This window comes from Cervus elaphus, chromosome 9 (assembly GCF_910594005.1).
Source record: "Cervus elaphus chromosome 9, mCerEla1.1, whole genome shotgun sequence".
Taxonomy (NCBI): domain Eukaryota; kingdom Metazoa; phylum Chordata; class Mammalia; order Artiodactyla; family Cervidae; genus Cervus; species Cervus elaphus.
In genome coordinates, this window is record NC_057823.1 from 16,630,310 (window position 1) to 16,702,252 (window position 71,943).

Sequence of the window (71,943 nt, forward strand, 5' to 3'; positions counted from 1 at the left end):
AGGGCATCAGAGGATGAGATGGCTGGATGGCATCACCGATGCAATGGACATGAACTTGGGCAAACTCCAGGAGATGGTGAGGGACAGGAAGGCCTGGCATGCTGCAGTCCATGGGGTTGCAAAGAATCAGACACGATTGGGCAGCTGAATAACAACAACAAATACATATATACATATATGCATATATGTGTGTGTGTGTGTGTGTGTGTGTGTGTTAGCAAGGATGTGAAGATTAAGGGAACACTTGGTTGGTGGGAATGAATATTTGTACAACCATTATGGGTAACACAATGGAGGTTCCTTTAAAAATTAAAACCTGCAACAAATTGAAATAGAACTACCAGAGGATCCAGCAACCCCACACCAGGGTATATGCCATAGAAATGGAATCAGAACTTTGAAGAGATATATTCATTCCCTTGTCATTGTGATATTATTTGAAATAGTGAAAAGAAGGATGTGTCTGTTGACAGATGAATAGGTAAAGAAAACGTGGCACCTAAATAAACAATGAGATATTATTCAGCCACAAAAACAAGGAAATCCTGCCATTTGTGACAATATGGATGGAACTGGAGAATATTATGCTTATTAAAATACATACAGCAGACATAGTCAGATACTGTACTGTTTCACTTACGTGTGGAAATTAAGAACATCAAACTCTTAGAATCGTAGATTAAACTGTAGTTGTGAGGACTGGTGGTGGAGAAATTAGGGAGATGTTTGTCAAAGGGTACAAACTTTCAGTTCTAAAATGAATAAGTTCTGAGAATCAAATATATGGTCTGGTGACCACAGCTAATAATTCTGATTGTGTTCTTGAAGTCTTCTAAGAGGGATCTGCTTAATTGTTACTATGCATACACACACACACACACACAAATAGAAACTATGTGAGGTGACCTATATGTTAATTAATTTAATTGTGGTAATCTTTCACAACGTCTATGTGTATTAAATCATCACTTTGTACATCTTTAAAAGTCTTCATGTGGCGCCACTCAAATATTCTATCTTGTCAGTCACTTCATTAAACTGAATAAAAGGAATACATTGAAGTAGTATTATTTCACAGTACAGAATAAAAGTCAAAAAAATGTAAAGGGATCTCACATGTCAAAAGTTTCACTGAGACAGTATTGAAACAAATAGCCACATATAAAATGTAAAAATTTCAAGTACATTCCTTGAATTTTGTTGTTTAATCATTGATAGAATGTCTATATACAATGCCACTTTGTAATCATCAATGCTATATGATTAAGTGCACCTAACTAAATAATACTTACCGGAATGTAAAGTCCACCAAAGTCAAAAGTCTTGCTGGAGCAGCCATGAAGAGATACCCCACATCCAAGGTAAGAGAAGCCCAAGCAAGATGGTAGGCACTGATAGAGGGCATCAGAGGGCAGAAAGACTGAAACCACAATCAAAGACAACTAGCCAATCTGATCACACGGACCACAGCCTTGTCTAACTCAATGAAACTAAGCCATGTCATGTGGGGCCACCGAAGATGGACGGGTCATGGTGGAGAGGTCTGACAGAATGTGGTCCACTGGAGAAGGGAATGGCAAACCACTTCAGTATTCTTGCCTTGAGAACCCCATGAACAGTATGAAAAGGCAAAAAGATAGGACACTGAAAGATGAACTCCGCAGGTCAGTACGTGCCCAGTATGCTACTGGAGATCAGTGGAGAAATAACTCCAGAAAGAATGAAGGGATGGAGCCAAAGCAAAAACAACACCCAGTTGTGGATGTGACTGGTGATAGAAGCAAGGTCCGATGCTATAAAGAGCAATATTTCATAGGAACCTGGAATGTTAGGTCCATGAATCAAGGCAAATTGAAAGTGGTCAAACAGGAGATGACAAGAGCGAACATTGACAAGCTAGGAATCAGCAAACTAAGATAGACTGGAATGGGTGAATTTAACTCAGCTGACCATTCTATCTACTGCTCTGAGCAGGAATCCCTTAGAAGAAATGGAGTAACCATCATAGTCAACAAAAGAGTCCGAAATGCAGTACTTGGATGCAGTCTCAAAAACGACAGAATGATCTCTGTTCGTTTCCAAGGCAAACCATTCAATATCACGGTAATCCAAGTCTATGCCCAGAACAGTAACACTGAAGAAGCTGAATTTGAACAGTTCTATGAAGACCTACAAGACTTTCTAGAACTAACACCCAAAAAATATGTCCTTTTCATTATAGGGGACTCTAATGAAAAAGTAGGAAGTCAAGAAACATCTGGAGTAACAGGCAAATTTGGCCTTGGAGTACAGAAAGAAACAGGGCAATGGCTAATAGAGTTCTGCCAAGAGAACGCACTGGTCATAGCAAACACCCTCTTCCAACAACACAAGAGAAGACTCTACACATGGACATCACAAGATGGTAGACACTAAAATCAGACTGATTATATTCCTTTCAGGCAAAGATGGAGAAGCTCTATACAGTCAGCAAAAACAAGACTGGGAGCTGACTGTGGCTCAGATCATGAACTCCTTATTGCAAAATTCAGACTTAAATTGAAGAAAGAGGGAAAACCACTAGACCATTCAGGTATGACCTAAATCAAATCCCTTATGACTATACAGTGGAAGTGAGAAATAGATTTAAGGGACTAGATCTGATAGACAGAGTGCCTGATGACTATGGACAGAGATACCTGACATTGTACAGGAGACAGGAATCAAGACCACCCCCAAGAAAAAGAAATGTAAAAAAGCAAAATGGCTGTCAGAGGAGGCCTTACAAATAGCTGTGAAAAGAAGGGAAGTGAAAAGCAAAGTAGAAAAGGAAAGATATACCCATTTGAATGCAAAGTTCCAAAGAGTAGCAAGGAGAGAAAAGAAAGCCTTCCTCAGCGGTCAATGCAAAGAAATAGAGGGAAATAATAGAATGGGAAAGACTAGAGATCTCTTTAAGAAAATTAGAGATACCAAGGGAACATTTCATATGAAGATGGGCTCAATGAAGGACAGAAATGGTATGGACCTAACAGAAGCAGAAAATATTAAGAAGAGGTGGCAAGAATACAATGAAGAACTGTACAAAAAAGATCTTCATGACCCAGATAATCACGATGATGTGATCACTCACACTCACCTAGAGCCAGACATCTTGGAATGTGAAGTCAAGTGGGCCTTAGGAAGCATCACTACAAACAAAGCTAGTGGAGGTGATGGAATTCCAGTTGAGCTATTTCAAATCCTAAAAGATGATGTGTGAAAGTGCTGCACTCAATATGGCAGCAAATTTGGAAAACTCAGCAGTGGCCACAGGACTGGAAAAAGGTCAGTTTTCATTCCAGTCCCAAAGAAAGGCGATGCCAAAGAACCCTCAAACTACTGCACAATTGCATTCATATCACACTAGCAAAATAATGCTCAAAATTCTCCAAACCAGGCTTCAACAGAACATGAACTGTGAACTTCCAGATGGTCAAGCTGGATTTAGAAAAGGCAGAGAGGAACCAGAGATCAAATTGCCAACATCTGTTGGATCATCGAAAAAGCAAGAGAATTCCAGAAAAACATCTACTTCTGCTTTGTTGACTACGCCAAAGCCTTTGACTGTGTGGATCACAATAAACTGTGGAAAGTTCTTCAAGAGATGGGGATACCAGACCATCTGACCTGCCTCTTGAGAAACCTGTATGCAGGTCAGGAAGCAACAGTTAGAACTGGGCATGGAACAACAGACTGGTTCCAAATAGCAAAAGGAGTACGTCAAGGCTGTATATTGTCACCCTGCTTATTTAACTTATATGCAGAGTACATCATGAGAAAAGCTGGGCTGGAGGAAGCACCAGCTGGAATTAAGATTGCCGGGAGAAATATCAATAACCTCAGATATGCAGATGACACCACCCTTATGGCAGAAAGTAAAGAAGAACTAAAGAGCCTCTTGATGAAAGTGAAAAAGGAGAGTGGAAAAGTTGGCTTAAAGCTCACCATTTGAAAACTAAGATCATGGCATCTGGTCCCATCACTTCATGGGAAATAGATGGGGAAACAGTGGTTGACTTTATTTTCTTGGGCTCCAAAATCACTGCAGATGGTGATCTCAGCCATGAAATTAAAAGATGCTTATTCCCTGGAAGGAAAGTATGACCAACCTAGACAGCATATTAAAAAGCAGAGACATTACTTTGCCAACAAAGGTTCATCTAGTCAAGACTATGGTTTTTCCAGTGGTCATGTATGGATGTGCGAGTTGGACTATAAAGAAAGCTGAGCACTGAATCATTGATGCTTTTGAACTGTGGTGTTGGGGAAGACTCTTGAGGGTCCCTTGGACTGCAAGGAGATCCAACCAGTCCATCCTAAAGGAGATCAGTCCTGGGTGTTCATTGGAAGGACTGATGCTGAAGCTGAAAATCCAATACTTTGGCCACCTGATGCAAAGAGCTGACTCATTTGCAAAGACCCTGATGCTGGGAAAGATTGAGGGCAGGAGGAGAAGGGGGCGACAGAGGATGAGACATTTGGATGGCATCACCAACACAATGGACATGGGCTTGGGTGGACTCCGGTAGTTGGTGATGGACAAGGAGGCCTGGCATGCTGCGGTTCATGGGGTCGCAGAGTCGGACACGACTGAGCGACTGAACTGAACTGAACTGAACTGATTATATACACCATGTTAGTAGGTCAGTGTAGTGTTTTAACTAATGTGCTTTCCAAGTAGTAAATTTTATGTTAAGCATTAGCTCCTTGAAGTTATTAGCTTTGTGAACAAAAATTTTTTAAAAAAAAACAGAATTTTTAGAAAAGATATTCCAAAGATTAAGTCTCCACATTTCCAATGCAGGGCACATGGTTTAGATCACCAGTCTGGGAACCAAAATCCCACATGCCATGCAGTTCGAAGACAGAGGCGATCATTGAGGGTTTGAGTGGGAACTCTCAGGCATTCTTTTTTTTAATTAACTTTTGTTGGAGTATAGTTGTTTTACAGTGTTATGTTAGTTTCTTCTACACAGCAAACTGAATCAGCTATACATATACATATATCCCCTCTTTTTTAAAATTTCCTTCCCATTTAGGTCCCCGCAGAACATGGAGTAGAGTTCCCTGTGCTATACAGTATGGTCTTATTAGCTATTTTATACATTTATCTATCTTATACATAGTATCATAGTGTATATGTGTCTAACTGTAGGATTCTATTTATAAGAAATATTCCAAAGGACAAACCTACAGAGACAAAAAGTAGATTAGTGATTGAGGTTGGGATAACACACAGAAATCCTTTGCATTCCTATACGCTAACAATGAGAAAACAGAAAGAGAAATTAAGGAAACAATACCATTCACCATTGCAACAAAAAGATAAAATACTTAGGAGTATATCTACATAAAGAAACAATAGACCTATACATAGAAAACTATAAAACACTGATGAAAGAAATCAAAGAGGACACAAACAGACGGAGAAATATACCGTGTTCATGGATTGGAAGAATCAATATTGTCAAAATGACTATGCTACCCAAAGCAATCTATAGATTCAATGCAATCCCTATCAAGCTACCAACAGTATTCTTCACAGAACTAGAACAAATAATTTCACAATTTGTATGGAAATACAAAAAAAAACTCAAATAGCCAAAGTAATCTTGAGAAAAAAGAATGGAACTGGAGGAATCAACCTGCCTGACTTCAGACTCTACTACAAAGCCACAGTCATCAAGACAGTATGGTACTGGCACAGAGACAGAAATATAGATCAATGGAACAGAATAGAAAGCCCAGAGATAAATCCATGAACCTATGGACACCTTATCTTTGACAAAGGAGACAAGAATATACAATGGAAAAAAGACAACCTCTTTAACAAGTGGTGCTGGGAAAACTGGTCAACCACCTGTAAAAGAGTGAAACTAGAACACTTTCTAACACCATACACAAAAATGAACTCAAAATGGATTAAAGATCTAAATGTAAGACCAGAAACTATAAAACTCCTAGAGGAGAACATAAGCAAAACACTCTCTGACATAAATCACAGCAGGATCCTCTATGACCCACATCCCAGAATATTGGAAATAAAAGCAAAAATAAACAAATGGGACCTAGTGAAACTTAAAAGCTTTTGCACAACAAAAGAAACTATAAGCAAGGTGAAAAGACAGCCCTCAGATTGGGAGAACATAATAGCAAACGAAGCAACAGACAAAGGATTAATCTCCAAAATATACAAGCAACTCCTGCAGCTCAATTCCGGAAAAATAAATGACCCAATCAAAAAATGGGCCAAAGAACTAAGCAGACATTTCTCCAAAGAAGACATACAGATGGCTAACAAACACATGAAAAGATGCTCAACATCACTCATTATCAATGATTTATTGTGGATAGACAGAAGGGATCTTACTTGGATGATGAATAACATTCTAAAACTAGATTATGATGATGTTTGTACAACTCAGTAAATTCATCAAAAATACTGAATTGTACACTTATGATAAGTGAATTTTATGTTATTTTAATTATGCCTCAATAAAGTTGTTTAAAACATAGTGTATATGTGCCAATCCCAATCTCCCCGTTCCTCCCACCCTTTCCCTTTCCCAGTGGTATCCATTCATTTGTTCCCTACATCTGTGTCTATTTCTGCTTTGCAAATAAGATCATTTATATCATTTTTCTATATTCCACCTATGTTCATTATATAGGATAGTTTTTATCTCTTTCATTCTTTTCACTGCTACAACAATCTCTAGGTCCATCCACATCTCTACAAATGACCTAATGTTCTTCCATTTATGGCTGAGTAATATTCCATTGTGTGTGTGTGTGTGTGTGTGTGTGTGTATTCAGTTCAGTGGCTCAGTCATATCCAACTGTTTGCGAACCCATGGACTGCAGCACGCCAGGCCTCCCTGTCCATCACCAACACCCAGAGCTTACTCAAACACATGTCCATCGAGTCAGTGATGCCATCCAACCATCTCATCCTCTGTCCTCCCCTTCTCCTGCCCTCAATCTTTCCCAGCATCAGGGTCTTTGCAAATGAGTCAGCTCTTCGCATCAGGTGGCCAAAGTATTGGAGTTTCAGCTTCAACATCAGTCCTTCCAATGAATGTTCAGGACTGATTTCCTTTAGGATGGACTGATTGGATCTCCTTGCAATCCAAGGGATTCTCAAGAGTCTTCTCCAACACTACACTTCAGAAGCATGTATTCTTCAGTACTCAGATTTCTTTGTAGTCCAACTCTCATATCCATATATGACCATTGGAAAAACCACAGCTTTGACTAGATGGACTTTTGTTGGCAAAGTAATGTCTCTGCTTTTTAATATACTGTCTAGGTTGGTCATAGCTTTTCTTCCAAGGAGCAAGCTTCTTTTAATTTCATAACTGCAGGCACCATTCTCAGTGATTTTGGAGCCCAAAAAAATAAAGTCTCATTGTTTCCATTGTTTCCCCATCTGTTTGCCATGAAGTGATGGGACCGTATGCCATGATCTTAGTTTTCTGAATGTTGAGTTTTAAGCCAGCTTTTTCACTCTCCTCTTTCACTTGCATCAAGAGGCTCTTTAGTTCTTCACTTTCTGCCATGAGGGTGGTGTCATCTGCATATCTAAGGTTATTGATATTTCTCCTGGCAATCTTGATTCTAACTTGTGCTTCCTCCAGCCCAGCGTTTTGCATGATGTACTCTGCATATAATTTAAATAAGCATGGTGACAATATACAGCCTCGATGTACTCCTTTCCTGATTTGGAACCATTCTGTGGTTCCATGTCCAGTTCTAACTATCCCACGTCTTCTTTATCCATCCCTCTGCTGATGGTTCAGGGGCTGGAGGGGAGACTCTCACGCATTCTATTTATAACCACTCTAAAATTAAAAGTATAATATGTGCACATGGTAATTAAAAAACACTAAATGCCAATATCATTTTTTTACAAAATTCAAATCAAATTTAATTCTACCCCCCAGATTATTCACATATTTTGCAATATTTCCTTTTAATTTTTTAAGCACAATTTTCTATTTCCTTTGACATCTTGATAAATAGTTTATCATCTTGTTTCCTGAAATTATTTACAACCATATTTTCCAGATAAACAAATATCCTCCAATACATTTTTAATGGTAGTTTAGTGTAGATGTACCTAAGAGTCAATTTCATTCTTGTCATCTACTCTGAGGTTGATACACTTCAACTAAATTTATTGAACATCATTAGAGCTTTATCCTGTACACTTGACTCACATTTTGTGTTTACACCATGAGACCTTTAACAGGTCGAGATCAGGGACCAAATGTCATTTATCTGTATACTCAAATGCAACACAGTAAGGGTGGGCAGAATTAAACGCAGCTCTGCTTTGTACAACATTAAATAAATTATTCTCTATATTATAAGAAAAAATGAAGACAATTTAACATTTATATAGCCACTATTTGCCTTCTTTCCTGGAGCCCTTGCTTCATATAGATATCTCTAAGAACTCCTGAAAGAGAAAAAAAAGTATGATTTGCTTGGTTTTATTATCAAGACTTTCAATGGGATCTATTTTTCTCTAATGATCACTGCAAGATTAAGACTCTTAGATTAAGATTGGGGATTGAAAGATCTACAAATAATAAAGGGACAAGAAAGGGAGTACAGAATTTCTCAACTATACATAAAGATATTCATCATGTATGGAGAAATTGGGAAAAGTAAAAAGAAAACCATTAATTTGACTATAATTATATGAACATCAGTATCTGTGGTTTTCAAGCACCATGTTCTCAGTACCCATCTTTACCAGCAACCCTAAGATTTGATTCCCTTTACTACGATATGACTTCAGTTTAACATTATTTTTGCTACTGCCCACTATATTAAAGGGCTCCAATACTCACTTTTCCTCTCTCTAATCAACTCTACTGACTTGCTATTTGGTCGTGGATATTCATCATGGGGGGGGGGGGGTTCCCTGGTAGCTCAGCTGGTAAAGAACCCACCTGCAATGCAGGAGACTCTGGTTTGATTCTTGGATCAGGAAGATCTCCTGGAGGAGGGCATGGCAACCCACTCCAATATTCTTGCCTGTCGAATTCCCATGGACAGAGGAACCTGGTGGGCTACAGTTCATGGGGTTACAAAGAGTTGGACATGACCAAGTGACTAAGAACAGCACAGCACTCATCATGGGAGGGGACATTGGGAACTGGGGAAGCAACAAAATCTACATTACATTTTTTGGTAGAAACATACCAAACATACCATGGGTTTTCATGTCTCATGTCCTATAAATCCATCTTTCTCATTCATTCTAGAATCTTATTCCCCAAATTCTGTATGAAATCATCTCAGTTTAGTGATACATTTTTGTTCTGGACTAATTAATTTAAATGCTCCAGTACCCATTCTCTCACTCTCATATCCACCGGTGCATGTCTACTACATGATCTCCCCTAAAAATACCCTCTGTCACTTATCCACACACTGGTGAATAGCATTCTTTCCTCCATATCCAATTTGACTTAATTTACATTAAAGTGTTCTTCATATCACTTGATGACAAACCAATTTCTGCATTCATCAGCAGAGAGCTCTCTGTTGGGAAACTGCATGGATGGGATTGAGAAGGTTACATCACATCACTATTCACAAGCATCCCACTTTATCCACTACACACACACACACACACACACACACACACAAACAGGTGAACAGAAACCACATTTTTAAAAACTCTTTAAGAGATAAGACCACAAAGAAACCTAAAGAAAATAGATTTTTAGAGTGAGTGGATTCCTCTCTAGTTAGCAGAAATCAGAAATACAGGGAACATTTGCTCAATTTGTCCATGGAATGGCTGCAGGTTGTCCTGATGTTGATGGAGGGGCTCTCCTAGTGTATCAGAAACCTGGGGTCTACTTGAGACTGCATGACTACAATAATACAGTTGGGTCTGCAGACATACCCAATGGAGAGGAAGGTCTACCCATTTGCGAGACTATATCTGGGATATTTTATTAGATCGTGGTGGTGAGATGAATTTAGGACTATGTTGGAAACAGATGAACAGGACCTGAGTCTTAGAGCACAATATTCTTATAAAGGATGAGGCTTGGCTGATAAGAAGTCTCAGATGTTTCCAATGGTCCCAAACCCTGGTTTTCACGTCCTTGCAAACTTCCCTCTCATTGACTATGAGGTGTACATAGTGATGTGATTACAGCAGAGAAAATGTGGAAGAAATATTTGAAAGTCTCCTCAGGAATTGGAGTTAAAAAAATCTGAATTTCTTCTTGCTGCCTCTCTCTTTCTCTCTAGGTTGATAGAACCCAACTTCCATGTTGTGCTGCTCCTTCAGGGGCCCACATACCAAGGAACCTTGGAAACTCTCTGAATAATATCCTGGGTACCTGTGAATGCTACCAATAGCCCCGTGAGTGAGCTTGAAAATGACCCTCTGCTCATCAAGACTTCAGAGGCCTGCAGCCCCAACCAGCGCCCTGACTGCAACCTTCTGATAGGTGGTCTTAAGTATTTCAACAAAATAGCAATTACCAAATAATAAGCAAAAATCAAGAGTCTCCCAATATGGCAATTAATTCCATTAGAGAAAAACTTAAAGGTGAAGACTCATTCAAATTACAAAAGAAAAGCAATGCTGTTAAGCCTCAATGATATAAAAATGTCTTCCAAAGCAAACCCAATGGCAACAAAAATAAGAAGTTATACTTAGAAAAAATATTAACTGAGAAAATGGGAAGAGTATCACATTCCTGATATAAAAGATCTAATATAGCATAGAGTTCATGATTAATAAAATGAAGTTACAGATATCAAAATCATACATTGATTGTTAAATGAGAAAAAGCCTCAGTTTTATGTTAACATCTATAATTTGTAAGTAAGAGTCAAGAGCACAGGTGTACTTCATCCTGAGGAGAAGAGGGACCCAGACCCTCCCCAGGACATTCACTTTTCTCCTTTTCCTGTTCTGTTAATATTAACAAGTCTGCAGAGATTGGGACAACATGAACCAACTAGCTAATGATGAGCTTTGGGCATTAAGCTCTAAGGTCATACTATTGTAAATAATTGGCCTGTGCCTCCAGCTCATTATTTTGCCAGTTCTTTTTTTAATATTTATTTATTTAAATTGGAGGATATTTACTTTACAATAATGTGGCAGTTTTTGCAATATCTTGACATGAATCATCCGCAGGTGCACATGTGTCTCCATCCTGAGGCCCCTCCCATTTCCCTCCCCACTCTATCTCTCTGCGTTGTCCCAGAGCACTGGCTTTGAGTGTCCTGCTTCATGCATTGAACTTGCCCTGGTCATTTATTTTACATATGGTAATATACATGTTTCAATGCTATTCTCTCAAATCATCTTACCCTCACATTCCCACACATAGTCCGAAAGTTTATTATTTACATCTATGTCTCTTTTGCTGCCTTGCATGTATGATTGTTACCATTTTTCCAAATTCCATATATATGTGTTAATACACTGTATTGATGTTTCTCTTTCTGACTTACCTCACTCTGAATAATAGGCTCCAGTTTCACCTACCTCATTAGAACTGACTCAAATGTGTTCCTTTTTATAGTTGAGTAATATTCCATTGTGTATATATACCACAACGTCCTTATCCATTCATCTGCCTATAGACATCTAGGTTGCTTCCATGTCCTAACTATTGTGACCCCATGTCTTTGTCCATCCTTTGTAGGAACCTTCATCAGAAGGTCCAGCCTGAGTCTGTCTTCCTGCCTGTCCTGAGGAGGGACCCTGAGACTTCATCATATACCAGGCAGGAAAGGGGCAGTGAGTCTTTGCTCCTTAGCCGTGTATCAGCAGAGATGCAGCCCAGCGCAGTAAGTACTGAGGGAGACAGTGATGGATGAAGGGAGCATTGAAAAGGTGTTTCCTCTTCAAGAAGAATAAACATAATAGTTGTTATAGAAAGATGCTATTGTTGTTCAGTTGCTCAGTCATGTCTGACTCTTTATGACCCCATGGACTGCAGCATGCCAGGCTTCCCTGTCCTTCACTCTCTCCTGGAGTCTGCTCAAACTCATGTCCATTGAATCAGTGATGCCATCCAACCATCTCATCCTCTGTTGCCCCCTTCTCTTCCTGCCCTCAGTCTTTCCCAGCATCAGGGCACCGATCTATGTGGGTTTGGAATAGAGCCCTTTCAAGTTTATGTTCATGGTTCTGGTTGGGGTGTTAGAACCCTCATTTAGAGTTCTGCTTCCACCCTCACTGGTTCTAGCTCTTGCTGGCTGGCATCCCTCGTACCAGAGCAGCAGCAAGTGGGTCTCTGTAAACTTTCCCCTACGCACTTCAGTTCATTATGAGAGAGGTATTGAGCATGAAGATAAGCATTAGCAAGATGACATGAATCACAATATCATATACTGTTATGGAAGGCTTCCTAAGTGTCAGATTCTGAAGTATGTGTTTTCTCTCCTGTTTTGTTTCATCTGAATAATCTCTCCCAAAATACAGGTGGGCACATTATTATTATTATTTTAACTGAAGGAAAGAAGCACAGCATTCTATGTAACATGTGCAAGATCATGAGTTAGAAAATGTTAAAACCGAGTTTCAAATCAGTCTTGTCAGACTGACTCCATATACAGGGCACCTGGGCAGTCTTCCTGTTTTCACCCAGTCATGTCAATTTCCATCAGTCCTGGCAGAGACTCCCTGCTCACTGTGCCTCCCCCTTTGTAGTTTCTGACATGCTGCAACCACTGTAAGAAGAACGTCTGTGATCACAGGCAAATGTCATAGAAATAATTAGCACTTGATGCTCCAGGGTAGATCTCTCTGTTGACTCTGTTCCTGGATTTCACTTCACCTGTCCACTTTCTCCTCTGTACTTATAATCAGTTGCCTCAATCACGAAAGGCGACACAAAATCAGAGTCTTGGGGTTCTACCTATTCAGGAAAATGAAAACCTTGAAAAAATATCTGATATGCCTCTGTGTTTAGACTGAGATACCTCTGTTTAAAGCTGTGCCTCTGCTTGAAATTTTGACATTTAGGGTATGGGACTCAGAGAAGAGAATTTAATTTTGAATCTTGTGTGCTCCACACATTCTTAATATATTATGGGGCAATTTCTCAGAATCTGTGAGTCTTAAAATTGTCAACTGAGTTGATTCCTCATTGATACAAGCCCACTGAATTTGAACTAAATGAATAATGGTTGCCCTCCATGCAATAACTCTGTGACAGATACATTAAGAAAAAAGGGCAAAATACATTTTTATATTTGTTACTAATAATGATAATGCTAATTCTCATGTTATCAGATTGAAATATCTGTCTATCTGATGTTATGGTTTCCCTTGACAAGGCGTATTATTTTTTTATACAAGTAAATTCTTCATATAAGAAGAGAAATATCTGAGGCTCATTTATTTCTGATTCCTCAGAGCCTATACCTTGATGGCACAGAGAAGGCACAAGGAATGAAAAATCTCCAGTTAAGTGTTAAATAAGCCCTTCCATTTTTCATAGAAACAAAATATGGGTGTTATAGCCACACTTTCTGGGAAACAAACTCACTCAGAAGGACAATGCAGATAGTGGAGTGCAGTTTATTACACTGGCGGGCCCAAGGCAGAGTCTCCTCTTAGCCAAGGACCCCGACCAGTATTTGTGAAAATCTTTTATACCCCATGTGTACATGTCCAAACCCACCACCCCAAATTCCTTGAGACTTACAAAGGAAGGGTAAATACAATCACAATAACCCCATCATTCATGTGTTATGTGTTCAAACAGTTAATAACCAATAAGCCCTCGGTTACATTCCAACCAGTTAATAACCGATAAGCCTGTGATTACATTCCGATAGATACTGTCTGGAGGCAGGGGTGATTAGAGTATGTTGTCTCTTAGGTGATGAGTAACCTGGATACGATCTTCAAGGTTCCCTTGTCTGGAGGGGGTCTTCTTCTTCCATTGTCGTTCCCACAGGCCCTAAGCAGAGAGTTCAGAGTCCATTGGGTAGGCAGCCGAGCATGATCAGCACAGACAGGCCTGAGATAGAGTCCTGCCCCTATGAATTCCTTCTTCATGGGCAATATGGCTTCCACACAATGACCATTTGTGCCAGTGTTTTCATCCTTTTCAGAATGTCCCACAGGACTCGAGACAAGATAAAATGGTGCTTGTTTCTGTCTATGTCATAGACTTTCTTTGGGACCTATTATTTTTCATTTAATAGCACCAGCAGCATTAAATCTTTGAAAAGCCATTGCAGAAATATTCATGATAAGAGGAAAAAAGAGTTGGGAAAGAAGGCACATCTTAATGGATGGCTGAGACACATTTTAGTATTTCATGTTATTTATGCTCCAACTTGATACAGGAAAGGCTTTGATCTCTCTGCCATATAATCCATGAAAGGTCATTAAACTGAGGGGATTTTATTTTATTAATACACATGCTATCCCAATAATGATTGAAATTCTTTATATTAATACAAATGACCAAGTATTGATTAGGTTCCAAATTTCCCTTAGGTGCCACATGTGTTCTGGAAGTGGGTATTAGATGCCGGGGTCCAGTCTCAGCAGGATCCAGGGGTACCCTCAGGATGAACGGCGTCAGTGAGAGAGAGAGAGAGACCAGACTGGGGGTATGCAGCAGGGCCTGGCAATGCTTTATTTTTTAGCGTAGCTTTTATACCCTAAGTTAGTACATTTCTAAGGGGAAGATAGTTTAACATTACATCAGCTTGTCCTTCACGAAACCAGGGTGTTTTCTGCATACTTCTTTGTTTATGAGAGTCTTGTACATTATCTTCTGGCCTTGGGGCCTATTGACATTTTATGACCTAGGTGAATGCAAAGCTGTTTTCTGTAATCTATTCTTTATTGTTCCATTTTGCCTTGAACTTAACAGAAAACAGAGAAGTTGCAGTCCTTTTGCAGAAGTTATCAGTTAAATGTATCTAAAGGGTTTACCACACAAAGACTCCGCAGCTCCAGTGAGGTAGCCCCAGTTTAGCATTCCTGGTTAAAATTAACAATTCTAAACTCTTATTTTTCTAAATCTTTAACTATAACCACTTTTAGAATAATATTTTTGTGTTCTCTAATAGGGCTTCCTCACCCCTGAAGGGCTCTGTGCCTATTAGGGCCTTCATGTGATCAGGTTCTTTATGCTGTTTATGATTAAGGTGTTGTGAGCAGCCATGTGCATTAGTACGCATTTGCCAGGCAGGCTAGAATGCCAGCAAAGGGGTCTAAATTGAAACACTCCTTTCATCCTGGATAATCTTATAGGATACCACCATCTGGGGGACATATTGATTAAAGTTCTAAGTTGATTCTGTTTGGAGAGAGATTGGGGAAGGCTGTCTACCTGTGTCATAGAAATTAGGAAGTAGTCTAATATAGCAAGTATCAGAAAGACAGAGATCATCTTTAAGGTGAGCGCCAGAGCAGCTTTTCGAAATTCCGGAAGTTTTGATCTGCTTTGCTTGTCAGGTCTTCTCCTCATGACCTTGTCATGGGTGGGATCTCGTGTGCTGGCTCCCAGCAATTAGACTCTTTTATTTCCAAGAAGGAACAGAACCACAGAGAGGCTGGGAGATTTGCACACACTCCTCTTATAAGAAGTAAAAGACCCAGAACTCAATCATTAATATGCTTATTTCTTCTGCACCAGTTCTCTGTCATCTCCATATAGCTAAAACATATTTCTTTTCAAAACTATTTTGGCCCCTGAGGTAAAATGAAGGTAGAAGAATTGATTCATCTTTTTTGGTTCAGGGACTTCTCTGTGAATTGTGGGACTGACACAGCATTTACAGAGGCCATAATGGCCCCAACATGAAGGATTATAGGGTTTTCAATGACTCATTATGCATTTTGCCTTCCAGTTTTGAATGTAAGGTTGAAAAGATTTCTTATACAAGATGAAAATATCAACTGCACCTATTATGAAATTATCACAAGACAGACTTCAAGGATATTTTCAAAAGATAGGCTAATAAAAGAGAATGCAGTTGGCAGAAAATTATTTTTCTTCTGAAAAAAAAATGTATGCAATTAACATAGTAAATCTGATTATGTCCCAACTGTTGAAACTGGGAAGACTGTCACTCACATATGATATACAAATTCCCATTTGTATGATACAGAGAGAAGTATAGAATTTTCACTGGACTGTTGTAAGCAGAAACTGATACAAATAAAAATATAATACATGAAATATGAATTAAATATTTATTTGATATATCAATAAAATATTTTAAATAATGTATTATATTTAAGTATATGAAAGATATATCAGAAATTTGTTAAATTTATAATAATGTATATAGTATAAATTTATGAACTGAACAAAATGTTTTCTTTTTGTGTGTCAGGAAAATATTTGAAGTATTGTTTGTAGTTCACAAAGAGACTTAAGCAAAACATTGTGGTAAACAAGTTCATTTCAGGGGCAATATGGATAGTATTCTATTTAGAGAAGATTTTACAAAAGCTGGTTATAGATATATAAATGAATACTGACATTATGAAAGCATTTCCAAGGAAACATACCCATCAAGTTCATGGCACTGGTTGCTTTTGGCAATGTGTATGCTGAGGAATGGGATGGAGCTGAGACACCAAAAAAAAGTTAAATTTTATCTTAACATTTCAAATCTCTATGAAATATGAGATCTGAAGCAAATATTATTAAATGTATATACTTTAAAATAGGTAGGGGTTACTGATGATAGCATTAACTGGTAAGGTTAACAGAGCTTCTACTAATGGTTGGGCAATGTTCTTAGGCAGTATTTGTCAAGCCCAGCTTAATAACACAGTGACCAGTAAACTCACTTGTAGATCCTAAAATTGGTTCCAGGCTGAGGCTGGGGTAACTGAGTATTTTTTAAAAAGACACATGTAAATTTAGAGAAGAGAATGGCAACTCACTCCAGTATCCTTGACCAGAAAATCCCATAGACAGACAGGTCTGATGGGCTACAGTCCAGGGGATCTCAAAGGGTCAGAGTTGACTTAGCGACTGAACAGCAACAAAAACAGCAACACATAAATTATCAACCAACACATAAATTTCAGTATTGGAACTGAAAACCACTTGTTTAAGCAATATAAATGATTTTTAAGACTTTATTTCAATAATCCTATTAGTGGTTGGTTTAGTTGCTAAGTTGTGTCCAACTCTTGTAACCACATGGACCAAAGCCTGCCAGGCTCCTCTGTCCGTGGGATTCACCAATTAAGATTACTGGAGTAGCCTCTTCCTTCTCCAGGAGATCTTCCCAACCCAGGGATCAAACCACGGTGTCCCACATTGCAGGCAGATTCTTTACCAGCTGAGCCACAAGGGAAGCCCAAGAATACTTTGTCTAGGAGGGATAAGAGTGGGCAGCCTATCCCTTCTCCAGTGGATCTTCCCCACCCAGGAATCAAACCGAGGTCTCCTGCATTGCAGGTGGATTCTTTACCAACTGAGTTATGATTGAGCCACCAGGGATAGTATAATATTCCTGTTAGGAATATCCAATTATTATCACAATTTTAGAGATCAAGAGATGGCCTAGAGGTGTTTACATTATATTAATTAGAATTTTTTCTCAGTTAAATCAGAATGTGACCTGCTAAAATAATGAAGCTGAGTTACTTTCAGGCAGCAGAAGTAAGAGAATTGTAATCCCTTTACCAGGAAGGGTTGACATGAAAATCTGTTAACTCGACCTAAGGAGGCTGGGTCCTGACCTGGCTGTGGGACCTTAGCTGGGACTGAAGTCCTCTTCTGTAAATAGGCAGGTTTATGATCAGAAGAACCACACCATCAGGTATACGAAAAGGGACACATCAGTTAATATTGGAAATGCAAGTCTAAAGCTAAACAAAAGTTCATCTCACATCTCTTTGGATGACTTTTTAAAGAAAAAACTTAAAAGAAAACAAATATTGGTGAGAATGTGGAAGTGGGGGAACACTTGCACCTGATCATTGAGAATGAATATTGGTACAGTCATTACAGAAACCAGAATGGAGGTTCCTTAAAAATTAAAAACTGAAACTAATTGAAATAGATCTGCCATAGGCCCCAGCAACCCCGCTTCAAGGTAGATGCCAAAGAAATAAAATTAGATGCCAAAAAAATAAAATTATCTCAAAGAGATAAATGCATTTCTTGTCAATGTGATGTTATTTGAAATACTGAAAATATAGATAAATGTCTATTGACAGATGAATAGGTTAAAAAAAAACCAGCTAATAATTCTGGCTATGTTCTTGAAATCTGCTAACAGAGATCTGCTTAACTGTTACTACACACACAAATAGAAACTATTTCTATTTGAAGTGACAGGTATGTTAATTAACTTGACTGTGGTAATCATTCCCAAGGTCCCTGTATATTAAATCATCACTTTGTATATCTTTAAAAAACCTTCATGTTGCACAACTCAAATATATGCAGTTTTGTCAATCACTTCAATAAACTGAAAAAAGAAAAGACAATGAAGTTGTATTATCCTGCCAGCACAGAATAATGTCCAAAAATATTACATTGGTTTCTCATATCAGACATTTAACTGAGACAGTAGGGAAACAAATAATCCTATATATAATTTTAAAATTTCCTGAAGGATTCTTAAATTTTGTTATCATTTAAAAATTGAAAGTGCTCTGTATACTAACACCATATTTGTAGTCACCAGCGCTGTATGATCATAAGTGCTTAGTTAAACAATAATGATCAAAATTTGAAGCCCACCAGAACCTGCCTGCCAATGCAGGAAACATAAGAAATGTGGGATCCCCCGGAGGAGGGCATGGCAACCCACTCCAGTATTCTTGCCTGGAGAATCCTATGGACAGAGAGGCCTGGTGGGTTACAGTCCATAGGGTCACAAAGAGTCGGACACAACAGAAGCAACTTAGCAAAGTCAAAGATATGAAGTCTATACTAAATGACTTTTTAAAAACAACTGTGGGACAAGTGTTCCAGTGGCTAAGACTCTGCAATCTTAATGCAGCGCACACTGGTTTGATCTCCGCTCCAGGAACTAGATCCCACATGCCCCAACTAAAGATTCCTTATCTGCAAGGGAGATCAAAGATACTGCATGCCCACAACAAAGACATGGCATGTATAAGTAAAAAATAAATATAAATTTTAAAAGAAGATAATCCTGATTTTTGAATAATCAATTATTTCATGAAATAAGGAAGACAGATGGAACAAAGGATGATCTAAAACTCTGAATGTAGTATAAAAGTATGTTCTGGTTAGGAGCATTCATTTTTAATTTAGAATTCAGATGATACTGTCCTGCATTTCATAGAGATTTGTTAATATTCTAAATGAAGGAAATATCTAAAATTATATATAAGTAAAATAAGATATATATAAATATGTTCTAATTTCTGTACATTTGAATTGTGCATTTTCTTAGAGGGAGAAGGAAATTTCTGATCCTGTACTGTTTCTAAAGAAGTAGGCTGTATTTTACTGAGATCAGGGATGTAATACCTCTAACATTCTTGTTACCTTTCACTTTTGGGTCCAATTTTATAAAGGAAGAGTGTATAGACACAGGTGAATAACACAGAAACCAATGAGGGAACAATTCTAAACAGAATTTATCACACTGACAGATATTGCTGAAGGAACTAGAGTGTATAATCTTAGAAATGAATTGCTTGAATCCAAAATATTATCACAGTGCTCAATGCCCATTTACTTATTTCCTTTGTTTCCAGACCCCTTTTCTTTTTCCAGAGGTGTCCAAGATACACAGAACTGGAAATCTAACAAGTGTCTCAGAATTCTTCCTCATGGGACTCTCAAATGATCCAGAACTAGATCCTTTGCTCTGTGTCCTCTTCCTGTCCATGTACCTGGTCACTGTGCTGGGGAACCTGCTCATCATATTAGCCGTCACCTCTGACCCCCACCTCCACACCCCCATGTACTTCTTCCTCTCCAACCTGTCCTTGGTTGACATCGGTTTCATCTCCACCACCGTTCCCAAGATGATTGTGGACATCCAATCTCACAACAGAGTCATCTCCTGTGAAGGATGCTTGACTCAGATGTCTATTTTTATCCTTTTTGCATGTATGGATAGTATGCTTCTTACTGTGATGGCCTATGACAGGTTTGTGGCCATCTGTCACCCACTGCACTACGTGGTCATCATGAACCCGCGCCTCTGTTGCTCCTTAGTTTTGGTATCCTTTTGTGTTAGCCTTTTGGACTCCCAGGTGCACAATGTGATTGTGTTACAACTTACCTGTTTCAAGGATGTAGAAATTTCTAGTTTCTTCTGTGATCCTTCTCAACTGCTCAACCTTGCTTGTTCTGACACTTTCACCAATAACATAGTCAGCTATATCATCGGTGCCATGACTGGTGTTCTCTCTATCTCAGGAATCATTTTCTCTTACTATAAAATTCTTGTCTCCATTCTGAGAGTCCCCTCATCAGGTGGGATATACAAAGCCTTTGCCACCTGTGGTTCTCACCTGGCAGTTGTTTGCTTATTTTATGGAACAGCCCTGGGTGTGTACCTCAGCTCAGCCATCTCACGGTCTCCCAGGAAGGATGCAGCAGCCTCGGTGGTGTACACTGTGGTCACCCCCATGCTGAACCCCTTCATCTACAGCCTGAGGAACAAAGACATCAAAAGGGCCTTGTGGAGGTTCCTTATCAGCACAAACTCATCTTAGGATATGGCAACCCATTTGAGTGTATACTAGAAAATGTAGCAAAACTAAATCTGGAACTCTAAAAATTCTACCTCTTTCATGACATCATTTTTATAGCTCTTATGGCCTTCATGTCTCTCCTCACTTTCTACCTGAATATTATTTCTCTATAGCTTATTCCCCTGCCAATGCAGGAGACACAGGTTCAATCCCTGAGTCCAGAAGATCCCTGGGGGAGGAAGTGGCAACCCACTCCAGTATTCTTGCCTGAGAAATCCCATGGACAGAAGATCCTCTTGGGCTACAGTCCACAGGGTCACAAAGAGTCAAACAAGACTGAACATGCACACACACACGTTTTAACATGACAGTGAAGAGTTCTAGATCCTTTTTGTATCAAAATCACTCCTTGACAGAATCTCATTATATCTATAGAGATTCTATATTTTTATTTTCGGTAGCCCAAGCATCCTCAAAAGATGAATAATTCCCCTTTAATATACCAAAATTTTACAAATTTTCCAAGCTGTTATATATTTTCAAGAGTAAATTCTATTTTCAAATCTGCACATGCTGTTATGAGAGCTGCAAGTCATTGCTCCTCAGCCTTGACTTTTATTGCAATCATCTGGGAAGTTTAAAATACTGACCACTGGGTTTCACCACCAGAGTTTCTGATTCAACTGGACCTGGGTGTAGTCCAAGCATGAGGATTTTTTTTTCTTATATATATATTTTTTTCATTTATTTTTATTAGTTGGAGGCTAATTACTTTACAATATTGTAGTGAGTTTTGTCATACATTGACATGAATCAGCCATGGAGTTATGTGTATTCCCCATCTCGATCCCCTCTCCCACCTCCCTCTCCACCCGATTCCTCTGGGTCTTCCCAGTGCACCAGGCCCGACCACTTGTCTCATGCATCCAACCTGGGCTGGTGATCTGTTTCACCATAGACAATATACATGTTTCGATGCTGTTCTCTCGAAACATCCCACCCTCGCCTTCTCCTACAGAGTCCAAAAGTCTGTTCTGTACATCTGTGTCTCTTTTTCTGTTTTGCATATAGGGTTATCATTACCATCTTTCTAAATCCCATATATATGTGTTAGTATGCTGTAATGTTCTTTATCTTTCTGGCTTACTTCACTCTGTATAATGGGCTCCAGTTTCATCCATCTCATTAAAACTGATTCAAATGAATTCTTTTTAATGGCTGAGTAATATTCCATGGTGTATATGTACCACAGCTTCCTTATCCATTTGTCTGCTGATGGGCATCTAGGTTGCTTCCATGGATTTTTTTTCCATTTATTTTTATTAGTTGGAGGCTAATTACTTTACAATATTGTGGTGGGTTTTGCCACACATTGACATGAATCAGCTGCTCTTGGGTGGTTCTAGTGTGTGCCCACGGTTAACAACTACTGATCCAAGTCAAGTCTCTCTTTCAAAGGTGAACTTTATGCCTTGGGTCCTAACGTTCCTCATGGACAAATGCTGAAGATCCAAAAGAGATCAGAGGTCAAAGGGGGAAGAAATGAAGACCCTGATGTGGTAATAAGCAATGCATTTTCCCCATTATTTCCAATAAATTTCTTCACATCGCTTCTCTACATCGTACACCTGGCCTATGTTTTAGGGTGGGGCATTTGAAATCACATTCCATCTTGTGGTCTATGTTCCATCTTGTGTTCTTCTTAACACACATTCAGCAGTGGCCTGCAAATGTCTCTCCACTCTAAAAGCTCAACGGGTCCCTTTATACCCCTCCAGCCCTTGGTAGAGTAGCTTTGTCCTTCAGTTATGATCACTATGGTACCACTTTCTTCTTTCTTGTCTTTCAGTCTTTCAATAACATTTTAACCAACTCTCTATATTAAATATTCATCTATAAACAGCTAATTGGTTTCTATTGCTTTTTTGACTGAATCTTTACTGATATTGTAGCATGGGATATAAAACTACATTGTATGATGCCTGCAATTTCTTTTTTTTTTTTTTTTGAAGCTTAAGCTCATCAGCACAAACTGAGTTTTATTTAATTCCAAGTGATATAACCTATGCACACGTTTCCCTTCCAAGTTTTTTCACTGCTAAAATTGCCCTTACAGAGATCACAAACATTGTAAACTGCATTTCATTAGTAGTTTATCAAATCTGCCTGTCAACTGACACATTCTGTATAGAGTCTTAAAATGATGTTTTGAGAGCATTTATAATTACTGAAAGCAGATGATTCTGTAAAACAGGTAATTACAGATCTTTAAACTGACAACATACATATATTTAAACATTTAATAGAAGTTCATTTCCTTCAAAAGTAATTTTCTACTGCTTTTTCATAAAAATATAAAAAGACAACATCTGTAGTTTTAAAAACCCATATTTTACCTAAATCAAGATTTTTCTACAAACGATACCTCTTTCCAAAAATTTAAAACACATCACAAAATAATGTGATGTTAAATCAAATAATTTCATCATGACAGAGTATTTTACTTTTAAGAAATACTTAGCAGTATTTCTTTTTAAACTTTCATGCTAGATTTCAACTGTGTATATACTATGTAAACACACTAGATTAATCCAAGTCACTCATATTTATGCAGTAGACTCATATATGATGAGTTACCATATAAACAGTCATACCACATTGCAAAATGGTAAAAGGCAATCTTTATGAAAACTTTATAAAAAAATTTAGTAAAAGGCAGCCAACATCACTCTAATTTTCTGTAAAAACTACATCTCTTCCTCCTACCCCTTTGAATGGTATCTTTTATAGCGTATTGACACACAAAAGTATTTATATCCCTTTTACATAAGTTAGCTTTTTAAATGACTGTTTTCTTTTCTGACACATTGAATTTATCCAAAGGCACCAAGACTACACTCCTATGTAGTTTCAGAATTTTTGCTCTTTTTTAAGTTCCTCTAGAATCACTTTCCTAAGAAAAGGGTAACTCTAAGAACCAGAAGAAAATGAATGATAAAACACAGTAACCTGAAACTTGTACCATCCAAAAGGTATAAATTTATTAACAGGTTTCTTGAACTTTTCATTTAGGACAAGAAGTCAGAACAACTTTCCAAAAATAAACACAAAAATAGAGCACATTTAGTAACAGTAGGAAAACTCCTAAGTTTCTAATGTATTAAATCTCACATAATAACATACAGCCAAAAGCATTAGAAATTCACTGCCAGGTATTATGATGCTTTGTCCTGAAAAATGTCTGATACACAGCACTAACATGGAACAGAGTATGGCATTTATTTCACAGGGAGAAAAGATAGGTTTCATCACAAAAACAGATTTACTAGATTTCAGCTTTGATTAATTTTAGAGATATATTTTAAAGATAAAAAAGAAAAACAAGATTCACCCCTAAAATAAAAAAGTCTTTATATATATATATATGTGTGTGTGTATATATATATATATATATAATCCATTATTAATACTTTTTATGCTCTTACAATGTAAAACATTTAGAAACTCCTGAACTCTAGAAATGTTGGCCAGTTAACCTATTTGGCCATAACACATTCTGAATTCCCTTCTGAGAATCACATTAATGTTTTCAGTCCATTAGTCCAATATGGATGGAGCAATTCTATTTCTTTTTCTTCTTCTTTGGTGGTTCATCATCAGAACTACTATCTGTGCTGGTGCTGCTACTACTGGAAGAGCTGGAATCTGAGTCTGAATCAGAGGATGAGGAGGAGCTTGTGGAGGAAGCAGAAGACGATGAACTGGAGGAGCTTTCATCAGAGTCACTGTCCTCTGAGGAAGATGAGGTAGATGTCTCTTCACTCTCTGATGAAGAATCACTGGCTGAACTGTCGCTGCTATTGCTACTGGAACTGGTTACACTCTTAGACCTTTTCTTCTTGGTCTTTCTTTCTACATTAGCTTCTCCAATGCTTTGTTGTAATAACAATCTGTTTTCTTTTTCTTTTAAAGCTTTCTTTAGTTCTGCTGTTCTTGAAGGCCTATGTAGGTACTTTATTTTTCCAGTGCATTCATAAGTCCAATGTCCAAATTCCAAGCATTTCTGACATCTTACATGTTGCTTAATTGCTTCAAATGGGGCAGGAGAAGCCAGCTGGCCTGGAGGTTGAACAGGAAGCTGAAGGTTTACGTCGGCGAGAGTAGGGGGTGTTGGATGCGGGCTACAAGCTTCGCCTGGTCACTCGTGGGGTGCGCCCACCGCTGCCCACCGGCTGGGTTGGGCAAATCGGCATAAATCAGTTAGTAACCAATTCCTGGACGTCCCCTTCGCGGGAACTAAACGCGAGACTCTCTTCAGTCACCCCTAGGTCCCGCCCAGTGGCCTTACGCAACCGTCTTCCACGAAATCGCTAACACACAGACATCAAACTTCTCGCCCCGGCCCAAGCCCCTTGTGGGCAGGCGACGTGTAAGAAAAACGGCCACCCTCCGCCAGGCCAAGCTGAGGATCCGACACCGACCCCGCTTCCCTGCACCGCTCAATAGCCCGCTGACGCGCTTCTCTCCGCCCCCAGCCCGCCCCGCCGCCCAACTCCGGCCGATGCCTGCAATTTCATGATTACAAAACATGCACAGGTAAGAAGGGTGATTATCCATAATATGTCTTAGTCATGGGTAACCAACTGAAAAATAGGTGATGATATTATTTTTCCAATTACACGTGGCTCTAATGATGCCTAAAGATCATTAAATCACCCAAGTCATCACAACAAATGTATCTTCTTTCATATTACTGTGGGATTGCAAAGGACCACATTTTCAGAAAGGGAAGTGTTTCCTTTGAGCAGTGGCATCCTGGTTAGGACTTCACCATGCTTCCCTGTCTTCAGTCAAGATAACTCAGTTTTGGGGCTCCTTTTGTTTTCTACAAGATAAGCTTTAGAAACTCCTTAGAGATGTCACACATCATTTTTGTGGTAGTTATCTTGGTGTTCTGAAAGCTTTCTATAACTAAATTAATTTGCTTTGCATTTTTCAGCCAAAGTTAAACACTTATCCACTGCATTGATTGAAACATAAATTGTAAAGAAGGGAATCCATGTAACAGAAGATGAATTCATATTATTCAGTGGGAAAAGATACAGCACATTAAAATTACTAGTACTTTTAAAATATTATATTAAATATATGTCCTAAAAGATTATATTTATTCTCCATTCATCCCAGCAAATGATAGGCAAGGAATCTTGGAAAAGGCCAAAGGAAAGTTGCTTTCTTGTGTATATGGTTTAATTTCAAGGATGCTCTGCAAAATTTTCTAGCTGTTATTTTCAGACTGCACCATCTTAAAGATTTCTAATAAACATATGAATTTTTCAATTTGAGAATATTAGAATATACACATTTGAGTATTAATCTTAAACTTTCTACAACATATGTGAAATGCCTTTCCATGATGTATAACATCGGCAAAATGGAGTAAATACACTTGCAAGACAAGGTTGGGTGAAATTACTGCTATATTTAAAAAGGATAACCAAGAAGGACCTACATGGAACTCTGTTCAATGACATATGGGAGCCTGGGTGAGGAGGGAGTTTGGGGGAGAATAGTACATGTATTTGCATGGCTGAGTTCCTTTGCTGTTTAGCTGAAACTATCACATTGTTAATCAGCTATACCACATCACAAAATTAAGTCCAAAAGAAAAAAAAATTGGGGTGAAATTAAATGATTAAAAAACACTGTGAAAATAATTTTGTTTAAAGATGTCCCCAAATGACTAGAAAATGGGATAAATTAGATTTCACCTTGTCATACAAGACAGCTTTTTGCGACTAATCTGTCTTATTGTCCTCTTTTTCTGGTTATTATTCCATTCCACTAATTTTTCTGGAACAGTGGTAAACACAAGAGACATTCTTCTGGATTCAGAGGCACCTGTTTCCCAACAAAAATAGAGCATAAGTTTTTCCTAGCTTTATTGAGAAATTATTGACATATAACATTGTGTAAGGGCTCAGACAGTAAAGACCAAAAACCATAAAACCCCTAGAGGAAAATATAGGCAAAACACTCTCTGACATAAATTACAGCAGGATCCTCTATGACCCACCTTCCAGAGTAATGAAAATAAAAGCAAACATAAACAAATGGGACTTCATGAAACTTAAAAGCTTTTGCACAACAAAGGAAACTATAAGCAAGGTGAAAAGACAGCCTTCAAAATGGGAGAAAATAATAGCAAACGAAGCAATAGACAAAGAATTAACCTCAAAAATATGCAAACAACACCTGCAGCTCAGTGCCAGAAAAATAAATGACCCAATCAAAAAATGGGCCAAAGAACTAAACAGACATTTCTCCAAAGAAGACATAACAGATGGCTAACAAGCTCATGAAAAGATGCTCAGCATCACTCATTATCAGAAAAATGCAAATCAAAACCACAATGAGGTACCATTACACACCAGTCAGGATGGCTGCTATCCAAAAGTCTACAGGCAATAAATGCTGGAGAGGGTGTGGAGAAAAGGGAATCCTCTTACACTGTTGGTGCGAATGCAAACTAGTACAGCCACTATGGAGAACAGTGTGGAGATTCCTTAAAAAACTGGAAATAGAACTGCCATATGACCCAGCAATCTCACTCCTGGGCATACACACCAAGGAAATCAGAACTGAAAGAGACACATGCACCCCAATGTTCATCACAGCACTGTTTATAATAGCCAGGACATGGAAGCAACCTAGATGCCCATCAGCAGATGAATGGATAGGAAAGCTGTGGTATATATACACGATGGAATATTACTCAGCTATTAAAAAGAATACATTTGAATCAGTTCTAATGAGGTGGATGCAACTGGAGCCCATTATACAGAATGAAGTAAGTCAGAAAGAAAAACACCAATTCAGTATATTAATGCATATATATGGCATTTAGAAAGATGGTAACGATGACCCTAAGAGACACCAGAAGAGACACAGATGTAAAGAACAGACTTTTAGACTCTGTGGGAGAAGGCAAGGGTGGGTTGATTTGAGAGAATAGCATTGAAACATGTATATTATCATATGTGAAATAGATCACCAGTCCACGTTCAATGTGTGAGACAGGGTGCTCAGGGCTGGTGCACTTGGATGACCCTGAGGAATGGGATGGGGCTCAGGATGGGGAACACATGTACATCCATGGCTGATGCATGTCAATGTATGGCAAAAAACCACTACAATATTGTAAAGAAATTAACCTCCAATTAAAATAAATAAATTAATTTTTTTAAGATGATGTAATGTAATACTACTCATCCATAAAAAAATTGAGATTTTGCAGTTTGCAACAACCTGGATGGATTTGTAGGGTATTATGGGAAATAGATGGAGAAACAGTGGAAACAGTGTCAGACTTTATTTTGGGGGGCTCCAAAATCACTGCAGATGGTGATTGCAGCCATGAAATTAAATGATGCTTACTCCTTGGAAGGAAGGTTATGACCAAACTAGATAGCATATTAAAAAGCAGAGACATTACTTTGCCAACAAAGGTCCGTCTAGTCAAGGCTGTGGTTTTTCCAGTGGTCATGTATGGATGTGAGAGTTGGACTATGTAGAAAGCTGAGCACCGAAAAATTGATGCTTTTGAACTATGGTGTTGGAGAAGACTCTTGAGAGTCCCTTGGGCTGCAAGGAGATCCAACCAGTCCATCCTAAAGGAGATCAGTTATGGGTATTCATTGGAAGGACTGATGCTGAAGCTGAAACTCCAATACTTTGGCCACTTCATGCAAAGAGTTGACTCATTGGTAAAGACCCTGATGCTGGGAGGGATTGGGGCAGGAGGAGAAGGGGACGACAGAGGATGAGATGGCTGGATGGCATCACCGACTCAATGGACATGAGTTTGAGTAAACTCTGGGAGTTTGTGATGGACAGGGAGGCCTGGCGTGCTGCGATTCATGGGGTCACAAAGAGTCAGACATGACTGAATGAACGAACTGAACTGAACTGATGCTAAGTGAAATAGGTCAGACAGAGAAAGACAAATTAAAAAAAAAAAAATCTGACTACAATGCGGTAGACCTGAGATTCAATCCCTGGGTCAGGAAGATCCCCTGGAAAAGAGGATTGATTGCAACTCACTCCAGTATTCTTGCCTGTAAAATTCCACAGACAGAGGAGCCTGGCAGGATAGTCTATGGGGTTGCAAAGAGTAAGACATGACTGAGCAACTACCCCTTTCACTTTCAAGATGTACAATAGGATGTTTTGATACATGTATATATAGTGGCATGCTTACCATCATATTTTACTGTACAAACAACTACCACTGGTTTTCATATTCCATGTCCTGGAAATTGAGTTTGTCACTGACCCTAGTATCTTGTTCCTTCTATTCACTATGAAATAATTTCAGTTTAGTAATACATTTTTGCCCTGGACTAATTCATTTAAGTGCTTCAACACACAGTCTCTCCTTTTCATATGTGCCTGTAAATATCTGCCACGTGTTCTCTCTTAAAAATACCCTCTGGTACTTATCCACACACAGGTAAGTGCCGTTCTTCCCTCCACATCCAATTTGATTTTGGTATAAATTAAAGTTTTCTTCATATCACTCAATGACAAACCAATCTCTGTATTCCTCAGCAAAGAGGTCTCTAAGTCAGGAAGGCTGAATGGACAGGATTCAGAAGGTTACATCACACCAATTTCCACCTACATCCCACTTTATACAGTAGGAAAAAATCGGGTAAGCCCGAATACATTTTATTTATTAAAGTCTTCAAGAGCTGAGGCCACAAAGGTATCTAAAGAAGATATTTTCTGAAGTTAGCTGATTGTTCTCTAATTACAAAAAAATCAGAACACTTGGAATATTTGTTACATTTTGCCATGGAATGGCTGCAGGTTGTGTTGATGTTGATTCAGGGGCTCTCCTAGTGTATCAGAAGCCAGGGATCTACTTGAGACTGCACGACCTGAAGCAGGAGAGTGGGGTCTACAGAAGTACCCAGTGGAAGAGGTTTGACTCAAATGGTAGTTTGTGTCCAGGGAAGCTTTGCTGGGAATATGCTGGAAAGTAGAAGGACAGGATCTGAGTCTTGAATTGCTTGGAGCATAAAATCATTATAAAGATGAGGGCTGTAGTAGAGTAGGGGAGGAAGGGGCAGGATCTGAGATGTTTTCAATGATCCCAAATGGTGGTGATCATTATTTTGTGCATTTCCTTCCCACCAAGTTAAGATGTACATAGTGACTCGATTACAATGATGAGAATGTGGAAGAAGTGTTGGGAAGTCACTTCTGGGAACAGAGTAAAGTAATCTGGTTTTCTTTCTGGCTCCTCTTTCTTGCATTCTTAATGGCTCACATGGATAAAACCCAGCTTCCCTGCCAGGAGGCCATGTGTCAAGGAACTGAAGGAATTCTCTGGACAATATTGTGTAACAGGTGAGTCCCACCAACAGCCTCATGAGTGTGCATGAAAGTGGACACCTGCTGATTCAGCCTTGAGATGCCTGCAGCCCTGGCTGACACCTTGATTAAAACTTTCTGGTAGGCCTGTTGAAGTATTTAATTAAAGTATCAAATATTAAATAATAAGCAAAAATAAATATTTTTCTAATATGCCAATGCAATTTGTTTAGAGAAAGTGCTTAGAACTGAAGATTTGTTCAAATTAATAGAAAAGTTATCCTTACAAATATTAACTGTGAAAATGGAAAGTGTATCACATCCTTTGTATAGAACTGATCCAGCATAGATGTCATGATTGATACAATGGATTTGAAGCTATCAAACCACATTGAGTGGTTGAATTGAGGACAGAAGTCTAAATTTTATATTAAGATCCAGCTAGTTAGAATTAATAAGTAAGAGTACAGGAGAATTTCCTCCTGAGGATAAGAGGGTCAAAGACCCTTTCCAGGACATTCACTTTTTTCCTTTCCCTGTTCTGTTAATATTAACAAGTCTCCAGCGATTGGGACAACAGGGACCAAGTGGCTAATGATGAGTTTTCAGCACTGAACCCACAGTTAATATTGTAAATACACAGTGCCTCCAGCTCATTAGTTTGTCTGTTCTAATATCAGAAATCCACACCTATGTCTCCATCCATTGTAGGAACCTGCCTCAGAAGGTCCAGCCTGAGTCTGTCTTCCTGTCTGTCCTGAGGAAGGTCCCTGAGACTTCATCACACACCAGAAAGGAGAGGATCAGTGAGTCTGTGCTCCTTGGTCATGGACCAGCAAAGATGCCACCCAGCCCAGTAAGTGCTGAGGGAGACAGACATGGATGAAGGGAGTTTGGGAGCATGATGATTTTTCCTCAACAAGGCAAATGTGACAGTTGGAATAGTTAGGTGGGAGGGCATCAATGTACAAATTTTGGTTCAGAGCCTTATATCGTATACTCTTATTCCTGGTTGGGGTGTGAGAACTCTCATTCAGAGTTCTGCTTCCACCCTCACTGGTTCTGTCTGTGACTGGCATCTCCCCTATCACAGCAGTGAATGGGTCTCTGTACACTTCCCCCTCAGCACTTTAAAGAACTCTGAAAACAGTGATGATGAGGTGGATGACATTAACTACCTGCTAAGTTGACTCGACAGGCATGAGTTTGAGTAAACTCCGGGAGTTGGTGATGGACAGGGAGGCCTGGCGTGCTGCGATTCATGGGGTCGCAAAGAGTCAGACACGACTGAGCAACTGTTCAATTCAGTCATGTCTGACTCTGTGCAACCGTATGGACTGTAGCCTGCCAGGCTACTCTATCCTAGGGATTCTCCAGGCAAGAATATTGGAGTGGGTTGTCATGCCCTCCTCCAGCGGATCTTCCCTACCCAGGGATTGAACCCATGTCTCTTATGCTTCCTGCTTTGGCAGGCAGGTTTTTTTACAACTAACACTCCCTGGGAAGCCTGATATTAACCATAATGTACTGTAACTGCGGGTTTCCTAAGTGCCAGGCTCGAAAGTATGTGTTTTGTTTCCTGCTTGATTTCATCTGCATAATCGCTTGATAATAAGGGCACAGACATCATTATTTTAATAAAAATAAATGCATACAGAATTTTTTGTAATTTATATCTGATCATGAGTTAGAAGGCATTGAAACCCATCATCATTCTGGGCAGACTGACTCCAGACATAGGACACATGGGCAGTCCTCCTCCTGCAAAACCAGAGTCCTGTCACCTCCCTGTCAGTCCTGGCAGACTCACTGCTCACTATGTCCTTCCCTTTAGAGTTTTCCAGAGGACACAGAGGAGGGCAGTAGGTAGCACTGGCTGCATCTACTGTAAGAAGGGTGGCCCGGATCACAAGAGAAAAGGGACACAGGATAATTCAGGGAGATTCTCTGTTGATCCTGCTGTAATGTCCACTGTCCACTTTCTCCTTCATGTTTGTAATCAGCATACTCAATCACAAAAAACTGATATACATTCAGAGTCTTATTGTTAATTCTTACTTAGGAAACTGAAAACAGTTTTAAAAACGTACTTCATACATATCTGTGGTTAGATATCCGTGGATATTCCAGCTAAGTCATTTCAGTTATGTCTGACTCTTTGGGACCCCATGGACTGTAGCCCACCAGGCTCCTTGTCCATGGGATTCTACAGGCAAGAATACTGGAATTGGTTGCTATGCCCTTCTCCAGGGGATCTTCCTGACCCAGGGATCAAACCCACATTTCTTACATCTCCTGCATTGACAGCCGAGTTCTAGAGCCACCTGGGAAGTCTGCTTAAAACTTTCAGAATGCCTGGATACAGTGAAATTTTGTGTGAGGGACTCTGGCTGACACCTTCATTTTGAATTCTGTTTGTTCCACTTATCAGTTTATCTGGGGACAAGTTCTTAGTATACATGAAGTAAAGATTGTCCACTGAATTTATTACTTGTTGATGCAACTTCAGTGAATTACGATCAAATGAATAATGGATGCCCTCTATGTAATAACTGTGTGATGGATGCATAATGAAAGGGCAAGAATGCAGAGTTCCAAAGAATAGCAAGGAGAGATAAGAAAGCCTTCCTCAGTGATCAGTGCAAAGAAATAGAGGAAAACAGTAGAATGGGAGAGGCTAGAGATCTCTTCAAGAAAATTAGAGATACCAAGGGAACATTTCATGCAAAGATGGGCACAATAAAGGACGGAAATGGTATGGACCTAACAGAAGCAGAAGATAGATATTAAGAAGATGTGGCAAGAATACACAGAAGAACTATAAAAAAACGATCTTCATGACCCAGATAATCATGAAGGTATGATCACTCACCTAGAGCCAGACATCCTGGAATACAAAGTCAAGTGGGCCTTAGGAAGCATCACTATGAACAAAGCCAGTAGAGGTGATGGAATTCCAGTTGAGCTATTTCAAATCCTAAAAGATTGTGTTGTGAGAAAAGCTTTGCTAGCTTGATATGCCAGCAAATTTGGAAAACTCAGGGAAAAGGTCAGTTTTCGTTCCAATCCCAAAGAAAGGCAATGCCAAAGAATGTTCAAATTACCACACAATTGCACTCATCTCACACACTAGCAAAGTAATGCTCAAAATTCTCCAAACCAAGCTTCAACAGTATATGAACTGTGAACTTCCAGATGTTGAAGTTGGATTTAGAAAAGGCAGAGGAACTAGAGATCAAATTGGCAACATCTGTTGGATCATCAAAAAAGCAAGAGAGTTCCAGAAAAGCATCTATTTCTGCTTTATTGACTATGCCAAAGCCTCTGACTGTGTGGATCACAACAAACTGTGGAAAATTCTTCAAGAGACTGGAATACTAGACCACCTGACCTGCCTCCTGAGAAATCTGTATGCAGGTCAAGAAGCAACAGAACTGGACATGGAACAACAGACTGGTTCCAAATCGGGAAAGGAGTACCTCAAGGCTGTATATTGTCACCCTGCTTATTTAACTTATATGCAGAGTACATCATGAGAAACACTGGGCTGGATGAAGCACAAGCTAGAATCAAGAATTCCAGGAGAAATACCAATAACCTCAGGTATGCAGATGACACCACCCTTATGGCAGAAAGCGAAAAAGAACTACAGTCTCTTGATGAAAGTGAAAGAGGAGGATGAAAAAGTTAGCTTAAAACTCAACATTCAGAAAACTAAGATCATTGTATCTGATTCCATCACTTCATGGCAAATAGATGGGAAAACAGTGGAAACAGTGAGAGACTTTATTTTCTTGAACTCCAAAATTACTGCAGATAGTGACTGCAGCCATGAAATTAAAAGACGCTTGCTCCTTGGAAGGAAAGCTAAGACCAACCTAGACAGTATATTAAAAAGCAGAGACATTACTTTGCCAACAAAGTTCTGTCTAGTCAAGGCTATGGTTTTTCCAGTAGTCATGTATGGATGTGAGAGTTGAACTATAAAGAAAACTGAGCACCGAAGAATTGATGCTTTTGAACTGTGGTGTTGGAGAAGACTCTTGAGAGTCCCTTGGACTGCAAGGAGATCCACCCAATCCATCCTAAAGGAAATCAGTCCTGAATATTCACTGGAAGCTAAAACTCCAATTCTTTGGCCACCTGATGCAAAGAACAGACTCACTGGAAAAGACCCTGATGCTGGGAAAGATTGAAGGCGGGAGGAGAAGAGGACTTCAGAGGATGAGATGGCTGGATGGCATCACCGACTCAGTGAACATGATTTTGAGTAAACTCTGGAGGTTGGTGATTGACAGGGAGGCCTGGTGTGCTGCGGTCCATGGGTCGCAAAGAGTCAGACACAACCAAGTGACTGAACTGAACTGAATGATAAGTCTAATTTTCACATCATGTGATTTAAATATCTGCTTTTCCTACATCCCTGACAGAATATTTGGTTTTGTTTATGTTTTTCATAGATGAAGGAAAACAACTGAGGCCCTTTTATTTTTTATTCCCCAGAGCCTACTGGATTTCCTTGGGCTTCCCAGGTGGTGCTAATGGTAAAGAACCTGCCTGCCAAAGCTTGAGACATAAGAGATGCGGGTTCGATCCCTGGGTCAGGAAGATCCCCTAGAGAAGGGCATGGCAACCCATTTCAGTATTCTTGCCTGGAGAATCCCATGGCCAGAGGAGCCTGGCAGGCAATGGTCCATAAAGTCGCACAGAGTCAGACACAACTGAAGCAACTTAGCATGCATACGCCAGAGCCTACATCCTAATATCACAGAGGAGATACCAAGAATTTTTTTACAAAGCCCTGTTAAGATTTGAATAAAAACTTCCATTTTGTGTGGAAATAGAGCATTCAATAAAGTCCCCACACAGTCAACCATATATACCACTGTTTTCATCCTTTTCAGGAATATCCCAACGGAAAGAGATAAGATAAAATTGTGTTTATTTGTGTATATCTAATGAACTTTCTCTGGGGCCTATTATTTTCCATTGAGTAGCATCAGCAGCATTCAATGATTGGGAAACCACTGCAGAAAGTTTCACAAATATGGGAGGGGGGTGGAGGTGCAAGACAGGAAAGAAGGGGACAGAACATCGTAATGCATGGGTTGAGACACATTTTAGGATTTGTTGTCATCCATGATTCAGATCACTGAAACAGGAAATGCCTGAATCTCTCTTCCATATAATCCATGAAATATCATTAAATTTGGAATCTGTGTTTCTTTGCTAAATGCAGTACCCCAAGTTGATTGAAATTCTTTAAAAATAAAATGACCAAATATATGTTAAGCTCCAAACTTCTTTTATGTACGATGTACAGTCTACAGGTGCAATTTAAACATTTTTCTAGAAGGAACAAAAGCAGAGACAGGTGGAGAGATTTATAGACATTTCATTAATAGACGGTGAAAGACTCAGAACTCAATCATTGATCTACTTATTCCTGCATCAGTTCTCAACCAACTTCACTGCTAATACTGTAAATGTTTCTTTTCAAACCTACTTTGGCCTCAGTTTTTTTTCATTATTTTATTGGAATATAACTGCTTTACAGTTCTGTGTTTGTTTCTACTGTACAACATCGTGAATCAGCTAAATGTGCGCATATATCCCCTCCCTCTTGAGCCTCCTTCCCTCGCTCCCATCCCAGCGCTCTAGGTCATCACAGAGCACCAGGCTGAGCTCCCTGTGCTACACAGCAACTTCCCACTAACCATCTACTTTACACATGGTACTGTATATATGTCAATGCCACGCTCTCAATTTGGTCTCAGTTTTGAAATCAAGAGAGAATAATTGAATCACCCTCTTTGGGCTCAGAGTATCAACCAGTGAATTATGGGAATGAGGCAGTATTATAGAGGGGCCATAAAGGTACTAACATGATGGAATATAGGATTTTATATGAATAGTCATGTTTTGCAGTCCACTTTTGAAATATAAGATTAATAAGATCTCTGTAGAAGATGAAAAATCACGTGCAGGTATCATGAAATGATCAGAAGACAGATTTCGAAAATATATTCATATGATACCTTAATAAGGGAGGATGTTAACAATCCATGAGTTGCAGAATCATGACTGAGTGATTGAGCATGCACGCATGCAGTTGATAGAAAATATCTTTTGCATTGAAATGAACATAGGCAATTAATATTAATAAGATTGGACATGCACTAATTCTTAGTTATTGAACAACTAATTGTTGAACACTCATGTATCATACACAAATTCTCACTTGTATGACACAGAGAGGTACAAGAAATTTCATAGTATTGCTGTAAAACAAAGTTGATATAAATAATAATATAACAAAATAATACATGTGACATTAAATATTTAGTAGATATGTAAATATTGTTATAGTTATTACATTTTAACATATGTTAAATATATATTTTAATAATGCTAATTTTTTGAAAATTTTTTATTAAGAATAGTTGATTTACTATGTTGTGTTCATTTTAGGTGTACAACAAAGTGAAACAGTTATACATATACATACATTTTTACATCTACACTCTTTTTTAGATTGTTTCCCATAGAAGTTATTACAGAATATTGAGTGGAATCCCTTGTTCTCTACAGTAGGTCCTTTATTAATTATTTATTTGATGTATGTGTTAGTCGCTCAGTCATGTCTGACTCTTTGAGAGTCCATGGACTGTAGCCAGCCAGGCTCCTCTGTCCATGGCATTTTCCAGGTAAGTACACTGGAGTGAATTGCCAAGCCCTCCTCTACGGGATCTTCCCGACCCAGGGATCACATCTGGGTCGTTTTATGTATAGTAGTGTGTATATGTCAATCCCAGGCTCCTAGGTTATTCCTGCCCCCCTTTCCCCTTTGGTAGCCATAAGTTTGTTTTCTTCATCTGTGACTCCATGTCTCTTGAAAATAAGATCATTCATACCATTTTCTTAGCATTACTCATATAACTGGTATCATATGATATCTTGTGTTTCTCTGTCTGACTTACTTCACTTGGTATGACTAATTTCCCATTTGTCAGCCATAAAAAATAATGAAATAATGCCATTTACAGCAACATGGATGAACTTAAACATTGCCATACAACACACTCCAGTATTCTTGCCTGGAGAATCCCCATGGACAGAGGAGCCTGGCTGGCTACAGTCCATGGGGTCACAAAGAGTAAGACATGACTTAGCAACTAAACACCATCTACCTATCTGTATATCTATCTATCTACTTGCCTATACCTAACTTGCCATCTATATGTCTGTATCTCTATCTATCCACGCATTTATGGGGACTTTAGTGGTGGCTCCGTTGGTAAAGAATCTTCCTGCCCATGCAAGAGATGTGGGTTCCATCCCTGGTTCAGGAAGTTCCCCCAGAGAAGGAAATGGCTCCCCATTCCGGAATTCTTGCCTGGAAAAATCCCGTGGAGAGAGGAGCCTGGCAGGCTATCTTCCATGAGGTTGCAAAACAGTTGGGGGATCAAACCCAGGTCTCCCACATTGCAGGAGGATTCTTTACCAGCTGAGCCACCAGGGAAGCACCAAGATTATATACATATTGGGTTGACACAAATGACCTCACATTAAAAAAAAAAATCAAATGTTTCAAAATCTTATTATTGTTTAAACATTAACAGAGCTCTGAGGCTTCCCTGATAGCTCAGTTGGTAAAGAATTCACCTGCAATGCAGGAGACCCCAGTTTGATTCCTGGGTTGGGAAGATCCCCTGGAGAAGGAATAGGCTACCCACTCCAGTGTTCTTGGGCTTCCCTTGTAGCTCAGCTGGTAAAGAATCCACCTACAATATGGAAGATCTGGGTTTGATCCCTGGGTTGGGAAGATCTGCTGGAGAAGGGAAAGGCTACCCACTCCAGTATTCTGGCCTGGAGAATTCCATGGACTGTATAGTTCATGGATTCGCAAAGAGTCGTACATGACTGAGCGACTTTCAGGTTCACATGTACTAACATCTTTTTTGCAGTCCTCAGCAATGTTTCATTATATACACTTAAGGAAACCATACTTCTTGTAGTTTGATTCCAGCAAAACCAATGGTATGAAGTATATACTTAATGACTTTTAAAAGACAACTCTCAAATTAATTAATTAATTAAAGGACAACTCTCATTTTTGAGTAAATACTTATTGTTTGAAACAGAAAATTTAGGATCAAAGAATGATAAAAATTATGAAGATTACTATGACATAGAAATGTTTTCTGACTATTAATCTTAAATTTGGAATTCATGTGACACAGTCCTATGTTTCATAGAGTGCTTACAAACATTCTAAATAAAGGAAATTTCTAGACTGTATAAAGTAAAATAAGATTTATATAACTATGCATCACTTTCTTTCCATTTGAATATTTTTCTTTTTAAACTTTTTTAATTGGAGGAAAATTGTTTTACAATGTTTTGTTGGTTTCTGCCATACAATAATGGGAATCAGCCATAATTATACATATATTACTTTTTCTTGAAGGGGGCAGTTATCATTCTAGATTTTTTCTAAAGAGAAGACTATATTTTACTGAGATCATGGATTTAGTACCTCCAATATTCTTGCACCTCTTTTACCCTTCAGTCCAGGACCTACAAAATAATTGCGTGTAGAGAGAGGTGGAGAAGGAGAAAGCAATGAAGGAACAGTTCTGAGCAGATAGAACTTGTCACACTGAGATATATTGCTGAAGGCCCTGGGGTGAATGATCTTAGAAATGAATTCCTAGAATCCAAAATATGGACAAGGTACTGCATGACCATACAATTATTTCCTTTTTATAGCTTCTCGGCCTTTTGGCTAAGATCAAGTGTAATTATTTCCTTTTTTCCACTAATTCTTTTCTTTTTTAAAAGGTGCCCAATCTACATAGAGCCACAACACCTACAAAATGTATCAGAATTCTTTCTCATGGGTCTTTCAGATGATCCAGAACTTCAGCCTTTCCTCTTTGGACTATTCCTATCCATGTACCTGGTCACCGTGCTGGGAAACCTGCTCATCATTCTGGCAGTCTCCTCTGACCCCCACCTTCACACCCCCATGTACTTCTTCCTCTCCAACCTATCTTTTGTGGACATAGGTTTCATCTCCACCACGGTCCCCAAGATGATGGTGAACATCCAGTCTCACAGCAGAGTCATCTCCTATGCAGGCTGCCTGACACAGATGTCAATTTTTATCCTCTTTGGAGGGATGGATTGTATGCTTCTGTCTGTGATGGCCTATGACAGGTTTGTGGCCATCTGTCACCCACTGTACTACCAGGTCATCATGAACCCATGCACCTGTTGCAAATTAATTTCAGTGTCTTTTTTTGTTAGCCTTTTGAACTCCCAAGTGCAGAATTTGATTGTGTTACAACTTACCTGCTTCAAGGATGTGAAAATATCTAATTTCTTCTGTGACCCTTCTCAACTGCTCAACTTTACCTGTTCTGACATGCTCACGAATAATATAGTCATGTATTTTGTTGGTGCCATTTTTGGTTTTATTCCTTTCTCCGGAATCTTTTTCTCTTACTGTAAAATTCTTTTCTCCATTCTGAGAGTTCACTCATCAGGTGGGAAATACAAAGCCTTCTCCACCTGTGGCTCTCACCTGGCAGTTGTTTGCTTATTTTATGGAACAGGTCTTGGTGTGTGCCTCAGTTCAGCCATCTCACAATCTCCCAGGAAGGATGCAGTGGCCTCTGTGGTGTACACTGTGGTCACCCCCATGCTGAACCCCTTCATCTACAGTCTGAGGAACAAAGACATCAAAAGGGCCATGTGGAGGTTTCTCAGAAAAATAATCTAACCTCAGTCCCTGTGCCACCTATTTGGAGTGTAGGCTGGAAAATGCAGTAAAACTAAGCATGTTGACCTGAAATCCTACCTCTCTCATCTCATCATTTTTGTAGCTCTCATGGCCTTGATTCCTCTCCTTGCTGAATAACTGAGTGTTTCTTCTTTTGGTATTGTTTCAATGGGACTGGGGGAGTCTTCTAGGATCCTTTGTCCATCTTATTCATGGCATGATTGAGTAGTTTTCATCTATGGTGATTCTATTGCTTATTATCTGTGGTCCAAGGATCCTGAAAAGATGAATAACTCTTTCTATATATTTAAATTTCACATCTTTTTTCACAGCTCTGATGTATTTTCCATAAAATTTTCTCAAGTTTGAGGTCTATTTACACAGGCTAGATGTGACATCAATCTTGGTTATTAATGAAATCATCAGAAGTTTAAAAACACTGACACCAGCCCCAAGGGATGGGATAGGGAGGGAGGTGGGAGGGGGGTTCAGGATGGGGAACACATGTACACCCATGGCGGATTCATGTCAGTGTATGGCAAAACCAATACAATATTTTAAAGTAAATAAATAAATAAAACTGAGATAAAAAATTAAAAAAAAAAAAACACTGACAACTGGGTCTCACATCCAGACTGCTTTATACTTGAATGTGTCCTGAGGATTTTTAAAAGCACTTAAAGGGATCCAGTGTGGACAAGGTTTAGAACTTCTGATCTCAGTCATATCTTGGATTCCAAGATAACTTGTACACCTTGAATCCTAACAGCTCTTGGACAATGATCAGAACTCAAGGTGGGAAGATATGAAGAGCTTACCATGGCAACAGGCAAATTTCCCCTTTCTGATACTGATTCTTCACATATAGTCTCTCTCTACACCATAGAGTCAGGTGTAAGTGCTGGTTATGAAGCTAGTCTCTGCTCCAAACTCACACTTCTGCACTTGCTTTGGGCTGGGGCTTTTAAAATCACTGCTCTGTTTACAATCTTGTGTTCTTACATTCATTCATGCATGCCCATTGCTCAGTTGTGTCTGGCTCTTTGAAAGCCCATGGACTAGAGAAGGGATAGGCTACCCACTCCAGTATTCTTGGGCTTCCCTTGTGGTTCAGCTGGTAAAGAATCCGCCTGCAATGTGGGAGACCTGGATTTGATCCCTGGGTTGGGAAGATCCCTGGAGAAGGGAAAGGCTACCCACTCCAGTATTCTGGCCTGGAGAATTCCTTGGAGTCACAAAGAATTGGACACAACTGAGCAACTTCCACTTTTCACTTTCACAGGCTCCTCAGTCCTTGGGATTTTCTAGGCAAGAATACTGGAGTGAGTTGCCATTTCCTTCTCCATGGGTTCTTCCCAACCCAGAGTTCAAATTCTTATCTCCTTCATCTCCTGCATTGCCAAGAGAATTCCTTACCACTGCACCACCCAGGAAGCCATTTAATTAAATACTAGTTACCAACAAATGTGTAAAAATCAGTAGTTTTCTAATATGCTAATGTATACAATTAGAGCAAAAACTTAGAGCTGATGACATATTCAGATAAGCAAATAATAAAAACATGTAAATCTCCATCCTGTAAAATGCCAACCAAAGCAAAGACTAAGGAAAAGAAAATAAGTTATCCTTGTTGGTGGCTTAGTTGCTAAGTCGTGTCCAACTCTTTGCAACCCCATGGACTGTAGCCTGCCAGGCTCCTCTGTCCATGGGATTTCCCAGGCAAGAATACTGGAGTGGGTTGTCATTTCATTCTCCATGGGATCTTTCTGACCCAGAAATCACACCCCAGTCTGCTGCATTATAGGCAGATTTTTTTTTTTTTTTATAGGCAGATTTTTTAATGACTGAGTTACAAAGGAAGTCCCAAGTTATACTTAGAGACAAATAATAACTGAGAAAATGGAAAAGGTATAGTGTAGACCTTGGTGTAGACCTAATGCTGCATAGATTTCACATGAAATACAATGGATTTACAGATATCAAAATTTCATGTTAAAGTGGTTAAACAAAAGCCTGAAGTTTATGTTAAAATCCTGCCGGTTGGAAGGAAGAATTAAAAGTGGACTTCCACCTGAGGAGAGAGGGTCCCACACCCTCCTAAGGATATTCACTTTTCCTTCTTTTTTCCTTTCCCATTAATATTAAAAAGTCTCCAGAGATTGGGACAACATGGACCAGTTGGCTAACTATACTCTTTGTGCATTAAGCCCTAGGTCATATCATTGTAAATAATTGGCTGGTGCCATCTTCACATTAGTTTGCCAGTTCTAAGTGTGTGGATCTATACCTGTGTCTCGTCCATTTGGAAGCACCTGCATTGGACATTCCCCACCTGAGTCTGTCTTCCTGCCCATCCTGAGAAGGGACCCTGAGACTTCGTCACACACCAGGCAGGAGAGGGGTCATGAGTCTATGCTCCTTGGTCATGCTCCAGCAGAGATGCAGCCCAGCCCAGTAAGTGTTGAGGGGGAGACAGTGATTGAAGGAGGGACCGCTGGGAGCAATATTTTCTGTTCAGGAGGAACAAACATGATAATAGAGATGGAAAGATGAGAGGGCACCAATATACAAGATTTTGGATCAGACCCCTATGAAGTTTAAGTTCTTGCTTCTGATTAGGTTGTGAGAACTCTCATTCAGAGGTCTACTGCTATCCTCATTGGTTCTGATTCTGGCTGGCATTTCTCCAACTATAGCAGCACATGGGTCTCTGTAAATTTCGTGTAAGCAGTTCTCATGATCCTGAAAGCAGTAATGAGGATGATAAGGAAAATAACATTAACTATAATATCATGTACTGTTACTGAGGTCATCCCCAGTGCCAGGCACTGAGGTCTGTGTTTTATGTATGTTGCTTGATTTCATCTGCACAACCCCTCCAAATTACAAGTACAGACACATTATTAATACTTTTTTTAGCTGTGCTGGGTCTTCATTGCTGCACGCAGACTTTCTCTAGTTGCAGAAAGAGGGGGCTACACTCTAGTTGCAGTGTTCAGGCTTCTCATTGCTGTGGCTTCTCTCATGGAGCATAGGCTCGAGGAGCATGGACTCAGTAGTTGTGGCAGACGGGCTTACTTGCCCCGGGGCATGTGGGATCCTGGAACAGAAATCAAACCCATGTCCCCTGCATTGGCAGGTGGATTCTTAACCACTGAACCATCAGAGAAACCCTCATTAGCACTTTAAGAAAAGGAAAGGCTTGCAGCATTTTCTGTAGCTTGTACCAGGTCAAGAGTTAGAAAGGGTTGAAGCCAGATTTGAAGCCAGTGAATCTGGGCAGATTTCCTCCAGACAAAGGGCACCTGGATAGTGCCCCCTGCAAACCCAGAGTGACATGACTGGACAGTCCTGGTAGAGACTTCCTACTTACCACACCCTTCCCTTTGGAATTTTCCAGAGGACACAAAGGCTGCACTTGCTGCATCGCTCATAGGAAGGAGGGGTGAGTGAGATCACCAGCAAACTCATTGAGAGAAGGAACCCAGAAACTTCAAGGCAGATTTATCTGCTTATCCTGCTCCTGGATTTTAACTTATCACTTCCTCATCCACATTTATAATCCACCTACTCAATCACAAAAGGAAATATAAAGTCAGAGTCTTGTTGTTCATCTTTACTCAGGAAAATAAAAACATTAATAAATATACCTCAGACATATCTCTGATTAGACCTTGGTACCTTTGTCTTCCCTAGTGACGCAGACTGTAAAGAATCTGCCTTCAATGGAGGAGACCTGGGTTCCATCCCTGGGTTGGGAAGATCCCCTAGAGAAGGAAATGGCAGCTCACTCCTGTTTCCTTGTTTCCTTGCCTGGAGAATTCCATGGACAGAGGCTACAGTTGGACATGACTGAGTAGTCATATATGGATGTGAGAATTGGACTGTGAAGAAAGCTAAGTGCCGAAAAATTGATGCTTTTGAACTGTGGTTTGGAGAAGACTCTTGAGAGTCCCTTGGACTGCAAGGAGATCCAACCAGTCCATCCTAAAGGAGATCAGTCGTGGGTGTTCATTGGACAGACTGATGCTGAAGCTGAAACTCCAATACTTTGGCCACTTCATGCAAAGAGTTGACTCATTGGAAAAGACCCTGATTCTGGGAGGGATTGGGGGCAGGAGGAGAAGGGGATGACAGAGGATGAGATGGCTGGATGGCATCACCGACTCAATGGACATGAGCTTGAGTAAACTCCGGGAGTTTGTGATGGACAGGGAGGCCTGGCGTGCTGCGATTCATGGGGTTGCAAAGAGTCAGACACGACTGAGTGACTGAACTGAACTGAACTGAGAGACTAACATTTTCACTTTTTCACCTTTGCTGAAACCTTTCAGAAAGTCAGGAAACAACAAAATTAGTGTGTGGGACTCAGAGACTGACAACTTGCTTTTGAATCCTGTGTGCTCCCCTTATTCTTAGCATTTTATGGGGCAATTTCATAGTATCTCTGAGATGTACAATTGTCAAATGTGTTGATTCCTTATTGATACATGCCACTGAAGTAACACTAAACAAATAAAGGATGCCTTCTATGCAATAACTATGTGAAATGACTGAGGCTCATTTATTTCTGAATCCCCAGACCCTATAGTTTGTTGTTACAGAGAAGGCATCAAGAATTGAAAAAAGGAAAAAAAGCAATTAAATATTGAACAAATTCTTCCATTTTTAATAGAAAAAAAAAGTTAAGCAGTATGACTTCCACACCGTAGACTTGTTCCTGAAAGTTAGGGTCTGGCTACTCACTGCTCAAAAGCCAATAAACAGGCCAGGTTGATGGAAAGGAAAATTTGCTGTACTTCAGATGCGGGCAATTGGTGGGTGGTGACATCTATCAAAAGGCCAACTCCCCCTCACTGAAAGTCAGTGGGGAATAGCTTTTATAGGCTGAAGGAGGGGGCTACATGCAGAAATAGTACAGTCAGCTCTGACAGTCATCTTCAAATTGGTCATTGATGGTCTGACCAGCATCATCTTAGTTCTTTTAGGTACAGTTAATCTTCAATTTCAGAGTCGGTTTGTTTTCATTTCTTTGAGGCCAGTTCTAGGAATTGCAGCAGCTTATGTCACAGCTACAGTCTGATCCATGTAGTTAACTTCTCCACCTGGTGAGGGTTTGAGTAAGACAGTTCACAGAATAAGGCTCAGAACATTATCTATAGCCCTTCAGGAGGAACTAAAGATCCTTGACTATGCTTAATGAATATTATTATTATTTGGTCTCATTTGACTGTTTTCCTTGTTTTCGCATGTTCTTGTTTCTCTGATTACACTTATTCACGCATATACACTTATTACATGCAAACGGAGACCAAAAGAAAGCAGGATTCACAATACTCATATCAGATAAAATAGACTTGAAAATAAAGGCTGTGAAAAGAGACAAAGAAGGACACTACATAATGATCAAAGGATCAATCCAAGAAGAAGATATAACAATTATAAATATATATGCACCCAACATAGGAGCACCACAATATGTAACGCAAATGCTAACAAGAATGAAAGGGGAAATTAACAATAACACAATAATAGTGGGAGACTTTAATACCCCACTCACACCTATGGATAGATCAACTAAACAGAAAATTAACAAGGAAACACAAACTTTAAATGACACAATGGACCAGCTAGACCTAATTGATATCTATAGGACATTTCACCCCAAAACAATCAATTTCACCTTTTTCTCAAGAGCACACAGAACCTTCTCCAGAATAGATCACATCCTGGGCCATAAATCTAGCCTTGGTAAATTCAAAAAAATTGATATCATTCCAGTCATCTTTTCTGACCACAATGCAGTAAGATTAGATCTCAAAAAACTGTAAAAAGGAAAATAGGAAAAATAGGGGAAAAACTATTAACAATTCAAACATATGGAGGCTAAATAACACACTTCTGAATAACCAACAAATCATAGAAGAAATAAAAAAAGAAATCAAAATATGCATAGAAATGAATGAAAATGAAAACACAACAACCCAAAACCTATGGGACACTGTAAAAGCAGTGTTAAGGGGAAGGTTCATGCAGTACAGGCTTACCTCAAGAAACAAGAAAAAGTCAAATAAATAACCTAACTCTACACCTAAAGCAACTAGAGAAGGAAGAAATGAAAAACCCCAGGGTTAGTAGAGGGAAAGAAATATTAAAAATTAGGGCAGAAATAAATGCAAAAGAAACAAAGGAGACGATAGCAAAAATCAACAAAGCTAAAAGCTGGTTTTTTGAAAAGGCAAATAAAGTTGACAAACCGTTAGCCAGACTCATCAAGAAACAAAGGGAGGAGAACCAAACCAACAAAATTAGAAATGAAAATGGAGAGATCACAACAGACAACACTGAAACACAAAGGATCATAAGAGACTAGTACAAGCAGCTATATGCCAATAAAATGAACAACTTGAAAGAAATGGACAAATTGTTAGAAAAGTATAACTTTCCAAAACTGAACCAGGAAGAAATAGAAGATCTTAACAGACCCATCACATGCACAGAAACTGAAACTGTAATCAGAAATCTTACAGCAAACAAAAGCCCAGGACCAGACAGCTTCACAGCTGAATTCTACCAAAAATTTAGAGAAGAACTAACACCTATCTTACTCAAACTCTTCCAGAAAATTGCAGAAGAAGGCAAACTTCCAAACTCATTCTATGAGGCCACCATCACCCTAATACCAAAACCAGACAAAGATGCCACAGAAGAAGAAAACTACAGACCAATATCACTGATGAACATGGATGCAAAAATTCTTAACAAAATTCTAGCAAACAGAATCCAAAACATTAAAAAGATCATACATCATGACCAAGTGGACTTTATCCCAGGAATGCAAGGATTCTTTAATATCCACAAATCAATCAATGTAATACACCACATTAACAAATTGAAAGATAAAAACCATATGATTATCTCAATAGATGCAGAGAAAGCCTTTGACAAAATTCAACATCCATTTATGATAAACAAAAAAAACTCTCCAGAAAGCAGGAATAGAGGAACATAACTCAACATTATAAAAGCTATATATGACAAACCCACAGCAAACATTATCCTCAATGCTGAAAAATAGAAAGCATTTCCCTTAAAGTCAGGAACAAGACAAGGGTGCCCACTTTCACCACTACTATTCAACATAGTTTTGGAAGTGTTGGCCACAGCAATCAGAGCAGAAAAACAAATAAAAGGAATTAAGATAGGAAAAGAAGAAGTAAAACTCTCACTGTTCGCAGGTGACATGACTCTCTACATAGAAGACCCTAAAGACTCTACCAGAAAATTACTAGAGCTAATCAGTGAATACAGTAATGTTGCAGGATATAAAATTAACACACAGAAATCCCTTGCATTCCTATACACTAACAATGAGAAAACAGAAGGAGAAATTAAGGAAATAATACCATTCACCATTGCAACAAAGAGAATAAAATACTTAGGAGTATATCTACCTAAAGAAACAAAAGACCTATATATAGAAAACTATAAAACACTGCTGAAAGAAATCAAAGAGGACACAAATAGATGTAGAAATATACCATGCTCATGGATTGGAAAAAGCAATATTGTGAAAATGACTCTACTAACCAAAGCAATCTATAGATTCAATGCAATCCCTATCAAGCTACCAACGGTATTTTTCACAGAACTAGAACAAATAATTCCACAATTTGTATGGAAATACAAAAAACCTCGAATAGCCAAAGCAATCTTGAGAGAAAAGAATGGAACTGGAGGAATCAACCTGCCTGACTTCAGACTATACTACAAAGCCACAGTCATCAAGACAGTATGGTACTGGCACAAAGACAGAAATATAGATCAATGGAACAGAATAGAAAGCCCAGAGATAAATCCATGAACCTATGGACACCTTATCTTTGACAAAGGAGGCAAGGATATACAATGGAAAAAAGGCAACCTCTTTAACAAGTGGTGCTGGGAAAACTGGTCAACCACCTGTAAAACAATGAAACTAGAACTGTTTCTAACACCATACACAAAAATAAACTCAAAATGGATTAAAGATCTAAATGTAAGACCAGAAACTATAAAACTCCTAGAGGACAACATAGGCAAAACACTCACCGATATAAATCAAAGCAGGATCCTCTATGACCCACCTCCCAGAATATTAGAAATAAAAGCAAAAATAAACAAATGGGACCTAATGAAACTTCAAAGCTTTTGCACAACAAAGGAAACTATATGCAAGGTGAAAAGACAGCCTTCAAAATGGGAGAAAATAGTAGCAAACAAAGAAACAGACAAAGGATTAATCTCAAAAATATACAAGCAACTCCTGCAGCTCAATTCCCAAAAAACAAATGACCCAATCAAAAAAATGGGCCAAAAAACTAAACAGGCATTTCTCCAAAGAAGACATACAGATGGCTAACAAACACATGAAAAGATGCTCAACATCACTCATTATCAGAGAAATGCAAATCAAAACCACAATGAGGAACCATTTCACGCCAGTCAGATGGCTGCTATCCAAAAGTCTACAAGCAATAAATGCTGGAGAGGGTGTGGAGAAAAGGGAATCCTCTTACACTGTTGGTGGGAATGCAAACTAGTACAGCCGCTATGGAGAACAGTGTGGAGATTCCTTAAAAAAACTGGAAATAGAACTGCCATATGAGCCAGCAATCCCACTTCTGGGCATACACACCGAGGAAACCAGATCTGAAAGAGACACCTGCACCCCAGTGTTCATCACAGCACTGTTTATAATAGCCAGAACATGGAAGCAACCTAGATGCCCATCAGCAGATGAATGGATAAGGAAGCTATGGTACATGTACACAATAGAATATTACTCAGCCATTAAAAAGAATTCATTTGAATCAGTTCTAATGAGATGGATGAAACTGGAGCCAATTATACAGAGTGAAGTAAGCCAGAAAGATAAAGACCAATACAGTATACTAACGCATATATATGAAATTTTAAAAGATGGTAATGATAACCCAGTATGCAAAACAGAAATAGAGACACAGATGTACAGAACAGACTTTTGGACTCTGTGGGAGAAGGCAAGGGTGGGATGTTCTGAGTGAATAGCACTGAAACAAGTATACTATCAAGGGTGAAACAGATCACCAGCCCAGGTTGGATGCATGAGACAAGTGCTCAAGGCTGGTGCACTTGGAAGACCCAGAGGGATGGGATGGAGAGGGAGGTGGGAGGGGGGATCGGGATGAGGAACAGATGTAAATCCATGGCTGATTCATGTCAATGTATGACAAAAACCACTACAATATTGTAAAGTAATTAGCCTCCAACTAATAAAAATAAATAATTAAGAGCTCCACAGAAAAGCATGAAAATCACAACCTAATTTTAGTATATAATCTATTATCTCTTTTCTTTTTTTTTTTGTTTGCTTATAATCTTTAATTTTTTTCTCCTTAAAAATGCTTAATAGAGAAATTTCAAATATATATAAGAAAATGGAAGTCTCTTTTTACCCACATGCCCAAGAGATAATAATTTGTTAATAATTTGTTGTATATTTGTGGCAGATATTTTCCCTCAAATAGTGGATGACCTCTTTGAAATCATAGATTTTTTTATTAAACTACCCAGTTTAAAAAAAAAATTCCCATTTATGGGGAAGTCAATAAAGATATATATTTATTTGCTGAGAACTATGCTGTCGTGCATGAGTCTTTTGTTTACTCCTAAACATAATGAAATTTCTGGGCTCTCTTCTTTTTATTTTTTTTTAATTTTTTAATTTTTTTTTATAGCAGGAGGCTTTTACTGAAGATATCATGAATAGGTAGCAATGGAGAGATTATCTTAAATTCAGAAAATTTCCTAAAATCTCCTTTACTTATCTCTCTCTATCAGACTCTAGACTGGCTGGCTCTTCTATTTTCTTTGAGGTCATTACAATGTTTTTAGGAAGCCATTATATAGGATTATTTTAAGGTTTTGTGAAAGAATAGAGATTTTCAGGGGGTTAAACCAACACTGGACTTAGAAATAAAATCCTTGCATTTGAGCTTCCAAAAACAAAAAAAGAATAAACTGATATAAGTAATATGACAAATATGATATAGATATAATGTAAAATAAATATTTATTTAATATATAAATTAAATATATCAAATTATATATTATTGAATTTTATTTTATTTTATTTTTTTGCTGTAAGCTTTTTTTTTTCAATTTATTTTTATTAGTTGGAGGCTAATTACTTTATAATATTGTAGTGGTTTTTGTCATACATTGACATGAATTAGCCATGGACTTACATGTGTTCCCCTTCCCGATCCCCTCTCCCACCTTCCTCTCCACCCGATTCCTCTGGGTCTTCCCAGTGCACCAGCACTGAGCACTTGTCTCATGCATCCAACCTGGACTAGTGATCTGTTTCACCCTAGATAATATACATGTTTCGATGCTGTTCTCTTGAAACATCCTACATTCACCTTCTCCCACAGAGTCCAAAAGTCTGTTCTGTACATCTGTGTCTCTTTTTCTGTTTTGCATATAGGGTTATCATTACCATCTTTCTAAATCCCATATATATGTGTTAGTATACTGTAATTGTCTTTATCTTTCTGGCCTACTTCACTCTGTATAATGGGCTCCAGTTTCATCCATCTCATTAGAACTGATTCAAATGAATTCTTTTTAATGGCTGAGTAATATTCCATGGTGTATATGTACCACAGCTTCCTTATCCATTCATCTGCTGATGGGCATCTAGGTTGCTTCCATGTCCTGGCTATTATAAACAGTGCTGCGATGAACATTGGGGTGCAGGTGTCTCTTTCAGATCTGGTTTCCTCGGTGTGTATGCCCAGAAGTGGGATTGCTGGCTCATATGGCAGTTCTATTTCCAGTTTTTTAAGGAATCTCCACACTGTTCTCCATAGTGGCTGTACTAGTTTGCATTCGCACCAACAGTGTAAGAGGATTCCCTTTTCTCCACACCCTCTCCAGCATTTATTGCTTGTAGACTTTTGGATAGCAGCCATCCTGACGGGCGTGAAATGGTTCCTCATTGTGGTTTTGATTTGCATTTCTCTGATAATGAGTGATGTTGAGCATCTTTTCATGTGTTTGTTAGCCATCTGTATGTCTTCTTTGGAGACATGTCTGTTTAGCTCTTTGGCCCACTTTTTGATTGGGTCATTTATTTTTCTGGAATTGAGCTGCAGGAGTTGCTTGTATATTTTTGAGATTAATCCTTTGTCTGTTTCTTTGTTTGCTACTATTTTCTCCCATTTTGAAGGCTGTCTTTTCACCTTGCTTATAGTTTCCTTTGTTGTGCAAAAGCTTTGAAGTTTCATTAGGTCCCATTTGTTTATTTTTGCTTTTATTTCTAATATTCTGGAAGGTGGGTCATAGAGGATCCTGCTGTGATTTAAGTCGGAGAATGTTTTGCCTATGTTGTCCTCTAGGAGTTTTATAGTTTCTGGTCTTACATTTAGATCTTTAATCCATTTTGAGTTTATTTTTGTGTATGGTGTTAGAAACAGTTCTAGTTTCATTGTTTTACAGGTGGTTGACCAGTTTTCCCAGCACCACTTGTTAAAGAGGTTGTCTTTTTTCCATTGTATATCCTTGCCTCCTTTGTCAAAGATAAGGTGTCCATAGGTTCATGGATTTATCTCTGGGCTTTCTATTCTGTTCCATTGATCTATATTTCTGTCTTTGTGCCAGTACCATACTGTCTTGATGACTGTGGCTTTGTAGTAGAGCCTGAAGTCAGGCAGGTTGATTCCTCCAGTTCCATTCTTCTTTCTCAAGATTGCTTTGGCTATTCGAGGTTTTTTGTATTTCCATACAAATTGTGGAATTATTTGTTCTAGTTCTGTGAAAAATACCGTTGGTAGCTTGATAGGGATTGCATTGAATCTATAGATTGCTTTGGTTAGTAGAGTCATTTTCACAATATTGATTCTTCCAATCCATGAGCACAGTATATTTCTCCGTCTGTTTGTGTCCTCTTTGATTTCTTTCAGCAGTGTTTTATAGTTTTCTATATATAGGTCTTTTGTTTCTTTAGGTAGATATACTCCTAAGTATTTTATTCTCTTTGTTGCAATGGTGAATGGTATTATTTCCCTAATTTCTCTTTCTGTTTTCTCATTGTTAGTGTATAGGAATGCAAGGGATTTCTGTGTGTTAATTTTATATCCTGCAACTTTACTGTATTCGTTGAGTAGCTCTAGTAATTTTCTGGTAGAGTCTTTAGGGTTTTCTATGTAGAGGATCATGTCATCTGCAAGCAGAGAGAGTTTCACTTCTTCTTTTCCTATCTGGATTCCTTTTACTTCTTTTTCTGCTCTGATTGCTGTGTCCAACACTTCCAAAGCTATGTTGAACAGTAGTGGTGAGAGTGGGCACCCTTGTCTTGTTCCTGATTTTAGGGGAAATGCTTTCAATTTTTCACCATTGAGGATAATGCTTGCTGTGGGTTTGTCATATATACCTTTTATTATGTTGAGGTATGTTCCTTCTATTCTTGCTTTCTGGAGAGTTTTAATCATAAATGGGTGTTGAATTTTGTCAAAGGCTTTCTCTGCATCTATTGAGATAATCATATGGTGTTTATCTTTCAATTTGTTAATGTGGTGTATTACATTGATTGATTTGCAGATATTAAAGAATCCTTGCATTCCTGGGATAAAGCCCACTTGGTCATGGTGTATGATTTTTTTAATATGTTGTTGGATTCTGTTTGTTAGAATTTTGTTAAGAATTTTTGCATCCATGTTCATCAGTGATATTGGCCTGTAGTTTTCTTTTTTTGTGGCATCTTTGTCTGGTTTTGGTATTAGGGTGATGGTGGCCTCATAGAATGAGTTTGGAAGTTTGCCTTCCACAGCCTGATACCAAAACCAAAGACAACACAAAATAAAGAAAACTACAGGCTAATATCACTGACGAACATAGATGCAAAAATCCTCAACAAAATTTTAGCAAACAGAATTCAGCAACACATTAAAAAGCTCATACACCATGATCAACTTGGGTTTATCCCAGGGAGGCAAGGATTCTTCAATATATACAAATCAATCAATGTGATACACCATATTAACAAACTGAAACATAAAAACCATATGGTAATCTCAATAGATTCAGAAAAAGCCTTAAACAAAATTCATCACCCATTTATGATTAAAACCCTTCAAAAAATCAGATAGAAGGAACCTGCCTCAACATAGTAAGGGCATATATAATAAGTGTACAGCAAACATTATTCTCAATGGTGAAAAACTGAAAGCATTTCTCCTAAGATCAGGAGCAGGACAAGGGTGTCCACTTTCACCACTATTATTCAACATAGTTCTGGAAGTCCTTACTACAGCAGTCAGAGAAGAAAAGAAAAAAAAAAAGGAATCCAGATCAGAAAAGAAGAAATAAAACTCACTGTTTGCAGATGACATGATACTGTACATAGAAAACCGTAAAGATACTGTCAGAGAATTACTAGAGCTAGTCAGTGAATTTAGCAAAGTTACAGGATACAAAATCAATGTACAGAAATCATTTGCATATCTATATACTAACAATGAAAACTCAGAAAGAGAAATTAAGGAATCAATCCCCTTCACTGTTGCAACAAAAAGAATTAAATATCTAGGAATAAGCTTACCTAAGGAGACAAAAGAACTGTACACAGAAAATTATAAGAAACTGATGAAAGAAATCGAAGATGACGTAAATAGATGGAGAGATATCCCATGTTCCTGGGTAAGAAGAATCAATGTTGTGAAAATGAATATACTACTAAATGGAATCTACAGATTCATTGTGATCCCTGTCAAACTACCAATGGCATTTTTCTGATATTTGTTCAGAACTATAACAAAAAAATTCACAATTCATATGGAAACACAAAAGACCCCAAATAGCCAAAGCAGTCTTGAGAAAGAAGAATGGAGCTGGAGGAATCAACCTTCTGAAAGGTTGTTGCTGAACCCATGAGAAGATGCCAGGATTCTTGGCCTCCATAGGAGAAGAATTCAATCCAGGGCCAGAGACAAGGCTTAATTGCTCAGAGCTTTTGTGCAACGGAGTTTATTAAAATATAAAAGGGATAGAGAAATTTCTGGCATAGACATCAGAAGCGGGCAGAAGAGACATTACTTTGTCCACACAGGTCCATCTAGTCAAAGCTATGGCTTTTCTAGTAGTCATAAATGGATGTGAGAGTTGGACAGTAAAGAAGGCTGAGTGCTGAAGAATTGATGCTTTTAAACTGTGGTTTTTGGAGAAGACTCTTGAGAGTTCTTTGAACTGCTAGGAGATCAAACTCATTAATCCTAAAGGAAATCAATCTTAAATATTGACTGAAAAGACTGATGCTGATGCTGAAGCTGAAGCTCCAATACTTGGACCACCTGACATGAAGAGCTGACTCATTAGAAAATGCCTTGATGCTGGAAAAGATTTAAGGCAGAAGAATGGGATGACAGAGGATGAGATGATTGGCTGGCAACACCAACTCAACAGACATGAATTTGAGCAAGCTTTGGGAGATGGTGAAGGACAGGGAAGCCTGGCCATGCTGCAGTCCATGGGGTCACAAACAGTCAGACACGACCAGGCAGCTGAACAACAGCAACATCAGGGCAGCCCATAATCAACTCTACTGAGTTGCTGTTTGGTCATGGATACTTCCCTGGTGGCTCAGATGGTAAAAGCGTCTGCCAATAGCATGGGAGACTATGGTTTGATCCCTGGGTCAGGAAGATCCCCTGGAGAAGGAAATGGCAACCCACTCCAGTACTCTTGCCTGGAAAATCCCATGGACGGAGGATACAGTCCATGGGGTCACAAAGAGTGGGACACGACTGAGAGACTTCACTACTCATCATGATAGAAGGTATTGAGAACTGGGAAAAAACAAGACATGCATTACATTTTACAGGACAAACATAACTACCTTGGTTTTCATGTCTCATGCCCTATAAATTCATCTTTGTCTTTGACCCTCGAATTTTATTCCTTGCTCTCAGTATGAAAGCATTTCAGTTTAGGGATACATTTTTTGGCAAGAACTAAATATTTAAATGCCACAGCCCCTGGTTTCTTCCTCTCATATCTGCCTGTGCATATCCACAATATGATCTCCCTTAAAAATACCCTCTGTCACTTGTTCATACATGGTTGCATAACATTCTTTCCTCCATATCCAATCTGATAGGGTTTAAATTAAAGATTTCTTCATATCACTTAATGACAAACCAACCTCTTCATTCCTCAAGAGAGTGCACTCTGTCACGAAGATCATATAGACAGAACTGAGAAGGTTACATTCCACCACTCTCCACATACATCCCACTTTATCCACTAGCAAAAATGGGTAAGCCAAATCCACATAGTATTAAGGTCTTCAAGAGCTGAGACCACAAAGAAACCAAGAGAAAATATATCCAGATTTGAATGGATTCCATTAGAATTAGCAGAAATTAGAAACATGAGGAACATAACATGTGGAAATTTGTTATATCTGTTAATGCAACAACTGCAGGTTGTCCTGATGCTGATGGAGGGACTCTCCTAGTGTATCAAACCAGGGGTCTACGTGAGACAGCATAACTGGAAGCTGTCAAGTTAGGCCTGCAGAAGTACCCAGTGGAGAGGAAAGCCTACCAATTTCTAGTTTGTTTCCAGGGATTTTTTTTGTTGAGATCATGTTGGTGCAGTGAATCGGAATATACAGCAAAGCAGATGGACAAGACATGACCATTGAAGGATTTGGAGCACAAATTCCTTATAGAGGATGATGCCTGTGTGGTGGGCAGGATCTGAGATGCTCTCACTGTTTCCAGCTCCTGGTTTTAATTCTGTTGTGTGTTTCCTCCCACTGACTGTGAGCTGAGGTAAAGAGATGAAAATACGTTTTCTTTAGAGACAATTATTAGCTCTGAAAATGGAAAGTGTATCACATCATTGGTCTAGACCTCATGCTCCATAGATTTCATGATTGATACAATGGATTTCAACATGTCAAAATTACACATTGAGTGGTAAGTTGAGAAAAAAGTTCTGAAATTATATTAAGATCCTGCATCTTGGAGGTAAGAAGCAAGAGTATGTAGAATTTCCTCCTGAGACGAAAAGGGACCCAGACCCTTCCCAGGGCATTCACTTTTCTCCTTTTCCTTTTCCATTAATATTAACAAGTCCCCAGAGTTTGGGACAACATGGACCAACTGGCTAATTGTGATCTGTGAGCATTGAGCCCTAAGGTCATACCATTGTAAACAATTAGCCAGGGCCTCCAGCTCATTAATTTGCCTGTTCTAGTACTCTGGCTCCACACTTATGTCCCCATCCTTTGTAGGAACCTGCATCAGAAGGTCCAGGCTGAGTCTGTCTTCCTGCCCATCCTGAGGAGGGACCCTAAGACTTCATCACACACCAGGCAGGAGAGGGACAGTGAGTCTGTGCTTCTTGGTCATGCTCCAGCAGAGATGCAGCCCAGCCCAGTAAGTGCTAAAGGAGACAGTGAAAGTGAAGGGAGTTTGGGAGCATGATTTGTTCATGACAGTTGGGATATAGAGACGGAAATGAATTGATTCTTGTTCAGTATATCAGTTGTGTTGGATTCTTTTTGACCCCATGGACTGCAGCATGCCAGCCTTCCCTGTCCTTCACCATCTCCAAGAGCTTGCTCAAATTCATGTCCCTTGTGTAGGTGATGCCATCCAGCCATCTCTGCACAGATTGTCCAACCATCTGTCCATCCTCTGTTGTCCCCTTCTCCTCCTGGTTTCAATCTTTCCCAGCATCAGTGTGTTTCTAATAAGTCAGCTATTTAAATCAGGTGGCCAAAGTATTGGCACTTCAGCTTCAGCATCAATGACTATTGACTAATGACTATTGAGGACTATTAAGGACTGATTTCCTTTAGGATTGACTGGTTTGATCTCCTTGTTGTCTGTCCAAGGGACTCTCAAGAGTCTTCTCCAACACCACAGTTCAAAACCATCAATTCTTTGGCACTCTGCCTTCTTGATGGTCCAATTCTCACGTCCATACATTACTACTGGAAAAACCACAGCTTTGACTATATGGACCCTTGTTAGCAAAGCAATGTCTCTTCTTTTTAATATGCTGTCTAGATTTATCATATCTTTCCTTCTGAGGAGCAAGCATCTTTTAATTTCATGGTGCAGTCACTGTCCACAATGATTTTAGAGCCCAAGAAAATAAAATCTGTCACTGTTTCCGTTGTTCTCCCATTCATTTGCCATGAAGCAACAGGACCAGATGCAGTGATCTTAGTTTTTGTATGTTGAGTTTTAAGCCAGCTTTTTTACTCTCCTCTTTCACTTTCATCAAGATGCTTTTCAGTTAGCCTTCACTTTCTGCGTTTAGGGTGGTGTCATCTGTATTCTGAGGTTATTGATATTTCTGTTGACAATCTTAATTCTAGCTTGTGCTTCATCCAGCCCCGCATTTTGCATGATGTTCATGGTGAATGTAAGTTAAATAAGCAGGGTGACAATATACAGCTTTGACGTACTCCTTTCCCAATTTGGAACCAGTCCATTGTTCCATATCTGGTTCTAACTGTTGCTTCCTGACCTGCATACAGGTTTCCCAGGAGGCAACTAAGGTGATCTGGTATTCCCATCTCTAAGAATTTTCCAGTTTGCTGTGATCCACATAGTCAAAGGCTTTAGCATAGTCAATGAAGCAGAAGTAGATGTTTTTTGGTATCCCCTTGCTTTTTCTACATTCCAACAGACATTGACAATTTGATCTCTGGTTCCTCTTTTCTAATCGCCAGTCCAGGTTCAATGCATGATACAGGGTGCTCAGGACTGGTGCACTAGGATGACCCAGAGGGATGGGATGGGGAGGAAGGTGGGAGAGGGGTTCAGGATGGGGAACACATGTACACCTGTGGTGGATTCATGCCAATGTATGGCAAAACACAATACAGTATTGTAAAGCAATTAGTCTCCAATTAAAATAAATAAATTTATATTAAAAATTAAAAATATTAAAAATAATAATAATAATAAATCCAGCTTGTACATCTACAAGTTCTCGGTTCACGTACTATTGAAGCCTAGCTTGAAAGATTTTGAGCATTGCCTTGCTAGCCTGTGAAATGAGTGCACTTGTGTGGTAGTTTGAACGTTCTTTGGCATTTCCCTTCTTTGGGATTACATTTCCCTGATGGCTCAGATGGTAAAGAAACTGCCTACAATGCATGAGACTCAGGTTTTATCCCTGGGTTGGGAAGATCCCTAGAGAAGGGAATTGTAGCCCACACCAGTACTCTTGTCCGGAGAAGGCCAAGGACAGAGGAGCCTGGCAGGCTACAGTTCATGGGGTCACTAAGAGTTGGACACGACTGAGCAACTAATGCTTTTAACATTTCTTTGGGATTAGAATGAAAACTGACCTTTTCAGTCCTGTGGCTGAGTTTTCCAAATTTGCTGGCATATTGATTGTAGCACTTTAACAGCATCATCTTTTAGGATTTGAAATAGCTAAGTTAGAATTTAAATACCTTCACTAACTTTTTCAGAGTAATACTTCTTGAGGCCCATTTGACTTCACATACCAGAATGTCTGGCTCTAGTTGAATGACTGCACCATCGTGGTCATTTGGGTCATTAAGACGTTTTTTGTACAGCTCTTCTGTGTATTCTTGCCTCCTCTTCTTAATATCTTCTGCTTCTGTTATGTCCATACAGTTTCTGTCCTTTACTATGCCCACCTTTGCATGAAATATTCCTTTGGCATCTACAATCCTTCTGAAGAGATCTCTTGTCTTTCCCATTCTATTGTTTTCCCCTATTTCTTTGCATTGTTCACGTAGGAAGGCTTTCTTATCTCTCCTTGCTATTCTTTGGAATTCTGCATTCAGATGGCTGTTTATTCCTTATTTCCTTTGCCTTTTGTGTCTCTACTTTTTTCAGCTATTTGCAAGGCCTCCTCAGGCAACCATATGCCTTTTTGCATTTCTTTTTCTTGGGAATGCTTTTGATCACTGCCTCCTCTACAATGTTACAAACCTCCATCCATAGTTCTTCAGGCACTCTGTCAGATCTAATCCCTTGAATCTATTTGTCCCTTTCACTTTATAATCATAAGGGATTTTATTTAGGGCATACTTAAATGGCCTCATGGTTTTCCCTACTTCCCTACTTTCTCTACTTCAATTTCCCTTTCTTCAATTTAAGTCTGAATTTTTCAATGGATACAGTGGTACATGCCATTTTCTCATTATCTTTCTTCCAAACTCTTTTCTTCTTCAAAGGTGTCCAAGATACATACAACCACAGAATATAACACAGAATCTAACCAGTGTCTCAGAATTCTTCCTCCTGGGCCTATCAGATGATCCAGAACTGCAGCCTTTGCTCTGTATCCTGTTTCTGTCCATGTACTTGGTCACTGTGCTGGGAAACCTGCTCATCATCCAGGCCATCACCTCTGACCCCCACCTCCACACCCCCATGTACTTCTTCCTCTCCAACCTCTCCTTGGCTGACATTGGTTTCATCTCCACCACAGTCCCCAAGATGATTGTGAACATCCAAACTCACAGCAGAATTATCTCCTGTGAAGGCTGCCTGACTCAAATGTCTATTTTTATCCTTTTTGGAGGCATGGATTGTACTCTTCTGACTGCTATGGCCTATGACCGGTTTGTGGCCGTCTGTCATCCACTGCATTACATGGCCATCATGAACACACACCTCTGTGGCTTCTTAGTTTTGGTGTCTTTTTTGGTTAGCCTTTTGGAGTCCCAGGTGCACAATTTGATTGTGTTACAACTCACCTGCTTCAAGGATGTGTACATTTCTAATTTCTTCTGTGACCCTTCTCTGCTCCTTGACCTGGCCTGTTCTGACACTGTCACCAATAACGTAGTCATGTATTTTGTTGGTACCATCTTTGGTTTTCTCCCTTTATCAGGAATCTTTTTCTCTTATTATAAAATTCTTTCTTCCATTCTGAGAATCCCCTCAACAGGTGGGAAATATAAAGCCTTCTCCACTTGTGGCTCCCACCTTGCAGTTGTTTGCTTATTTTATGGAACAGGCCTTGGGGTGTACCTCATCTCAGCCATCTCACAATCTCCCAGGAAGGATGTGACAGCATCAGTGGTGTACACTGTGGTCACCCCCATGCTGAACCCCTTCATCTACAGTCTTAGGAACAGAGACATCAAAAGGGCCATGTGGAAGCTGCTCAGCAAAATAATATCTTAGTACCTGTGCCATGCATTTGGAGTGTATAAGGTTAAAAAATGTAGCAAGATTAACATCTAGACCTAAAAATTCCACCTCTCTCAGGACATCATTTCTGTAGCCCTTATGGCTTCACTTCTCTTCCTTAGCAGCTTAATTATTACTCATTTTTTAGGTCCTTATCTGACCATTTGAGAGTTCTATTGTCCTTTATACGTCATATTCAATTTTTGACTGAATATTGTTATATCTACAGAGATTTTACAGTTTATAATTGGTAGCTCAAGCATCCTCAAAATATAAATAATTCCCTTCCATTTATATATTACCATATGTAAAATAAATAGCAAGTGAGAATTTGCTATGTGACACAGGGAGCTCAACCCAGTGCTCTGTGACAACCTAGAGGGGTGGAATGGGATGGGAGATGGGACGGGGGCTCCAGAGGGAGGGGACATATGTATACTTATGGCTGATTCATGTTGATGAATGGCAGAAGCCAACACAATATTGTAAAGCAATTATCCTCTAAGGAAAAAAGGAAAAAGTGTATATGTCAAAGAGTCGTAAGCAAGTAAAAATTAGCTTTCATATCTTTTTACATTGTTCTTCAGGTTTTAGTTCTCAACTTTGTAATTACCTAGTGTATTGTGGTATAGTGGCTAATAAAAATAAAATCTTTAAAAATTTATCTTTTAATACATTGAAAGGTTACAATTCTTCCACAGCCCTTATGTAATTTCTATGTGTATGTGCCTAGTTGCTTCATTTGCATCTGTCTCTTTGGGACCCCAAAGAGTATACTATAGCCCACCAGACTCCTCTGTCCATGGGGATTTTCCAGGCAAGAATACTGGAGTGGGTTGCCATGCCCTCCTCCAGGGAATCTTCCCAACACAGGGATTGAACCCAGGTCTCCTGTACTGCAGATGGATTCTTTACCATCTGAGCCACCAGGGAAGCCTGTGTATTTTCCATAGTAAATGCTATTTTTCACATCTCTGCATGCAGTTTGTGTGAGGATACCTGTCACTGCTTCTCAACCTTGGCTTTTTTTGTAAATCATCTGGGAAGTTTAAAATTTCTGACCCCTGTCTTTTCACCTTGCTTATAGTTTCCTTTGTTGTGCAAAATCTTTTAAGTTTCATTAGGTCCCATTTGTTTATTTTTGCTTTTATTTCCAGTACTCTGGGAGGTGGGTCATGGAGGATCCTGCTGTGATTTATGTCGGAGAGTGTTTTGCCTATGTCTTCCTCTAGGAGTTTTTAGTTTCTGGTCTTACGTTTAGATATTCAATCCATTTTGAGTTTATTTTTGTGTATGGTGTTAGAAAGTGCTCTAGTTTCATTCTTTTACAAGTGGTTGACCAGTTTTCCTAGCACCACTTGTTAAAGAGATTGCCTTTTCTTCATTGTATATTCTTGCCTCCTTTGTTGAAGATAAGGTGGCCATAGGTGAGACAGCAAGAGACACAGATGTATAGAACAGTCTTTTGGACTCTGTGGGAGAGGGCAAGGGTGGGATGATTTGGGAGAATGGCATTGAAACATGTATATTATCATATGTGAAACAAATCACCAGTCCAGGTTCGATGCATGATACAGGGTGCTTGGGGTTGGTGCACTGGAATGACCCAGAGGGATGGGATGGGGAGGGAGGTGGGAGGGGGGTTCAGGATGGGGAACACACATACACCCGTGGCGGATTCATGTCAATGTATGGCAAAACCACTACAATATTGTAAAGTAATTAGCTTCCAATTAAAATAAATAAATTCATATTTAAAAGATAAGATAAAATTTAAAAATTTTTAATCCTTCTTTAAGTTTTTTATTTATACATAGGATTGTTTGTTTCACTACTGTCTCAGTTAAATGTCTGATGTGAGAAACCAATATACTATTTTTGGGTTTTATTCTGTGCTGGCAGAACAATACAACTTCATTGTCATTTCATCAGTTTACTCAAGTGATTGACAAAACTGCATATATTTGAGTTGTGCCACATGAAGGTTTTCTAAAGGTGTACAAAGTGATGATTTAATACAGAGGGACCTTGGGGATGATTACAGTCAAGTTAATTAGCATACCTGTCACCTCACAAGAGTTCCTATTTGTGTGTATAGAAACAGTTAAGTAGACCTCTCTTAGCAGATTTTAAGAAAACAACCAGAATTATTAGCTGGTTTTTTTTATTTATTCATCTATCAATAGACACTTAGCTGTATTTTCACTGTTTCAAATGACAGCACAATGACAAGGAAACGAACATATCTCTTTGAGGTTCTGATATATCTCGTTGGCATCTACCTTGAAGTAGGGTTGCTGGAGCCTATGGTAGATCTATTTCAATTAGTTTCAGTTTTTAATTTTTAAGGAACCTCCGTTCTGTTTTCTATAATGGCTGTACCAGTATTCATGCTCACTGATCAGGTACAAGTTGTTCCCTCACTTCTACATCCTCCCAACATTTGTTTTCTTTTAAGTTTTTTTCTTTAAAAAGTCATCCAAAGAGATGTGAGTTGAACTTTGAGTTAGCTATGGACTTGCGTTTGCAATATTAACTCCTGTTGTGTGCCTTTTCATATACCTGATGGTCTGGTTCTCCTGATCATAAACCCACCTGTTTACAGATGAAGAGTTCAGCACCAGAGAAGGTCCCACAACGAGGTCAAGACACAGCCTTCTTAGATCGAGTTAACAGATTTTCATGCAAACCCTTCCTGGTAAAGGAATCACAATTCTTTCACTCTGATGCCTGAAAGTAACTCAGCTTTATTATTTTAGCAGGTCACATTCTGATTTAACTGAGAAAAAATTCTAAATAGTATAATGTAAACACCTCTGGGCTATTTCCTGATCTCTAAACTTCTGATAATAATTGAATCTTCCTAATAGGATTATTGAAAGAAAGTCTTAAAAATCATTTATACTTCTTAAACAAGTGGTTTTCAGTTCCTGTTGGTCAATAATTTATGTGTTGCTTTTGTTGTTGTTCAGTCACTAAGCCAGCTCCCACTATTTGCAACCCCATGGACTGTAGCCTGCTAGGCTCCTCAGTCCATGGGATTTTCCAGGCAAGGACACTGGAGTGGGTTGCCTTTTCCTTCCCCAAATTTATGTGTGCCTTTTTAAAAATACTCAGTTACCCCAGGCTCAGCCTAGAACCAATTTCAGGATCTACATGTGAGTTAACTGGCCACCCTAATGTGAAGCTGGGCTTGATAAACACTGCCAAAGAACATTGCCCAATACTTAGTAAAAGCTTCCTTAGTATTATGAATTAATGCTATCTTCAATAACCCCTACTTATTTTTAAAATACAAATATTTAATAATATTTGATTCAGATCTCATATTCATGGAGATTTGAAACATTAACAATAAAATTTAACTTCTCTTGGTACCTCAGCTCCATCTCTTTCCTCAGCATACAAGTCCCCAAAAGTAACCAGTGTCATGGAGTTGATGGGTATGTTTCCTTGTTAGTGTTTTCATAATATCAGTATTCATTTATGTATCCATAACTAGCTTTTGTAAAATTTTCTCTAAACAGAATACTATCCATATTGCCCCTGAAATAAACTTGTTTACCACAATATTATGGTCAAGTCTCTTTGCAAAGAACATTCAACTACTTCAAACATTTTCCTGACACACATTATTACATAAGAAAAGACAACATTTTCATCAGTTCATAAATTTACCTTTATAAAAATTATTATAAATTGGATAAATTTAAAATATATCTTTCATATGTATTTTAAATACAATAATATATACTTTAATACAGTATATATATTAAATATTTAGCTTACATTATATATGTTATATTTTTATTCATATCAGTTTCTGCTTACAAAAGTCCTATGAAAATTCTTGGACCTCTCTCTGTATTATACAAATGGGAATTTGTGTATAATATGTGAGTGGGAATTGTTGTTCAAGTTCTAACAATCAGTTTCATAATCAATTTTACTAATTAATATTAGTAATAGCTTATGTTTGTATCAGGGCTTTCCTGGTGGCTCAGATGATAAAAGAACCCGCCTGCAATGTGAGAGACCTGTGTTCGATCCCTGGGTTGGGAAGATCCCCTGGAGAAGAGCATGGTAACCCACTCCAGTTTTCTTGCCTGGAGAATCCCATGGAATAGGAGCCTGGTGGGCTGCAATTCATGGAGTCCCAAAGGGTCGGACATAACTGAGCAACTAAGTAAAGCAGCAGAGCATATTGGTTTCAATGCAAAAATCATTGCTGTCAACTGCATCCTGTTTTATTAAGTACAATTTGAAAAAAATCCTTGATGCCTGTCTGATTTTATTTTAATAATAGCTTCAAGTGGCATTTTTCTCTTGTATAAGAAATATTATCAAACTTAGATTCAAATCTGAACTGCAAAATGCATGACTATGCAATCAGTTCAGTTCAGTCACACAGTCTTTTATGACACTTTGCAACCTCATGGACTGCAGCACACCAGACTTCCCTGTCCATTACCAACACCCAGAGCTTGCTCAAACTCATGTCCATCGAGTCGGTGATGCCATCCAACCATCTCATCCTCTGTCGTCTCCTTCTCCTCCTGCCTTCAATCTTTCCCAGCATCAGGGTCTTTTCCAATGAGTCAGTTCTTCTTTGCATCAGGTGGCCAAAGTATTGGAGTTTCAGCTTCAGTATCAGTCCTTCCAAGGAATATTCAGGACTGATTTCCTTTAGGATTGACTAGTTGGATCTCCTTGCAATCCAAGGGACTCTCAAGAGTCCTTCCTAATACTGCAGTTCAAAAGCATCGATTCTTCAGTACACAGCTTTCTTTATGGCCCAACTCTCACATCCAACATGACTAATGGAAAAACCATAGTTTTGACTAGACGGACCTTTGTGGCTAGATGGACTGAGTGACTAAGCACAGCACAGTACCCCTCCCAGCTCCTCAGCAATCACTGTGGGAAGTGGTGTATCACAGTTTTTGGAGCCTTCATTCACATTTGTGAGGTTACCTGGTGGTCTAGTGGCTAGGATTTGGCACTTTCACCACCACAGTCTGGGTTCGATTCCTGGTCGGGAAGTCTCTTTTTGGCATCCCAGGTGGCTCAATGGTAAAGAATTCACCTGCCAGTGCAGGAGCCACAGAAGAATGGGTTCAATCGCTGAGTCAGGAAGATCCCCTGAAGAAGGAAATGGCAACCCACTCCAGTATTCTTGCCTAGGAAATCCCATGGACAGAGGAGCCTGGCAAGCTATACTCCATGAGGTTGCAAACAGTCGGACACAATTTAGAGACTAAACAACAACATTAACATTTGGGGGCCCAAAATCACTGATGGCTGTGACATTTCTTATTTATTGATATGGCAGGAGATATTTTCATTACACGTGGGAAAGTCTATTTCTTATTCAATATAGTTCATTGAATGCTTGTGCTTAGTCACTCAGTCGTGTCCAACTCTTTACAACCCCATGAACTGCAGCCCGCCAGGCTCCTTTGTCCTTGGGGATTCTCCAGGCAAGAATACTGGAGTAGGTAGCCATGCTCTTCTCCAGGAGATCTTCCTGACCCGGGGATCGAATTCACGTCTCCCACATTTCAGGTGGATTCTTCACCATCTGAGCCACCAGAGAAGCCCATTTCTGTGATCACAGATTGTCATTACAAAACTTCCTTACTCTCCTAACATTATTCAGGCCAGTGTAATGAAAAAGGTAACATAGAAACCAGTGGGGGGAAAAATAGTATGAAAACAAAGATGAACAAACAAAAAAACTGGATATGAGACACTCAGAAATATTCCTGAAGGTACCAGGGCCTATGACCCCAATACTCAACTATAAAATGGGACACATTGTTAGGGTCCACAAGGGGCTCATAGTGTATTGGTTAAAAGTGGCCCATTGTGGTGATCTGGCAAACAAAGGATGAAGTCACAGTGGCCACACTGCCCTGGTGACACCCTGTTTTTCCGTGCTGGTGCAAGTTTCTCAAGACTACGTGACCACCCGACCGTAAGATCCCTCTGACTACATGAACACAAGATCCCAGCTCCATGCTAAAGATAAACTAAGGCCCCCTTCCTTCAGGGCAAAATTTCCTATCGATAGGGTGTAAGACGTGTTGGCTGTAAAGGGAGAGCACTGGTTTCTCTCTAAAGCCAGTCACTTTCTTTCTTCCTATAATAAATCTTTCTGCTTGAATGCCCAGCTAGCTCTGTTTTGATTTGACTCACCTTACACATTTGGGTCAGTTCTAATGACATTGATGAACCTGGAACCTATCATACAGAGTTAAAGCAAGAGAAGGACAAATATTGTATATTAATGCATATATATGAAATTTAGAAAGATGGTACTGATGATTCTACATGATGGTCAGCAAAGGAGACACAGACATAAAGTACAGACTTTTGGATCAAATTTAAGTATTTTGTTTGTGAATTGCTAGAATCCAAAATATGGTGATTGCAGCCATGAAATTAAAAGATGCTTACTCCTTGGAAGGAAAGTTATGACCAACCCAGACAGCATATTAAAAAGCAGAGACATTACTTTGCCAATAAAGGTCCATCTAGTCAAGGCTATGGTTTTTCCAGTAGTCATGTATGGATGAGAGGGTTGGACTGTGAAGAAAGCTGAGTGCCAAAGAATTGATGCTTTTGAATTGTGGTGTTGGAGAAGACCCTTGAGAGTCCCTTGGACTGCAAGAAGATCCAACCAGTCCATCCTAAAGGAGATCAGTTATGGATGTTCATTGGAAGGACAGATGCTGAAGCTGAAACTCCAATACTTTGGCCAACTCAAGCGAAGAGCTGACTCATTGGAAAAGACCCTGATGCTGGGAGGGATTGGAGGCAGGAGGAGAAGGGGACGACAGAGGATGAGATGGCTGGATGGCATCACCAACTCCCTGGACATGAATTTGAGTAGACTCCAGGAGTTGGTGATGGACAGGGAGGCCTGGTGTGCTGTGATTCATGGGGTTGCAAAGAGTCAGACATGACTGAGCAACTGAACTGAACTGACTGAAAATATGGACACAGTGTTGCATGCCCATTTATTTGTTTCCTTTCTTTCAATTTCTCTTCTTTTTCAAAAGTGTCAAAGCTATATGGAGCCACAGAATCTAACAAATGACTCAGAGCATTACTTGGACATTATGAACACACGTCTCCATGGCTCATTGGTTTTGGTATCACTTTCCATCAGTCTCTTGGTTTCCCAGATGCACAGTTTGATGCTGTTAAAACTCACCTGCTTCAAAGATGTGGGAAATTCTCAATTCTTCTGTGACCCTTCTCAACTCTTCGACCATGCGTGTTCTGACACTTTCACCAATAACACAGTATTTTGGTGCCATCTCTGGTTTTCTCCCTATCTCAGGGATCTTTTTCTCTTATTGTAAAATTGTTTCCTCTATTCTAATGGTCCCTTCATCAAGGAGGAGGTATCTTTCTCCACCTGTGGCTCTCACCTGGCAATTGTTTGCTTATTTTATGGAACAGGTCTTCGTGTGTACCTCAGCTCAGCCGTCTCACAATCTTGCAGGAGGTATACAGCAGTCTCAGTGATGTACACTGTGGTCACCCCCATGCGGAACACCTTCATCTACAACGTGAAAAACAGAGATGTCAAAAGGGTCATGTGGAGGTTCATCAGCAAAACAATCTGTTTCTAAAAAATGTTTCATTTTGGGCTTTTTTAGTGGATGGGATATGGAATACTGATCTTTATTTTTTAATTAATTTATTTTAATTGGAGGCTAAATACTTTACAATATTGTAGTGGTTTCTTCGATACCCTGACATGAATCAGCCATGGGTGTATATGTGTCCCCCATTCTGAGACCCCTCCCACCTCTATCCCCACCCCATCCCTCAGGGTCACCTCAGTGCACTGGCCCTGATCACCCTGTCTCATGCATTGAACCTGGACTGGAAAACTATTTCACATATGATAATATACATGTTTCAATGCTATTCTCTCAAATCATCCCACCCTTGCCTTCTCCCACAGAGTCTAAAAGTCTGTCCTTTACGTCTGTGTCTCTTTCACAGTCTCACATATAGGGTCATTGTTACCATCTTTCTAAATTCCATATATATGCATTAATGTACTGTCTTGGTGTTTTTCTTTCTGAGTTACTTCGCTCTGTTTAATAGGCTCCAGTTTCATCCACCTCATTAGAACTGATTCAAATGTATTCTTTTTAATAGCTGAGTAATATTCCATTGTGTATATGTACCACAGCTTCCTTACCCATTCATCTGCTGATGGGCATCTAGGTTGTTTCCATGTCCTGGCTATTGTAAACAGTGCTGCGATGAACATTGGGGTACACATGTCTCTTTCAATTCTGGTTTCCATAGTGAGTATGCCCAGCAGTGGGATTGCTGGGTCGCATGGCAGTTCTATTTCCAGTATTTTAAGGAATCTCCACACTGTTCTCCATAATGGCTTTACTAGTTTGCATTCTCACCAACAGTGTAAGAGGGTTCCCTTTTCTCTGCACCCTCTCCAGCATTTATTGTTTGCAGAATTTTTGATAGCAGCCATTCTGACTGGCGTGAAATGGTACCTCATTGTGGTTTTGATTTGCATTTTTCTGATAATGAGTGATGTTGAGCATCTTTTCATGTGTTTGTTAGCCATCTGTATGTCTTCTTTGGAGAAATGTCTGTTTAGTTCTTTGGCCCGCTTTTTGATTGGGTCGTTGATTTTTCTGGAATTGAGCTGCAGGAGCTGCTTGTATATTTTGGAGATTAATTCTTTGTCAGTTGCTTCATTTGCTATTATTTTCTCCCATTCTGAAGGCTGTCTTTTCACCTTGCTTATAGTTTCCTTCATTGTGCCAAAGCTTTTAAGTTTAATTAGGTCCTATCTGTTTATTTTTACTTTTATTTCCATTACTCTGGGAAATGGGTCATAGAGGATTCTGTTGTGATTTATGTCAGAGACTTTTTGCCTATGTTTTTCTCTAGCTGTTTCATAGTTTCTGGTCTCACATTTAAATCTTTAATCCATTTTGAGTTTATTTTTGTGTATGGTGTCAGAAAGAGTTCTAGTTTCATTCTTTTACAAGTGGTTGACCAGTTTTCCCAGCACCACTTGTGAAAAAGATTGTCTTTTCTCTACTGTATATTCTTGCTTCCTTTGTCAAAGATAAGGTGTCCATAGGTTCGTGGATTTATCTCTGGGCTTTCTATTTTGTTCCATTGATCTATGTTTCTATCTTTGTGCCAGTACCATACTGTCTTGATGACTGTGGCCTTGTAGTGTAGACTGAAGACAGGTAGGTTGATTCCTCCAGTTTCATTCTTCTTTCTCGAGATGCTTTGGTTATTCAAGGGTTTTGTGTTTTCATACTAATTGTGAAATTATTTGTTCTAGTTCTCTGAAAAATACCATTGGTAGCTTGATAGGAACTGCATTGAATCTATAGATTGCTTCAGGTAGTATACTCATTTGACCTCAAGAAACAAGAGAAAAATCAAATAAATAACCTAACTTTATACCTAAAGCAACTTAGAAAAAGAAGAAATTAAGAACACCAGGGTTAGTGGAAGGAAAGAAATCATAAAAATTAGGGCAGAAATAAATGAAAAAGAACCAAGGAGACTACAGCAAAAATCAACAAAACTAAAAGCTGGTTTTTTGAGAAGACAAATGAAATAGATAAACCATTAGCTAGACTCATCAAGAAAAAAAGGGAGAAGAATTGAATCAACAAAATTAGAAATGAAAATGGAGAAATCACAACAGAAAACACAGAAATACAAAGGATCATAAGAGACTACTATCAGCAACTATATGCCAATAAAATGGACAACTTGGAAGAAGTGGACAAATTCTTTAAAAATATAACCTTCCAAAACTGACAGGAAGAAATAGAAAATCTTAACAGACGAATCACAAGCACAGAAATCAAAACTGTAGTCAAAAATCTTCCAACAAATGAAAGCCCAGGACCAGACAGCTTCACAGCTGAATTCTACCAACAATTTAGAGAAGAGCTAACACCTGTCCTACCCAAACTCTTCCAGAAAATTTCAGAGGAAGGTAAACTTCCAAATTCATTCTATGAGACCACCATCACCCTAATACCAAAACTGGACAAAGATGCCACAAAGAAAGAAAACTACAGGCCAATATCACTGATGAACATAGATGAAAAAACCCTTAGCAAAATTCTAGCAAACAGAATCCAACAGCGTATTAAAAGGATCATACATCATGACCAAGTGGGCTTTATCCCAGGGATGCAAGAATTCTTCAATATTTGGAAATCACTCAATTTGATACACCACATTAACAAACTGAAAGATAAAAACCATATGATTATCTCAACAGATGCAGAGAAAGCCTTTGACAAAATTCAACATCCATTTATGGTAAAGAAAAACCCTCCAGAAAGCAGGCATAGAAGGCACATACCTCAACATAATAAAAGCCATATATGACAAACCCACCGCAAACATTATCCTCTATGGTGAAAAATTAAAAGCATTTCTGCTAAAGTCAGGAACAAGACAAGGGTGCCCACTCTCACCAGTACTATTCAACATAGTCTTGGAAGTTTTAGCCACAGCAATCAAAGAAGAAAAAGAAATAAAAGGAATCCAGATTGGAAAAGAAGAAGTAAATTTCTCACTGTTTGCGAATGACATGATCCTCTACATAGAAAACCCTGAAGACTCTACCAGAAAATTACTAGAGCTAGTCAATGAATATAGTAAAGTTGCAGGATATAAAATTAACATACAGAAATCCCTTGCATTCTTATACACTACCAATAAGAAAACAGAAAGAGAAATTGAGGAAACAATTCCATTCACCATTGCGATGAAAAGAATAAAATACTTAGGAATAAATCTACCTAAAGAAACAAAAGACCTATATATATAAAACTATAAAATATTGATGAAAAAAATCAGAGGACACAAATAAATGGAGAAATATACCATGTCCATGGATCGGAAGAATCAATACAGTGAAAATGAGTATACTACCTAAAAAGATGTTTTAAAAAATTTCTCATGCATTCTAATTTTCCTTTGTTAACCACGCAGAGCTTGAAGCACTCTAAGATTTTTATAAACTAATTTTTGTTGAGGTATATTTGCTTTACACTGTTGTGTTAGCTTCTGCTGTACAGCAAAGTGAGTCAACTTTATATATGCACATATCCATCCTTTTTTGGAAATCCTCCCCATTCAGGTTACCACAGAGCACTGAGTAGTGTTCCCTGTGCTACAGAGTAGTTTCTCATTAGTTATGTATTTTATACATAGTATCCATAGTGTATATACATCAATCCAAATCTACCAATTCATCCCACTTCCCTTCCCACCTTGGTATCAATACTTTTGTTCTCTACCTCTGAAAGCACTCTAAGATTTAAAAGATACTGTGTACATATGGTAAGAAAACACTAAATGTAGCTATCCTTCTCGTCAGCTCTTCTGAGATTGATATACTTCAAATAAATGAACTGAATACCATTAGTGTTTAATCTGGGATGCCTCATGACCATTACATTTTTCTGCTGACACAATGAAACCTTGACCAGGTTGAGGACAGAAACTGAAATTCACCTATTTGTACTCTAATGTAGCACAGAGAGGGCAGAGATTAGACATAGCTCTACTTCATACAACATTGAATAAATTACCCCACTACCTCATAAGAAAGAGTAAAGACAATTTAATATTTGCACATCCAGTATTTTTCTTCTGTCCTTTAACTCTTCTATCGATATCCCTAAGAACAATTGTGAAAGAGAGAAAAAAAATATGGTCTGCTTTAAAATCATAAAAATATGGTATCTGCATATGATAATCTTGATAGATGCAGAAAAAGCCTTTGACAAAATTCAGCACCCATTTATGATTAAAACTCT

The 71,943-nt window shown here is 38.9% G+C and overlaps 3 protein-coding genes and 2 pseudogenes across 3 annotated transcripts; 4 read left to right on the plus strand and 1 right to left on the minus strand.

Moving 5' to 3' along the window:
* Positions 1 to 11,331: 11,331 nt before the first annotated feature.
* Positions 11,332 to 20,713, plus strand: LOC122700423 (annotated as a pseudogene).
* A 2,510-nt stretch (positions 20,714 to 23,223) lies between these two features.
* Positions 23,224 to 24,945, minus strand: LOC122700433 (zinc finger CCHC domain-containing protein 10-like). The gene is made up of 2 exons (XM_043913334.1): positions 24,912 to 24,945; positions 23,224 to 24,811 (listed from the first exon to the last, which is right to left on the minus strand). The coding sequence occupies exons 1-2, from the start codon at positions 24,943 to 24,945 to the stop codon at positions 24,315 to 24,317; spliced, it is 531 nt and encodes a 176-aa protein (XP_043769269.1). The 3' UTR covers positions 23,224 to 24,314.
* Positions 24,946 to 38,969: 14,024 nt separating this feature from the next.
* LOC122700902 (olfactory receptor 18-like) lies at positions 38,970 to 39,857 on the plus strand. Its single transcript, XM_043913933.1, has one exon. It carries the CDS (start codon positions 38,970 to 38,972, stop codon positions 39,855 to 39,857), a length of 888 nt encoding a protein of 295 aa, XP_043769868.1.
* A 15,969-nt stretch (positions 39,858 to 55,826) lies between these two features.
* Positions 55,827 to 60,073, plus strand: LOC122700444 (olfactory receptor 18-like). The gene is made up of 3 exons (XM_043913349.1): positions 55,827 to 55,861; positions 56,179 to 56,323; positions 59,039 to 60,073. Exons 1-3 carry the CDS (start codon positions 55,827 to 55,829, stop codon positions 60,071 to 60,073), a joined length of 1,215 nt encoding a protein of 404 aa, XP_043769284.1.
* A 7,082-nt stretch (positions 60,074 to 67,155) lies between these two features.
* Positions 67,156 to 67,722, plus strand: LOC122700446 (annotated as a pseudogene).
* Positions 67,723 to 71,943: the final 4,221 nt, after the last annotated feature.

What these genes read in the sequence shown, in the direction of transcription:
- LOC122700433 (XM_043913334.1), bottom strand. Translation starts at nt 24,945, where the DNA reads ATGCCGATTTGCCCAACCCAGCCGGTGGGCAGCG. An exon ending in AACCCAGCCGGTGGGCAGCG is followed by an intron (nt 24,812 to 24,911) that starts GTGGGCGCACCC and finishes TTCAACCTCCAG; the next exon opens with GCCAGCTGGCTTCTCCTGCC.
- LOC122700444 (XM_043913349.1), top strand. Translation starts at nt 55,827, where the DNA reads ATGGATTTCAACATGTCAAAATTACACATTGAGTG. An exon ending in TCAAAATTACACATTGAGTG is followed by an intron (nt 55,862 to 56,178) that starts GTAAGTTGAGAA and finishes CATCCTTTGTAG; the next exon opens with GAACCTGCATCAGAAGGTCC. An exon ending in CAGAGATGCAGCCCAGCCCA is followed by an intron (nt 56,324 to 59,038) that starts GTAAGTGCTAAA and finishes CTTCAATTTAAG; the next exon opens with TCTGAATTTTTCAATGGATA.
- LOC122700902 (XM_043913933.1), top strand. Translation starts at nt 38,970, where the DNA reads ATGGGTCTTTCAGATGATCCAGAACTTCAGCCTTTCCTCTTTGGACTA.